The following is a 72089-nucleotide window of genomic DNA, read 5'->3' on the forward strand; positions in this document are numbered from 1 at the left end:
GTGCGAGTGCTGCCTTGTAGCGGCATTAGCCTGCTATTTTTTAAATCTACAAGGGTGTCTTTACGTGCAAGAGATATGGCTCTCTCTTAACACGGGTCAGCCATTTATCGTCCCCTTCCGACGGACTATCATCGTTTCCTCAAGACCATACTCGCTGATGGTGTCAAGGGAGAGCCGAAAAAATTCAGTCCCTGAAATTCTCATCCCGGAACGGGAATTGAATCAGGAACGTTTGTGTTAGGAGTCCGATGCTTTAACCACTACACCACGGCTCTCATACTTGCATCATCTAATCTAAAGTATATGTGGTAATACAATGAATTAATAGTTGTTCCTCTATAAAGCTATTTGGTGTCAATTTCAAAAAGATGTGCCCATCTAAAGCATAACCAAATGTTATCTAGCTTCTGTCTGTTGAAAATGTTTAAGAATAAGTAAAGTCTGAACTATGTACAAATGAAAGCTAATTGTATATATAAAAAAAGGATATCACACAATCGCCTGACAGTCCCGACTATATCCCGCTGTGTTTTTCATTTCATAATTGGATGGCTAAAATTAGTATAATATTGGAATAACAGTGAATTGTGCTGACTTTCTCTTAACAAACAGTAGATTTTACAATAAGCGTACTGTAATAATTATACATTTACGCTTTTTTTTCTTTTTCTTGTTACTTTTTTATGGTTTATTTTTTTTTTTAAATCATAGAGTTCCAAGAACTTTTTTTCTCCATTAAATGCATAGACTCTTATTTCTTGGATTATGATACTTTTCGGACTTGTCAAAATTTATCATTAAACCGACCTCTTCTGTTGAATATTCGAAAAATACATCGAATTCAAGCTGCTCTCAACTATTTTGTTTAGGTTATTGGTATTTTCACTGTCACATTGAACTGCATAATGTTGACGGAATGGCTTTGGTGTTACAAGAAGGTAATAGAACACAGCTGCCTACATTACCAGATAATTTTAGAACATGTGGAGATTTTTTCTTGAAAGATAATGAAAAGGACGCACTTTTCGGTGATGGATTGCTTACTGATTCAACAGATTCGATAGAAACAGGTATACTTATATAGACAGTTTTCTGTCTAAAATATTAATATTTTTTAACTGTGTTAGAGAAAAGATGACAATATTAGATTACTATAGCTATAGGTTATGTGAGAGTCAAACAGAGACAGCTGTTTTTATATAGATGTTGATGGTCTTATCTAACTGTTTTAAAAGGAATAACAACGACAGAAACTTTATTGCGACAAAACAAAAGGGCGATTAATAAACAAATCAAACAGTACAATAAAAGATAGATAATAGAAATTCTGCAAATATAATAGTCTTTATATGTGTATAGTAAATGATGAATCTCTCCTAATCAAGCGGCATTCAGGCGTACCACCAAAGACTGTTGTTCTCGAAATCAGAAATAAATGTGTCTGACTAGGGTATCATAAAATTGAGAAAGGCAATGGGGAATGTGTCAAAGCGACAACAACCCGACCATAAAGCAGACAACAGCCGAAGGCCACCAATGGGTCTTCAATGTAGCGAGAACTCCCGCACCCGTAGGTGTCTTTCAGCTGTCCCCTAAAAATATGTATACTAGTACAGTGATAATGGACGTCATACTAAACATGTAATCCCACAGTGCTATATTGCTACAGTGTTAGTAAACTCATTACAAAATACGATTGGTACAAAAAAGGGTGAAAACAGTTTAACACCCTAGCGTCCTAACATGCATGTAATAGCTGCCACTGAATGTCAAACTCTAATCTTTCATTTTTATGTTTGTTTTGATTACAAAACTGTAATTTCTATTTTTGCTAGTGCCCGGCAGTACATGTTACAATACTAAAATTATAAGGAATAGTAGAATTAAAACTGGTATTAATCAACCATTAATACGAACGTTATATAAATTATTACATTGATTATAATTTTTAAACTCTTTTTTTTCAGAAATAAAAGGCAATACAGCCGAACAAAACAGAACTTACATTATAGCTCTTACAGTATTCCTGTGTATATCTATGGTCACAAATATTATACTAAGTTCACTTTTGTCCTCAAGAGGGAACTTTGTTACTAAGCAATCTTATACATCTGCTTCCGAATTTACTCTAGATTCTGAGGAGAAGCGACATTTGATCGAAAGCAGGTGATTCAATAACGATATGTTGCAATAAAACCTGCGAACATTCCATTTTTAATCTTTATTGATAACAGGAATTAAATTAGTAATTCAAAGTTATCGAATGTTATTGGAAGTTCATCTGATAAAAAAACCTGTTATCTCTGATATATGTCTTGCCTTTTTGTGATTTTGATTATGCAAATGTTGAAATCAAAATAGCAATACTTCAACATCTTACACAAGTTACTATGCAAATATTCAAAGTCAATGAACCATGACTGAGTAACATGGCTAAACAATCTCCATGTAAATGAGATGTGCCAATGCTAATACAACTGCATACCAAATACCATTGACTTATTATAAGTCGTTCCCAAACCTAAATACACTAATAAACTTGTAAACTATGTAAAAGTTTCAAAGTCAAAGTCAAAGAGGGGGTGGGGCTATATAACCTCCATGGTAACAATACTTGCAAATGTAAATAAATTTGCATACTAAATATCATTGATTTAACATTAGCAGTTCATCTTAAACTGATCTAAAAAAAAACCTAATACATGTAAACTAAGATAAGTTTCAAAGTCATTAGACTGTGACTGAGGAGCGAGGCAAACATTCTCCATGGAAATGAGCTGTGCCAATGCTTATACAACTGATTACCAATTAACATTGGCCTACCACTAATGGTTCCCCTTGAACTGACCTAATCTCAAACTAATTCATGATTACTTACCAAAACTTTTTAAAGTCAATAGACTTTGCCTAAGGGGGCGGAGTTAACTTATCTCCATAGAAATGAGATATGCCAATGCTTATACAACTGCATACCAAATATCATTGACCTATCACTTGTGGTTCCGCATAAGTTGACCTAATCACAAAGTAATACATGTAAAATAAGCAAATGTTTCGAAATCAATAGACCATGACTGAGTGGGCAGGGCCAAATAATCTCAATGGTAATGAGATGTGCCAAAGCTTACACAACTGCATATCAAATATGATTGACCTACCACTTGTGGTTCACCATAAGTTTGTCCTTTCATTTTTAGCCATGGCGTTGTCAGTTTATTTCCAATATATGAGTTTGACTGTCCCTCTGGTATCTTTCGTCCCTATTCTAGACCTAATAACAAACTAATACAATGGTGACACGGCGGCGACGGAAACAGCATACCTATGTCTCATTTTTTGAATTCGTCAAGGCGAGACAAAAATCGTTATGTATTAGTTACGTTCGTGACACTCAAGCTAATCTACTTTTTTTCTCCAACTATCGCCTGAATACAACATTATTTTGCAATTTAAGTTAAAGTTACACTTTGGCTTTACTTTTTGGACCTTTTGGATTATAGCTCTTCATCTTTTATATAAGCTTTGGATTTCAAATATTTTGGCCACGAGCATCACTGAAGAGACATGTATTGTCGAAATGCGCATCTGGTGCAAGAAAATTGATACCGTTAATTTTATTACTATCACTGGGTCGATGCCTCTGCTGGTGGACTATTAGTCCCCGAGGGTATCACCAGCCCAGTAGCCAGTACTTCGGTACTGGCATGAAAATACGGATTTGTTTTGTGTTATTAAAATTTGCTGTTACAAAATGATAGAAATTATTATAAATTAAGGAATGTATCTCCCTCATGCAAAGCTCTGATTCCTTTCACGGATTTGGCTATGCTTTTTGGACCTTTTGGATTATAGCTCTTCATCTTTTATATAAGCTTTGGATTTCAAATATTTTGGCCACGAGCATCACTGAAGAGACATGTATTGTCGAAATGCGCATCTGGTGCAAGAAAGTTGATACCGTTAATTTTATTACAGTAAATGGGCTATGTCACAGATTTCAGGTAAATTTGGCATACAACTCTGGCTTGATTGACTACAATTGAAAAAATAACGCATTTATCTCATTTTTCATTTGAGAAATATTACTGATTAAATTCTTTCAAAATGGGTGAAAATTTGTAAAGAAAGCACAAAATATCTGCGAAAAACGTCTAAAATTTGTCTTTAAATTATCAAATCTCTAAATTCTACTCCATAGATTTTTCTATTTCGTTAAAAACTATATGGTGTGAATAAATAAATTTCCGTTTCAATGTTGCATGAAAAAAGATAGGGTCATCGACTTCGCCTTTCGGGTATACATCATTCTAAATTGTGTTCTTTGCGAGAAAATACCACACATCGCCAAAACAATCGTAACGTCATCGCGTTGATTTATTTTATGTTTTTCACTACCCAAATAGGTTACAGATTGATTATTAGACAAAAAACGCAGTCGATGACCACATGATTATTGTATTTCAATAAATCAGAAATGTATTGTCAAGAACATACAGTTTTTAAGAAAAATCTATGGATTAAAATAAGAGATTGCATGAATCTAAAGCAAATTTTAAACAGGTTTGTCGATTTCATATGCTCTCTATATAAATATTCACACATTTGTCAATCAGTTACAAATGTATATTTGAAATGATAAATGAGAGAAATGCATTGGTATTTTTTCGATTTACAGTTGTAGTACAACAAACCAAGGTTGTATGCAAAATTTAAGCAAAACCTGCGACATAGCCCATTTATTGTTCCTTGACCTTAAGTTTATGTGAATTTGATTTTTCAAAAGTAATTATCTAGATACAAAACCAAAAAAACACCACACTAACCCAAATAGAATATGAACTGATCTATTTTACTGCATATGGACGGAAAACTTTGATAGATGCTCAAACCTTCAACGCCTATGTTTACAACAGTATTTTGGTTTCAATCTGATTGCCCAATCTTTGTTCGTTCTTTTGTTTAGTTGTTTGTTTGTTTGTTTATTAAGTTTTTCGGGTCTCTGTAGAATAGACGTGTCCGTTTGATCGGGCATGTGTTCATGCACGGTGTCGAGTCCGGTCGAATTTCGAACATTAATTCCGATGCCTCATTACATGTAGCAAGAGTGCCATGCTTCAAGAAAGTTATAGAACTCTTGCAACAATTGTTCGTAGCTGATATCTATTTATTGAAATTCGAAACACATTATTGTATCTTTGATTCAAATAATGTAAAATGAAATGATTAATGTTGTAAGGGAAATATAATAGCATACTAAACCGAATTCAAAATATCAAATGCATCGTAAAAGTAAAATCACATAAATACTGAACTCCGAGGGAAATTTAAAACGGAAAGTCCTTACTCAAATGACAAAATCAAAAGCTAAAACGAATGGATAAGACTGTCATATTCCTGACTTGGTACAGGCATTATTTTTTGTAGACAACGGTCGATTGAACCTGGTTTTGTAGCTAGCTTAACTTCTCACTTGTATGACAGAAACAGCTTATTCCATTTTATTGACAACGATGTGTGGACAAAACAAGCGTACACAATAGATAAAAATATAAAAAAATAGGGGAACAGCAGTCAACATTGTGTTAAAAACTTAACCACTATAAAAACAAACGAATTTGTAACAAAAAAGCACAAAAAACATATAGACAAAAGCACATTTGCAAAATGAAAGGCAAGATTACAAAATGTTACCATAGCACAATAATACAATGACCACTTTTTTTGTGTACCAAAGAAACACAAAATGGCATATAGACAAAGCACATAACAAAACATGAAAGATGATAATACAAACATTATCATAGAACAATAACACAATGAAGGGAAGTATAAGTATATTGCAGGGTTACTAAACTTATGATATTATAAAGGGTAATGGTACTGAGAACAAATGGTGGGTCTCAAATGAAAAACACATTCAGGATAATAATCTGAGTTAGCTCGCTTTGGGGTGTTATACCTCGTACATTAGGATTTAAATAACTTCGGGATTGATACGACTTGGTGCAAAATGTATTAGAAGTAACGAAATATGTGTAGAAGGATTACATTTTAATGATTAAACTCTTAAAAGTTTATCAGTTTAACACTGTGATTAATTATTCAAATATTGTTATTATTGGTATTAATATTGAATTTGTCACCAGTAATTCAAAACCAAACTTAATACTATTGTTATATACATATGCACCTTCCCGGTTCTACAATTGGTCGATAATTGTATGTTGCCTTGCGCAAGGTAATGTTTTTGTTTGCAAGTTAATAAAGTCTTCACACTAAATCCATTAATTGGATGTTGGAAGTGTACTGATAAATAACTTATGCCGTTGAGTTTCTCGTTTGAATCGATTTATATTTGTCATTTCGGGTCTTTTATAAATCACTTTGTGTTATAGGTTTTGCTAATTGTTGAAGGCCATATGGTGACCTATAGTTGTTAACTTCTTTGTCTTTTGGATTATGGTGGAGAGTTGTCTCTTGGAAAAGTTCATACCACACCTTCTTTTTTATATTGATTTGAATAATCTAGTAGACAGGGTTTATTTAAATAATGTTAAACCATTTAAGAACAGATATTTATTGAGTGGCATTCTTTTGATAATCCGATAATTTCATTTTAGGAAAATTCTTTTATTACCTTATTATAACCTTTCATAAGCTAAATTTAATAGTAACGCTATCGATATGTCTCATTTGGTAATTTCTTTTAAATAAATTAAAGGAAACATTGATTTATTTTGTAGAATTATCAGAGCAGCTTCAAATGCTTATATTTCATATGCACCCATATTTAGGAAACTGCAAACCCCTTCATCCCATTGTCTGCCGCTTTGATTACATCATACAGTTCTTTCATACTAATTTGAGCAGTTCTTGCGGGGAAAACAATATGTGGTTACTATGATATGAAATAAGTCGAAAACGTAGAAGAAATAGAAAAAAAGAAACATAACTATAAAACGAAATAACGACAAAAATAAACAAAACACCTCTTTTGGTCAACAACATTTGCCTTTCGCCTTCATAACATGCACTTTTATAATGATGAATTCTTTTTAAAAAATATAACTATATTAGGTTGTTTTTATCATAAAAGTATTAAATTGACATATCAGTATTACATAGTTCAATAGTTTGATTGACTTTTTTGAATGAAGATTGCGTTGGTACTTTCCGTAACAAATAAAATAGTTTTTTGTTGTGCAAATTATATTTTAACGTTTAAGCGAGACATAGTATCACAGTATATAACAATTACATGCTGAGACCAAATTCTAGACATGATGAAGATACCTGCAAATTGGCCCCACGTATCAGTTTGAACGTCAATTGATATAACTCAGTGATGTCAATTCAGACTTAATCAACTTTTCAAGTTCACATTTTAGATAAGTTAAATTCGACCAATTTTACTAAACGGCCAATAAATAAAATGTAATCTACAGGATAAACTGAAAGTCACATCTTACTTTGTTAACTAAGCGTTGTCTTAGGGAATCTTTATCTACGGACAAGAGGATGAATGTTATTTAAACATTGATATACACTAATAAAATATGGATCTCATTTCAAAATAATTTATTTTGTCAAATTATTTGTAACAGATCATATATCATATTATTGTTCGTTCTTTAGATAACGTCACACGTTGTTTTTTTTAAATTATCTTTTTTTATTTTTAATTAAATGGATAAAGTCATTTAGCTAGCGGTTAACTAGTTTTTGTTTTAGCAATTTACTATCGATATTAGTTCAAAATGATAGGGCATGTGGATGCAGATTTTGAATATTTTGTTTCTGTGTTGAAATATTTAATTTATTCTGAATTGCATTAAATTTAGGAAAAAAAAGAAGAAACGTTGAGAAACCTACATTTGTGAGAGAATTAAAAACGTGGAATCGTTCTATTAAGTAGCGAAATAACCAACAGTGTACTATATTTTATAATGTATCGATAATCAAACTCAAAATCATATCAATTATAGATATTAGAAAGGTGCACATCATCATAATCCATTATGAAATGATAAATTTAACTTGTTAAAATGCAGTAATTGGCAGTGTTATTATTAATATCTATATTCCAGGCCTATGTCACTTTCTTAAAAGCCATTTCTAAACGCCATAATGACCTAGGGATTAACTTTCACAGCTGTATTCAAACAGATGAGATAAACATAAAAACCCTTCAAATAAATTACGATATATATTAATTTTGGTGCAGAGTTATTAAGTTAAAAATTTAGGTTAAGTTGCCAAATAGGAAAAATCCGATTTTGGATTGTATTCTGATGTCGTTTGTAAACTACCAGGGGTTCTCTTTATTGTAAACTTTCATATCGTTATCAGATAAGCTATTGATATTTTTGTTTCGTTGTCTCTCCTTTTTAATTTTTTCAAGTAAGTTTGATATGGAAGTGCTACTCATTCCTTTTTGGTTTATTTCAATGTCTCTGCTTACCGTTTCTGACGCTGTTAATGAATGTGGAACAGGAGTTAATTTCTGTGATCTCGGAATGCATTTACTATGGACAAAATGCCAGCTTCCTTGTGAGGGGGTAAGAAAAAGGGAAACACTAATGTGCTGTCAACAAACCAAGCAAACTGCTTTAAGTAGAAACGATTGTTTAAAAATGTGTAACAAGACATCAAAAGACATAAAAGAAGAAAGACCTTGTGCACAAAGATGCGACCATGGTACTTATGACAGTAAGAAAATATGTCATTGTCAACAGGGATATGGTGGTCAATGCTGTGAAGCAGGTAAACATTGTGAACCAATACATTCACAATATTATTTAGTGGAATGACTAATATATTTTTAGGAATTGACCACTATCGTGCATCTTCTTTGTATGAGATCATTACTATTATTTTACTGGAACTACATTTATGATGTGTAATTTTCAAATTTCAGAGAGAAAAACAATGTTTGTATGCATGTCCCAAGTCATGGGCTTGTAATTCAGTGGTTGTCGTTTGTTTATGTGTTACATGTTTGTTTTTCGTTTCTTTTCTTTCTTTTTTTTTTAATAAATAAGGCCGTTATTTTCCTCGTTTGAACCGTTTTACATTGTCATTTCGGCGCCTTTAATAGCTGACTATGCGGTAATGGGTTTTGCTCATTGTCGAAGGCCGTACGTTGACCTATAGTTGTTAATTTCTGTGTCATTTTGGTCTCTTGTGGAGAGTTGTCTCATTGGCAATCATACCACATCTTCATTTTTATATTAGACATTTTTCATCTCCTCACTAAAAAAAATTGAATTTTGATTTTTCGCTAATTTTGCGAACTTATCAATTAAAATTACTGTAAACAGACTGAAAACTGTTATATATATTCAAATTTAAAAAAATCGAAACGTTAAACAGGACGATTTTATAATGGCGTGTGCAGTACACTAATCTCAGGTTGGTTTTTTTGTTGTTTGTTTCGCCTGCGACAAAAGTCGTAGAAAGCGAGACATAGGGAATGCTTTTCCAGTGACGCAATTACCAATTATTAAGTTTTCAGCTTAAGCTAGTTTGATAGGAACTTCTTGTGATATATAAATGATTTTTGTATGAAGTGGTATTACTATCTGTATATATCAGTCTGTAAGACATGGTCAAGTGACCTTGAATAAATTAAACCTTTCAATTTACAGTTTTCTGCTTATTTCAGTTTGATATAATCTACTTTGGATCGATCAATGGTATTTTTTAAGTTTCATAATTACCAGTTGATATTAGTTTGATGACTATTTCTAGGTTCTGGTCTATAGGTCATGGTCCAGTGACATAAGATATATCAATAGTATTGTGTATAACATGCATAACATTTTATTACTCTCAGTACATATCAGTTTGACGAATTATTTTTCTATATTTAAGGCCAATGATAAAACAGAAGTAGTTGCCACTCGCCTTATAATTACAACCCCTCTGGTCATGTTATAACTGGAGATCTAAACATAATTCAACATGAAAATCTCCGAAAGGTGATTTCTCATGGTCCTAAGTTTAGAGAACCCCAACACATCAATTGGAACCATAACTTTAAAATAAATATGGATTCCATTTAGGACTACGCCAGAGCATGGGCTAAGCGAGAAGAAGTTGAACTGGACACTTTGTCAGAGTGGTTTAAAACTATCAAGTCTCTGATACAACGTCGCATTCACAAGTTGAAAAACTATGTGAACGATCGACCATTTTCAGAGACAAAGAGACCATGGAATGTCTATCAACTCTTCATGATAAGTATGTTGTTGTTCCTGCGGACAAAGCTTGAAATAATATTGTCTTTGTATGTAAATCGTATTACTACGAATGTCTTGTAAAAGAATTGTCCGCAGTGAAAGAGGATCTTCAGAAATACTGTGAAACTGTTTACTCGTGTAGTGGTATTAGCCATATGTGGATTCCTAAAAATTCTGAACTTTTAGACAATTTTAAATCTCGGTCTGTTTCTGAAATTAGTTCCATCAAAACTTTTGATTTTTCAACCCTGTATACCACCATTCCCCATGTGAAATTGAAAAATCGCCTAAAAGAAATAATCCACAATGCCTTTCAACATAAAAATGGTAGCATACGCTATAAATTTATTACTTTTGGATTTCATAAGGCATATTTCGTTGATAGTGACAAACAAAAAGGTAAAACATGCTACTCAGAAGAACAAGTGGTCAGTATGATGGAGTTTCTTATCGACAACATATTTGTTCAGTTTGGAGGTAGACTTTTCCAACAAATTGTCGGCATTCCTATGGAACAAACTGTGCGCCTCTTCTTGTCGACCTCTTCTTATTTTTATATGAATCGGAGTTCCTCCAGACACTTGTCAAAAACAAGAGGATCAAAGAAGCCAGATTATTTAATTTGACTTTCAGATATATAGATGATTTTCTTTCCATAAACAATCCGAACTTTTCTGATTGGGTTCCATTAATATATCCCCCAGAACTAGAGATTAAAGAAACAACAGACACGGCTTCCTCTCATTTTTAGACTTATATCTCGAATTTGACTTACACAGTCATCTCAGTACCAGAATCTATGACAAACGAGACGATTTTAATTTTGAAATTATAAATTTCCCGCACTTTAGTAGCAATATACCAACTTCACCTGCATATGGGATATATAATTCCCAACTTATTCGATATTCAAGAGCCTGCAGCTCCTACTCAAACTTTCAAAAAACGTCATCAGTGTCTGAGTAGAAAGTTGATGAACCAGGGGTATGTCAAAGAACGTCTCGTCCTTTTTCTAAAAAAAAGTTCATCGGAAGGTACCAAGACCTTGTTGATAAATATTCCATATCAACTTCTCAAATAATACACGATGGTCTTGATGTATAGATTCTGCGTACTGATGTTGTTTATCATATTAACAACGTGTTTTATAGTTATTTCATTTGTCTTTGTTCTATTATTAATATTACTTTTACTGTTGAATGTTTTTTTGTGATATCCGTTTGACGTGGCTCGGTACTTATACATCTCGTCAATGTCTTTGTATTGGATTTAATTTTTTGGTGGTTTGTTTTGTATATGCGACTTTTTGTATTTCTTTTGTTCTTATAACGTGACTCTGTTCTTTAAAAGATCCCTTCAGTATGATATTGTTCTATTATATGTCATTATGATATATTACTATTATAAATTACAATAAACGTTGAACCAGAAACGTCACAATCATTCAATCGCGTAGTGGAATTAACTATTTGTGGATTCTTATAAATTCTATTTATAACTTTTGGACTAGTTTAAATCTCGGTCTATTTCTGAAATTATTCTTACATACTTTTGATTTTTTAACCCTGTATGCTAACATTGCCTATGAAAATTTTAAAATTGTTTGTATGCACATTGAACGACAAATCTATGTGACGTATAAAATTTTCTGACGTCAGACACTCAAATCAATGAATGTGTCCGTAGATAGTATATGTGTTTGTGTTCTGTTAAATTGTCCCTTTTAAAATTGTTATATGATGATGACATATTTACCCATATTTTGACTATTTTATTTATTGTGTCTGTTTATTTAACGCATCAATGTAAATATAACGGAATTTGATGAAACTGTCATTAAAGTGAGAGGGTTAGCTCTATAGAACCAGGTTTAATCTACCATTTTCTACATTTGAAAATGCCTGTACCAAGTCAGGAATATGACAGTTCCTATCCATTCGTTTTTGATGCGTTTTGTTATTTGATTTTGCCATGTGGTTATTGACTTTCCTAATTGATTTTCCTCTAAGTTCAGTATTTTTGTGATTTTACTTTTTACAAGGTCTCATTTTGAAAATTATTTTCAAAGATGGCCAAAGTTCTTAAGCTCGCGTAAAATATATCTAATCAAACTTGCACTAAAGCAGTCAAGAAAATGTGACGTCAAATAATCCTATCTAGTAAGAAAGTTCTTCGCTGGACGGACGATCGGATGGAGAACATTTTCATATTCCGGGTGCGTCGCCGTGACAACAATATGTTCAATATATTCTGTAAAAAATAAAGCATCCAAAAGGTTTTACAGATACTCTTAAATTATTATTTCTTTAGATTCTGGTACAACTTCATATTAATCTGTGTTTTCTACATTAAAAGAGTAAATTCACCAAAAATACTGAACTCCAATCTATTAGAAAAATCGAATTAATATAGAACAGTGCCCACCATGCAACAAATGGACAATAACTGTTATATTCTTAACTTGGTACAGTCATTTTCAAATGTAGAAAATGGTGAAATGAACCTGGTTTTATAGCGCCTAACCTCTTACTTGTATGACAGTCGAATAAAATTCCATTATATTTACAACGATGCGTAAACATTACAGACATAATAGGTAAAATTGTCAAAATAGGGTACACTAGTCATGACCGTGTCAAAATTTGAATAAAAACAAACAAATATTTAACAAAATAAGACGTTTTTATAGGCATTTTGCAGTTCTACAAGGCCTGTTAAGCAATACTTTTAGCAATACTTGATATGACTCTTTTAGCCGGTATCCTTTTAAAAAAAAATCTATCAAATCATTACAAAAATATATAATATAACACAACCTAACATAAAATACTTCAATATATTCGTGTATGATATCAGTACGATTGCATTTTTTTTATGTTGATAGAGAAGCAATGTGTGTATTGATTTGCGTTATTAGATGATGGTTACATTATATTTCTATAAACAACAAGTATATTCGCCACTAAAGAAACTCGAAAATAGGACACATCATATTAATCAAAACTGATCCTAGAATCTTACAATATTTTTGTTGGAAAATATGATATCCATCAATTACATAAGACTTTAGAATGAAAATGAAGTTTAACTCTGTCACAACAATTCAAACTAATTCAGTACCTTTTGATTTCATGTAATTTAAAAATTGCTTAAAAATCTGACCGACTATAATTTAGGTTCGACAGGACTTATAACTTCCCCGTAAAATATCTGTACTCTGTCCGTTGATTTATTGAGACGCTTAGTTATATAATTCTCATCTATTATATACTACATTACAATAAATACCAATGTAAATGCTCATTTATCATAAGAATTGGAGAAACCCTTAAATTTAAATAAAATCGTGCTGTAGAAAGAATATAGAAAGTTATCATAATAAACGATGATACCAATCGCTATGACAAATATAAGTGTGAAATTTCACACACAAAAAGCGAATTGTACGTTGGAAGAATAATGTCATTTTGAGGAATACGTATTAAGAGAGTGAAGTATGATGAGCATGCCTCTTCTTAATCAGCATTTATAGGATGTTTGGATTTTGTGTTCACTAGCATAGGATTATATTTTGTAGATATCCTCATTTTTTTAAACTTTGTGAATAAATACAGTTTATTGAAATGTACAAATTGTTGGTCATTGCTCTGTGTGTTCCCTTTGTTTGGTGTGTTAATGAATGTGGACCGGGAGTTAATTTCTGTGATCTCGGAATGCATTTGATATGGACAAAATGTTCGCTTCCTTGTAATGGAGTACAAAAAAGGGAAACACTAATGTGCTGTCAACAAACCAAACAAATTGCTTTATATAGAAACGATTGTTTGAAAATGTGCAACAAGACACCAAAAGACATAACAGAAGAAAGACCTTGTGCAAAAAGATGCGACCACGGTACTTATGACAGTAAGAAAATATGTCATTGTCAACAGGGATATGGTGGCCAATGCTGTGAAGCAGGTATACATTGTGAACCAATACATTCTCTATGTTATTTAGTAGAATGACTAATATAATATTAGGAATTGACCACTAACGTGCATCTTCTGTGTTTGAGATCATTTCTATTTTTTCACTGGAACTCCATTTGTGATGTGTAATTTCAAATTTCAGAGAGAAAAACAATGTTCAACATTTTTCATCCCCTCATTAAAAAGAAACATTTCGGTTTCAGTGAAATAGTTTTTTTTTAATTCTAACAAAGTTTTGCGAAGTCATAAAAACTAAATGAATACGAAAACAGACTTAATACTCTTATATATTTCAAACGTTTAACATGAAGATGTAATACTGTCGTGTGAAATACACCAACATAGGGAATGATTTTTCGACGACGGCAACAACAATTATTAAGTTTTCAACTTAAGCTAGTTTGATAGGAAATTCTTGTGGTATTATAAAGTCGAATTACTATATGTATATATCAGTCTGTAGGACATGGTCAAGTGAACTTGAATAAATTTAATTTATTTTCCATTTTAAGTTTTTTGCATTTGTCAGTCTGATAGGACATACTTGGAATATATCAATGGTATTTTCAGTGTTCATATTAGTTTGACGACTTTTTTAAGGTTCTGATCCCTAGGTCATTGTCAAGAGACTTGTCAATGGTATTTTGTATAACAAGTATAACATTTCAATACTCTCAATACATATTAGCTTGACGATTTCTATATTATAGCCAATGGTAAAACGGAAGTAGTTGCTTTTACAAGGTCTCATTTTGAAAATTATTTTCCAAAATGACCAAAGTTCTTTAGCTCGCGTAAAAAATGTTTAATCAAACTTGCACTATAGCACAGTCAAGAGAATGTGACGACAAATAATCCTACCAAATATAAAAGTTCTTCGCTGGACGGACGGACGAATTGAGACCATTTCCATATTCCGGGTGGGTCGTCGTGACAACAATATGTTCAATATAGTCTGTAAAAAATAAATCATCCAAAATGTTTTTACAAATACTCTCAAATTAATATTTCTGAAAATAATGGTACAACTACTTATTGATCTGTGTTTTTTTCTGCGTAAAAAAGTAAAATCACAAAATACTGAACTCCGAGGAATATTCAAAACGGAAAGTCCCTTATCAAATGGCAAAATCAAATGGTTCTATATTCAAGGCTAATGGTAAAACGGAAGTAGTTGCGTTTACAAGTTCTTTTCTTCGCGTAAAAAAATGTCTAATCAAACTTGCACTATAGCAAAATCAAGAGAAAGTGGCGCAAATAATTCTTCCAAGTATGAAACGGACAGACGGATGGGGGCCATTTCCATATTCCTGATACTTCGCCGTGACAACAATATGTTCACTATATTCTGTAAAACAAATAACGCATCCATAAATGTATGATAAACATGCATCAGATCTTCCTAATCAGTATTTTATAGGATGATTGGATTTCGTGTTCAGTAATAAAGGAATATATTTTGTAGATATCCACGTTGTTTAAATCTTTGTAAATAAATATAAAACTGACTAATCGCACATTATTCCGACTTGTTTAATGAGTGCTTCAGGTTAAAACCACGAGTTCAATATCTTTATATTTGTATTTTAATACAGCAATTTCAGGATTAACACGATAATGAAATTAATCTACCTTCCAAAACTATAAAATTCTAAATACGTATTTACTTTGTTATAGTTGTCCTACAATCGTTAAATGCTAATTTTTGTTGAAACGTACAAAATGTTGGTGTATGTTCTGTGTGTTCCCTTATTAACGGCCTAATTTATATACAAAAATAAATGAAAAACATATTTGTAACACATCAACAGACGACAACCACTGAATTACATGCTCCTGACTTGGGACAGGCACATACACACAGAATGGGGGGGGGGGGGGGTAAACATGTTAGCGGGACTCCTACCCTCCCCTAACTTGGGACAGTGGTGTAACAGTACAACACAAGAACGAACTATAAGAGTTTGTTGAAAAAGGCTTAACTCATCAGATGGATACAAATAAAAATACACAAAACAAAAACACAGAGTGGACATGGCCGGCTACTTGTATATCCAAACAACAAATAGACACTAATTACTGATCTGAGAGTACTCGCAGTTACTGGCATCTTGTTCAAAGCCACTAACAACTAATAAAAAAAAATCATGCATCTATTAATCACAAACTGTACGCATGTGTTTTTCTCAATTTAAAACTATTAATAAAAATGTTACTCAAACTTCATTTAAGTTTTGTAATTCTGAATGTAAAATCAATTGCATTTATAACCTTCAAAGTGATTATATTAACGCCCAGTTTGTTTTATATATTTCATTACAGTTCTTTTTGTAAAATAGCTATGGGATACATCTTGAATTGCGATTTTTTTTGTGTCATGACTTCATTTATATATGGAAGTTATTTATTATGTAGTTGTGCGCACCTTTTTTTAAACGTAGTATTATACGTGCCAAGATCCGACGATTCAAGGAATCAGTTTTTATCGTGTTTAACTGAACTTAATGAAGTACATGTATTCAAATTTGTACACGGTATTCAATTGACCAACAAATGCAAAATAGCTGTATTTACAGAGTTGTGTTTCTCATCAAAACCTTTAGATTTAGACCAGAATGGAACAATTACTTTGTTAAAAAAAGGAATTCATACAAAATTGTAGAAACCTATATTTGAAATAATTTTGAGGAATAAAAATTGACTGATTAAAATTTTGAAATCCTTTGCAGATATACTAGTACTTAATTTTCATCTATATAATTGTATGTTGATTCTTGCTATTTTTTTCTTCCAATTTGTTTTACATCTTTGATCCTAAACACAATATTATCTTTTCCAATTTTTTTTTAGACTTTCAGAAGTACATGCAAATGCTTTGCAGATGCTTTTTGTTCCTAGAAACAAATCCCTCTATACTTAATTTAAGAAATGATTTAGTACAAATTATTGTATTATTACATTTCTTTACTGGAAAATTTTGAACAAAATATGTGCGCTGCTAAATTTCATTATATAATATAAGTTTTAAAAATATATTATAGATATAGATGGTTTTTGATAAGTGTTTAAGGCGGAGCCTCATGAATGAATAGAGTGGTAAAACAACATAAGGATATTAAAGTCAAGATGAAAATAACTTACATACGTGTCAGAAATGTACTATTCAGTTAGAAAATATTTAATCAGCTGATGTTAAGTAAATGAAATTTTGCATGTATGTTTTTAAACTGCTAGTCTTTTCTTTCCAGGAATATTTTGAACAAGTACTATATTTAAAAAAAAAATATCTGACGCATTCAGATGTGAGCAAAGAGTTTAAATCAAAAATGAATCTTTATGAGATTACTTTTTATTATAGTTGAAAAAATGCACGCAACAAAACGGTAAAAGGATGACGATTCTGAAAATTAAGTATATGCACCTTTCTCTAAAGAATTAAAATCTACACTGCATGCTAAATATATATACAGGTAGTTTTCAGAGATACAGAAATACATAAAGGTTGCACTTTGTAAATACAGCTGCTTAACAAACCACGCCTCTTTTGGAGAGCTATATTATAATCATAAATAATTAATTTTGATTATGTACCGGTTCCCAGATATGATCTCTATGTTTCGTCTTGTAGAGATATAACTAGGGAATGTGACCAGTTTTTTATATGTTATGTACCAAGTCAGGAATATGTCAGTTGTTATCAAAAAGTTTGTTGCTATATATGTTGACGTTTGTTTTTGTAGACGTTCAGTGTTTCTGTTGTTCCATTATTTTCCTCTTTGTTTTGGATTTTGATTAGGAATTGTTTCAGTTAAACCGATTCATGACTATTGAACAGCAGTATACTACTGGGGATCTTCTTTTAGACTAAAGCTTTGCTATACTATAACATTACTCTCTACTACATATATTTTTGAAAAAAGTAAAATACCAAAAATACTGAACTCCGAGGAAAATTCAATCGGAAAGTCCCTAATCACATGGCAAAATCAAATGACAAAACATTACGCATTATAGCCTTAAATAGCATAACCATTAACCTGGTAGAACTTATGATATATCATTGATATTTACCAACTCATGTTTTGAAGCCTAAGCATAGAAATGCAAACAATTGGACAGTGCCGATAAAAAGTCTTATTTACCTGAAAATATATTTGATTATCTGGATAATTTCATTTTTTCGTATGACCGTAATGTTTTCCTTTTCTTTTCTTATTTTTGTTGTTGTTCGATTTTCAATTCCATTGATTCATCCAATCACAGTAAAGATTTGTGACATCATGCATACCGTTACAATAATTTGAAGTGCACTTTTAAAAAAGGTCACAAACCGAAATGTTTACTGATTGTTTCAGTTAAAATGTCTCTTTGTTTTTAAATATCACTAGATCGGCAACGGTTTGATTAGAAAAAAGTGAAATCACAAAAATACTGAACTCAGAGGAGCATCCAATCGGAAAGTCCATAATCACATGGCAAAATCAAATGACAAAACACATCAAAAACGAATGGACAAGAACTGTCATACTCCTGACTTGGTACAGGCATTTTCAAATGTGAAAAAATGGTGAATTAAACCTGGTTTTAAAGCGCTAAAACTCTCACTTTGATGGCAGTCTCATCAAATTCCGTTATATGTACAATGATACGTGAACTAAACAGACATAATAAATAAAATAGTCGAAATACGGATACAACAGTCATCATCGTGCAACAATTTTAAAAGGAACAATTTAACAGAACACAAAAAACATCTACAAACACATTCATTGATTCGCGTGTCTGACTTCAAAAAATATTAGAATGTATATCTCCATATGTTCCATTTGTACAGTAACATGTAGTTCAGTATAAGCATGAGAATTGTCATATATATTTTTACTTGATTTTCCAGATTATAATAAGACATTGTAGTGAAACTAAGACTGCTAAACCGACCTTATTCAGTTTTGGAATATCATGGAAATGATTACTTATGATTCGTGATAAAATGTCCGTGCATACAAACAAAGTATAATCCCTCCACACACAAAAAAGGAAGAAGTAGTACTTGTACTGCTGTTCTTTATATAAATACCACAACGAAGCTGGCCACACATATAAAAGGGTAACATATACTTCGTGTTGAAGATTTCATAGCAATGTTTTGAGGAGTACTTACATAAATGCACTTACATTGCTGTTCATTGAAAAATACTGAGGAGGGATCAACTAATAACTGATTAAAATGGGAATACAGTCGTAAATATATTCATAATTTATCCAATAGTATAAGAATAAAGTACATAAACAATTGAAATTTTCAGTTAAGTACTCGGCATATGAAGTTATTTGTGAGAGAACCCTACAGGATTTTTTAATGAAACTTAAAGTAAATCTATTCAATGTAACTGAATGAAATGGACACGACGGTGGAAAAACTTGAAGAAGTACACTTGCTACCTCAACTAAAGATAATAACAGTATGCATCTCTAGAAGACAAAAATTTTTTAAGGCATCCATATTTATATGCAAGATAAGGAAAGAAAGTAATATCTTTGTATCTGAATTCATGACAGAAACTAATGTAATTGAAAGTAGATATTTTCGCATATAAACAGAGCTACCAAAATTAACGTTTGACGGGAGGAATGAATAACTCTAAATAACTCTCCTCTGTCATTTTTATGAAACACTAAGCAATACTAATTCCATTAAGATAAAGCGTGATATTTCTGATTCATTTTTTTTTTAAATTTTAATAATGAGCATTTGGATCATTTACTTTTTATAATAAGTTCTACGACAGAGATTTAGAGTTTAAAAGGTTGTCTGCAATGGAAAACAGGTGTGTTGAATAAGAGCAGAAATGCAGACTCGGAACGGGCCATAAACGGAACGCTCAAACATTCTTGCTATAATTCTATAACGTCCAGAGTACATGCATTATTGAATTTAAGGTCCCCATTCCTATCGTAATTTGGATATTGAATTCAAACATCCCTCATAGCAGTGACTCTCCCTTCAGATTTGGTTCTACGGCCAGATGGGAATAGTTCCCCCCTTTTCTATCAAAATTCAAGCATTTTTGTTACTAAATTTCATATTTACGACACATATTTTCAGAACGGATACGATTTAAGCTTTTAAAAAAGTTATTGTAATGCAATGAAGTATGTAGGTTATTTAAATTTCTAAAATTGTTTTCTCCGCTGCTTCACTTTAAGGAATCTTTACTGTTTCTAGATATCGATGAATGCATGTCTTCTCCGTGTAAACATGGATCCTGCCAAGATCAGGTGAATGGTTATGCATGTGCTTGTCATGCCGGATTTAAAGGACTCAATTGTGACATTGGTAATATATGCTACTTTCATAGTATAAGATATATTTTGAAATTTAAGAAATACATAAATCTTAAAACTGGAGAACATCCGGAGAGAATTTGTACCTTATTTTATGCACATTTGTCAATCGTTGAAGAACATACAACCTCTAAATTGCATTCCTTATAGTAAATATAACAGTAAATATTTGTGCAACTGAATCACGCATCTCATTTCCTCATATTCATGCACATTGCTGTTTTACCATGATGCTCAATTAACTTAAAAAATCATACAATACAAAGAATTGTCTGTCTTACTGAAAAAAAACCTATCGCCGACAAAAAAACTCGTTTAAAAATACAGAGATCATAGATGTCTAAGTCAAATTATAAATATGTAACATTTCACGTTTTAGATATAAATGAATGTAGTTCATCTCCTTGCCACCAAGGTACTTGCCAGGATAAAATCAATGGTTATTCCTGCACATGTAACCCTGGATACACGGGCACTAACTGTGAGCTTGGTAAGTAACTAAAGTCGTAAAAATTTTAATTAGACCCTTATCTAAATTATTATGTGTTTGATTTACAGCAAAACTAAATATTTCAAAAAGGACGGATTTCTGCATATTGGTACTATAACATTTCAGCTACGAGACACAACATGAAACTTTTAGTGATTGCAACAAACTGTTTACTAAAATAGTACTTCATGTATCGAGAGCAGCTACTGGTATTTTACAAGGAAAATGCGCCCACTGTCTTTTATTATAATAAAGTCCTCACCCCTTCAAACAACAGCAGGTTTTTTTACTGCCATATAAGAAGGACAATTTTAAGGGCTCAACTACAAATATATTTATGCAAAGTAGGAAATCCCAAAAAGAGATATTCATTGTTCGCTTAACGTATCAGGTTCATGGGAGCATTCATACCACATCTTGGGTCTATTTGGCTAATGTTTATATGTCCTTTGAGGTTGTACAGTTCTTCAACTGTTTCAGTTGGTACTCATCCTTGGCTTTCAAATATTAAGATATTGATCATTCCTGACAAAGGTAAATCCATAAAAAAAGGCTTCAGATGCAAGAAATTTATATCCTGTTGTTTTCATTTTTTCAAAACAATTGAATCCACTTCAAAAGAGAAAGGTGTTGCGTTTAAGTCTTGGGGTAACGTTTCTTAGCTGATATACAATAATTGAATACTGTATTTACAGGAAAGAATCTACGAAATAACAAAAAATATCTTTGTATGAATATATACTAATTTTTACACAAACATTGTTTACCTTTTCTAACTGATGGTATCAAGGGAAGCATTGACTGTGAAAATGTCAGCAATAACGTTTGTTTCCAATCTTCTGTTTCTTAAAACAAATACGGTTTTGTTGAAATGCAATATTTCTACTTAACCTATAAATTCGATGTTGTATCTTGTTGGATGTGAAATTATTCCAATAATAAGAAGTATCTTACAAAATTCTATTAGGGATGTTCGATGTAAGGATATATATAGCTTCATTCATTGTGAGATATTCTAAAGTTGCTATCAGCAGTTCACACTCTATGCTCATACTAATTTTTATTTAGCATGACACGCAATAAATTGAAGAACTCATCAGTTTCAGAGAATTCTTTTTTACATTCAATCAAAGTGGCATATAGATTCCACCACTGCATTCAGGGTGTAAAGGTATTTAACTCGAGACTGTTGAATTCTAATTTTTCGAAACGCGAGGTTTGCTGAGCTTTGTCAATATTCTTGATTCAACTGTTGAAAGTGAAGGAATATCGTTATACACGAGAGATAGTGAGGGAATCTGATTCTCTAATGATTTTAAGACGATTTCTAAACCAGTTTGTCTTTCCTTTTTTAAAGAATTGTAACGATTGTTTTCTTTTCATGCGACGTCATCAGGCATGATCGCTTTTTTCATGACGTCACAATAGCAATTTCAGATGAAATCTATCTTAAAAATGATGCGTCATAATTAAAAATTTCCAATAATCATTTCCCGAGAACAGTTATTTCCTTAGAGAGGAGAACATTGTTTTTCACAATCATCCGTATGAAAATAGCAAATCATTTAGAGAAACAATGTTATATCACTGCAATAGAAATAGCATACTAGTACGTCAAAGATGTCTCAATCAAGTTTGAAATATTATTCATGTTTTAGATATAAATGAATGTAGTTCATCTCCTTGCCACCAAGGTACTTGCCAAGATAATATCAATGAATATTCCTGCACATGTAATCTTGGATTCACGGGCACTAACTGTGAGCTGGGTAAGTAATTGATGTCGTCAAATTTCATTTATACCATCATTTAAGTCAAATATGTCAACTTTAATTTCCTGTTGAACTTTGTATATCACTAAGTACGGATCTCTGCGTTTTGGTTCTGTAATATATCAGTTACGAGACACATCATGGAGCTTTAAGTGATGGCAGCGAACATTTTTTTACATCGTATCACAATTAAACAATTTCAATGATATGACAAAATTTCTATAAAATAAACCTTTTATGTATTCTATTTCATTTTGTTTTCTACGAGACTCAACAAAACACTTAGATGATGAAACTTCTCATTTCAAAGTATTCCTTCTCAGTACTAACGTAAACGCATACTAGTTAAGGGGATACGTGTCTTAGCTTGTATACTATAATTGCCTTCTGGTATTTTTAGGGAAGAATATAAGGTATTCAAATCTTAAGAATGTTCTTGGACAAATGCACGTTCATTTTTATACGCCCGTCAAAATTTTGACGGGACGTTTTATGTTATACAAATGTCTGGTGTCCGTCCGTCTGTCCGTCTGTCCGTCTATCCGTATGTCCGGCGTAAACATTTCGCACCGTAACTTGAGAACGACTTATCCAAATTTCATGAAACTTATTATAGTTGTTTCTTATGATGATCAATGATCTGTATACTTTTTGGTGAAAAAAAGATTAAAACTTTTTGAGTTACGGCTCTTTGTAACTAAAACAGGGGTGTGTTTTTTTCACATGTCGCACCGTATATCAAAAACTGTTTTTGATTATTGCTTAAAACTTTACACACGTCTTAGTTATATTAACCTTAAGATCTGTATACTTTTTGGTGATGATTCAAAATTTCATTTTTGAGTTATTGAGTATTTTGTAAAAAAGGGGGAGGGGGTTTTTACATGTCGCGCCGTATCTCAAAAAGATTTATGATTATTGCTTAAAACTTTACACACTTCTTTGTTATATATTAATCAAAAGATCTGTATACTTTTTGGTGATGATTCAAAATTTTATTTTTCAGTTATTTAGTCTTTTGTAAAAAAAGGGGGAGGATTTGTTTTACATGTCGCGTCGTATCTCAAAAACAATTTATGATTATTGCTTAAAATTTCACACATTTCTTTGTTATATTAATTTAAAGATCTGTATACTTTTTGGTTTTGATTCAAAATTTTATTTTAGTGATATTTAGTTTTTTTTTAAAGAGGGTGGGGGTATAATATGTCCCTATGTATCTCAAAAACAATATATGGTTATTGCTTTCTCAGAAACTATTGATGATTATTGCGTAAATCTTTCATACAAGACGACGGGCGTATCATGCGCTCATGGCGCAGCTGTTTATTAGGTTTTGGGGCAAAAAATGAACCTTGTAGTCTATTGTCACCTAAGAAAGAGCATGTGAACATATCAGCAATGTCGTCTGTCTCCTGTCTCGTGTTTCGAAAAAAAGAGACGACTGATACCAAATGGTCATTAGAACTCTTAAGTCGAATATGAACTGACACTGACTGCTAAGGATACAAAAAGTAAACAGCAGTTCACAAAACACAATATAAAAAACTAAAGACATAGCAACACGAACCTAAGAAAAACGGGGTGTAATCTCAGGTTCTTTTGATTTGAAGGGTAAGCAGATCCGGCTCCATATGAGGCAATCGTCGTGTTGCTCATTTAAGAACAAAATCAGTTACAAGTCTAATTCAGTAGGTCACATACGGGGACATGAAGCATGACTGTATATAGTTACAATTGTAACATATTCGTCGAAACAGATATTCCAAAACGGTCAACCAACTGGTGATGGCGTCCGTTAAATTTACGAATGGATTTCTACTGAACCTAAAAATACGGTATTATTATATCTTGTGGGATTATTTCAATAATAAAAAGTATCTCACAAAGTTCTGTTTTGGATGTTTGATGTAAAGATATATATATAAGAACCTTCATTTTTTCCGAGATCTCCTATCATTGCTATCAGGATTTCAATCTCCATTACCATGCTCATATCTGTTTAAGCATGACACCCAATGAATTGAAGAGTATATATGCAATACAGGAAATATTTTCTCATTCAATCAAACTGACACAATATTCTCTCACTGAAATAAAAAAAAAAATTAAAGATCCTACATATCTAGATCAAATAAAAAAATCATTTCACGTTTTAGATATAAATGAATGCAATTCATCTCCTTGTCACCAAGGTACTTGCCAAGATAATATCAATGGATATTCCTGTACATGCAATCCTGGTTACACAGGTTCTGACTGTGAGCTGAGTAAGTAATTGGTGTCGTAGAATTTCAATTAAACCTGAGTGTAATGTGATGGTTTTGATGTTTAGCTCAACTGCATATATCATTCATACTGGTACTGTAAAATATCAGATTGGTTCTTTTTTTTTATAAAGTCATCATTGATAAAGTTTGTTTTGCCAATTGTTTGACAAAAAACAATTAAGAAAATACGCCTTATACACTCCAAACTCGTCATTGTTAATGATTGCAATAAAACATACATGTTTTGAAGCAACAACAAAACAAAGGAATGCCACAAGTATAAGTTATAGTTCAGAACTCAAACAGACTCGTTTATGTGAAGTACGGAACAACAAATGGCAAACATTTTCCTTTTAAACAATACTCATCCATGACGCTCGAATAAAAAATTCATAATGACAAGTTCAGTGTAATCTGAAGAGCATTGAGGACCCAATATTCCAAAAGTTTAGAGGTAAAGATTTCAGAAAGACAATTATTACTCGTGATTTGTTTAAAAATGACATCGATAATGTAGAAGGATTATTTATTGGTAAATTCAAAATAGATTGATTGAAGACAGGCTACAAAAATCTAGATCATATATTTTTAATTTTAGACACTTTTAAAATATATTCGATATTGGTTTTATTGAATGCACTTGTATAGATGTGTAATAAAATGTAGATGTCGTTAAAAATAGTTCAAATGAGAGTTACAAGAGGTTGTATATGTTCGTCTAAAATTTATAGCTGGTTAATTTATGTATATTTTCGTGACAAATTAACTGTTAGTTTTTAACTTGTTGGAAATGGTACAAGTGTAAGGTTGATTATGTTTAGATAATCAAACACATAAATCGTAATAAGGTGTTAAACGTTCACATAAATCGTAAATCGGTGTGAAATGGTCACATAAATTGTACTGTATCTGACGTCTTTTTTTGTGCGAAGATTTACATATAAACATTGTAAGGTATTTATTTTAACAAATCTACGACGTTCGAACAGTTGTTGGAATATACTAGGCCATTAATTTTAATAAAACGTCACAATACCCAAATTGCACCTAATATCCAAATTGCACACAGTTAGCAAAATTGCAGGGAAAACCTTCCGAATTGATTTTCCTCTAAGTTCAGTATTTTTGTGATTTTACTTTTTACAAGTTTTCTTAGAGACTTAACAGTTTGAATGTGAATAGTTTGACGTTATGCACGTCTTTCAGCATAGAAAAACATATTAAACTATACTTACAACGTTCACAGTATATGTCAGCAGCTGAAATATTAACTAGAAAAAGTAAAATCAACTAAGACATAACCATACTACGTCAATCAAAAGTAAAATCTTAAAAATGAGCAATGAATAAAAGGTATAGGCATTCATTTCTTAAATAAGATTAATAAAAAAACATGAACTATTGTCAAATTGTTCTAAATATTTGGAAAAAATGATACCAAACATTGGTTATTTGATTTTTACGGATGTGAATTTAAGTATGGGTGCAATTCGGGTACTCCTCATGATATAATCATGAAGGGTTTGAAGGTCGGTTGAAACCCATTTCTATGATTAAACTTGAAATTAAAATTAAATTGGTGGATATATATTTATATTTATGATACTAATATAACGAGTCCAATTTGTGAACCGGCATTGGGTAAAAACAACGAATCAAAGAGTTCAACTTTAGATATAACTAATATAGACAATGGTGTTGATTAAAAATTATAACATTCCGACCCCTCTTGTTTTCCATATAATTAATATTACCAATAATTATCAACGTCGAACCCAATACCGTTACCAATAGTAAGTGTAACCTATTACCTATTACATAATCCTTGCGTTCCGCATTTGTCAGACGCATCACCAACCAGTGTATTTGGGATTTGCTAAATTCACGGTTTATTGTCATACCCATACTTGACACTACTTAATTAAATCGTTTTCACATTTTTTTCTTATTGCAAAATTGAGAATGGAAATGGGGAATGTGCCAAAGAGACAACAACCCGACCATAGAAAAAAACAACAGCAGAAGGTCACCAACAGGTCTTCAATGTAGCGAGAAATTCCCGCACCCGGAGGCATCCTTCCACTGGCCCCTAAACAAATATATACTAGTTCAGTGATAATGAACGCCATACTAATTTCCAAATTGTACACAAGAAACTAAATTTAAAATAATACAAGACTAACAAAGGCCAGAGGCTCCTGACTTGGGACAGGCGCAAAAATGCGGCGGGGTTAAACATGTTTGTGAGATCTCAACCCTCCCCCTATACCTCTAGCCAATGTAGAAAAGTAAACGCATAACAATACGCACATTAAAATTCAGTTCAAGAGAAGTCCGACTGATGTCAGAAGATGTAACCAAAGAAAATAAACAAAATGACAATAATACACAAACAACAACAGACTACTAGCAGTTAACTGACATGCCAGCTCCAGACGTGTAGTTATTAAATCGGCATGACCTTATAAGATGACAATAGAAATGCTATAAATCCAAACTTAAAATTGAGGTACAAATTCCAGTTTATAAGCCGACAGGACGTCAAAACTACGAATAAAAGTATTCAACTTTATATATAACTTATACAGGCCAATGGTGTTAATTACAGATAGCACAATTCCAGGCTCTTTGGTTTTCCAAACAATTCATACAGACACATATATATTTTAGGTACCTTCACTTCATATGGTTAAACAGAATATCATACAAAATTTGTATGTCTACAAGGTTTGGTTAGCAAAATACAGATGTTGTAAGACCTATTGAAATTTAATTTGGTACCTCTAAGTAAATTCCAATAGAAATGTACAGAGACGACTTAAAATCTCCTATTTGAAGACTGGAATGAAATGCCACACTGTGAATCTGATCCCTTTGATAATTTATCTTTGATGAAATTGAGACACATGGTTTTGTGTAAATATCCATGTTTGATTATATCGAATTATTTAGCATCTACAAGACATAAAACTAGGCTGGTACCTTCCGTTTCCCATTTTAAAATATGACTTTGTAGATGATATGCCCAATAATATTGTCTTTTGATCATCTCTATTCGCTTTAATACCACTTGAAATTAAATCAAATCGACTGTTTATTTAGACATAAAATTGCTTAAGCCTAAAGAAAATATGGTGACAGACATTTCTGTAGTTTTGAAGTCTAAGTCCGGTGTTACTTCAAACATTACATATACTTTTATAATAGCCCAATATTTTTACAGGTATTGACGAGTGCAGTTCTAATCCGTGTGACCATGGGATATGCCAAGACCAAATAAACGGATATGTTTGTACTTGTACAAAAGGATACACAGGAGACAACTGTGAAACAGGTAAATGGTATGGCTTTAAAAATTAAGAAGCTACCATTATTTACAGCTGTTTTCCCTTGTTTCCCTTTTTCAGTGACATTCCTTATAAATACTGGACATGCTCAGGACAGCCATCGTCAACTAATAGAATTAAAGGTTGTATGAATATTGACAAAACAGCTATGATTTTTTGGCTTATTTCTTTACCGTTGAACCAGATTGTTTGATTATATCGACAATATTTCCCGTATTATCCTATAGCTATTAGATGGTGACATTCTTTTTATTTTTATCGGGTTTTACATCCATAGCATGAGATGCTTATTTTGTCGAACAAAACAAACACAATAATAGCACGCAAAGGGCAAAACCCGATGTGTCGACAGGGCTCTTATGTTCTGATCACCCACTATGCAAATTTGTCTGTCAAAAAGTCATGATATGACATAGAACACAATCAACAATATTGCAGATCAGACGACTATAATGGTATCATATCGGTCATCAAATTACTGATGTTGATAGTATGCAGTGTCGATTTCAGTCGTTTTACCTCATGTTGGAATAGTTTTGTGTACAGAACATAACCATGTTGCTGTTGTTAGAACATATACGTTTTAAATGTCATATGTATTCGTTAAACGATGAAGCAGAGGGTTTACTATACTGTTGTGCAAATTAATTATTGTTTTCTACATAGTTTTCCTTATTACGAAATGCCAAAATAACACGTGTTGTGTTGTCAAAATTAAAGTCAGTGGAATAAGTGGTAAATAAGATTCATTTCACTGGACTTTCTTCATTTCTTAACAACAACTTTTATTACCTAAAAGATAACGAATTTTACCTTTTTTATATTTCTTTATGTAATACATGCATACACTATTCCCAATCTGTAGCTTTAAATCAAGTCAACTTATATTTTTTATAACAACTTGATCATATCGCAATAATACTAAAGTTTGACACCGTATGAAAAAATGTCTCATATTTTGTTTATACATCCCATGACATTTAAACTTATATTTCGGTTTCTGGGGAAAAAAACTTGAAATTCATTTGCTAGATGAGTAAAATTTCAAATTAATAACAACATAATATTCAAGGGACATATTCATAGTTTTATCTAGTACATATATTTTATGTCATTGATTCTGCTTGAAGTTATTTATAGTATCTCCTTTTCATATAAGTAAATCAGCTGTAACTATAGAAAACAGATCTCAATACAAGTACTAAAAAAAGTACATACGCATTGGTCAATGAAATTAATTTAACTAATAGCTAATGAGTTGTACTGCACAAGATGCGCATTTCGATAGTAAATGTCTCTTCGATGACGCTTGATTTCAAAATATTTGAAAATACATATTTAAAAAAAAATTGCAGTTCTGTAACACGTTTTCAAAAATGTGTATTGTGAAACGAAAAAACGTAATGAAAATATCCGTAATTTCTTATAAAAAAAATAGTTTTTGGAAGATTAATTGCATTTCAAACAAAAATACAGAACACGAACAGTAAATACATTGGATTTTATTTGGCAGGAAACTCAATTTTTAACATTAATTTTTCTCTTTGATACGCACGCAATATGAAAAAAAAATAAAACCATAACAGAAAACCTGTGAACATAAGCATTAAGACACAATGTGTTTCCATCTATGATATTGTTTTAAACATCACATTTTAGATATAAATGAATGCTCACCATCTCCATGTCAGCATGGTACTTGTCTAGATCAAATTAATGGGTATTCCTGTACGTGTGATCCTGGATATAGTGGAATCGACTGCACTGTTGGTAAGTTAATATATAGTTTCTATAATTTTTATTATTTATTACCTTTCTCTTATTTATTACCTTTCTAAAGTCAAATCTCTTATTTCTTACCTTTCTAAAGTCAAATCTCTTATTTCTTACCTTTCTAAAGTCAAATCTCTTATTTATTACCTTTCTAAAGTCAAATTGTTAAGTATTATTTTCGGGTTTTTTTTTTTATATAAAGACACAGTGACATTTTGTGTTTCTTTGGTACATATGACGTGGCTTTGTATTTCTTAAACATCCAGCCTTTGTGTTATTGTTATATAATAATGCCATTACGTTATTGTTCTGTTATAATGCCATTATGATATTGTTATTATAATTTGAAAAATACTTTGAACGACAAAATTATTTTATATCTCTATTTTTGGGTCGATCTTAAATACATAAATATTATGCAATGAGCGTGGTTTTTAAAGGAGTAGGTCTAGTAAGACCCCTTTTTGGCCCAAAAGTATAGCAGTTTTACAAATTGTTAAAATGTAAACTTTGAGTGATATATTGTAAAGTAGAATGCTTTTGATCCATAAATATGGGCTGCTTTTGACAATACAATGCACATATATCGGGTACCAGCACCATTAAGTCATGCTAAATTACTGAAATCTTCACAATTTTAGAATTTTAGTTAAATTTTAGACGGTTTCTGTCTTAAATGAAATTGGCTGCATATGTGTTTATTCATAATATTGAAATGTAAATTGTATTTGATGATAGAACATAACATATATAAAGGTTTAGGATGAACACGGATTCGGCCACCTTCAATTTTGACAAAAACCATCTGAAAAGTGACATTTTTTGGCATAGTTGATAGATTTTTCATATTTCAGCTTGAATCGGAGCGTTTTACTGACAAAATCAGTTAAAGTCTTTCATATCAACTAATTGAATCAGCTGAAATAGACACTTAAGTGTTTAAAAAATGTTCAAAATCAATCGGCAGATGAACCTGAAATTTGAGGCCAAAATCGGCCCTTACCGGACCTACTTCTTTGATATATGATTATGTGTGCTTCTTTGTTAAATATTGGTTTGTTTGTGTTCTGATTGAGATTGTGACACGGTGATGAATAGTGTACCCCTATATGAACATTTTTACCTATTATAAAAAGCAGATGTGGTATGCTTGCCAATGCGACAACTCTCCACAAGAGACCAAAATGACACAGATGTTAGCAACTATAGGTAACCGTACGGTCTTCAATAATGAGTAAAGTATTATGTCTGATTTTTGCACGCATCGTTGTAAATATAATAGAATTTGATGCGACTGTCATGCAAGTGAGAGGTTTAGCGCTATAAACCAGGGTTCAATCTACCATTTTCTACATTTAAAAATTCTTGTACCAAGTCAAGGATATGATAGTTGTTGACTTTTCCTTTCATGTGTTTTGTCATTTGATTAGGTACTTTCCGTTTTGGATTTTTCCCGGAGTTCATTATTTTGTGATTTTACTTTTTATACGCTTCCATTTAAGGTTATGTTTTACACATCTCATTTTAGATATAAATGAATGCACACAATCTCCATGTCAGCATGGTACTTGCCTAGATCAAATCAATGGGTATTCCTGCTCATGTGATCTCGGATATAGTGGAATCGACTGCGATGTTGGTAAGTTATATAGATTCTATAATTTCCATTATGTATTACCGTTCTCTTATTAATAACCCTACCCTAGTCAAATTGGTAAGTTCTATTTTTTTGTTTATTAATTTTGTCTCTTAATACTGCTGCAATCTATAATTTTGATTATTTAACACCATGAAATGTTTTATATTGATACTATTACAATTACTTAACCCATTAAAGATGATTAAACTATTCAGGGTACTGGTAAATTTTTTCAGGAAATGTGTTATAAGTACACAGACTTTCGGTGCTTCAAATTTAATATTCATGTCTTTAATAAATAATATAATTTCCTGTTTTTAGATTAAGAAACTAAGTCCCTTTGGGAATGTTACATTATTCTATTCTATTTAGGGTCTTCTTGGTCATATAATTCCAAACGTCGACGTGTTGCTCAGTATATAGTGTTCTTTTTTGTGATTTGTATACTGTTATTGTCGTTTGGCCTTTTCTTAATTTATTTCCTTTGCATTGTCAGTTATTTTCGACTTATGAGATTGAATTTCTTATAAAAATAAGAGCTTAAGGAAGACTTGTTGTACTTCTGTTATTTCAAATAAAAATAAAGCAGACGAACCTAAACACATTGGAAATGATAAGGTAAGAAGCACAATTTTGAACATGACATCAGGATAATACAACGATCGAGCAGCATGACATCCAGTAAACCTTTTTATACTATATTAGGGTATATCGTTTCTAATCAACTAGTGGTTTTTGCACTTCGTCCAATACAACTAATATCCGGTACATTGTATTCTGTATTGTCAAAATATAGTTCTATAAGATGTAATTTGGGCCCTCGAAAAATTCATGGACTTTTATAGATATTGTTTCATTTGTATGTATGATCTTTTAAAGTTGATATCAAGGTGTCTGAATTAAAACATATCGTATATCAGTGATGAATTTCTGAATTGATACAACTTATAAAATAACTAAAACAGTTCAGAACATATATATGCCTTATTCGCTATTTGAGACACACGCAGTATGAAAAAAAAACGCGAAATTGAACCAAAACAGAAACATGTGAAAGTAAACATAAAGACACAACACGCGTCCATCTCTGATCTTGTTTGAAACCTCACTTTTTAGATATAAATGAATGCACACCATCTCCATGTCAGCATGGTACTTGCCTAGATCATGTCAATGGATATTCCTGTACTTGTGAACCTGGATATAGTGGAATTGACTGCGATTCTGGTAAGTTATAAAGCTTTTAAAATTTTCAATTTTTATTACCCTTCCTTTCCCAAGTCCAACTATTTAGTTCTCATATTTGGTTTATACATTTTGTGTACCAAAATACTGCTATCATCAACAATTTTGATTTTCTAACACCATGAAATTTCGTTCGTTCGACAGGAGTCCCCTACATAGTAACATAATCAGCCATAAGGTTCTAAATTTGTGTAGAGGTGTTTAAAAAAAACTCATTATAGGTTCCAGGATTTTAAAAAAATATTTACAAAAAACTCATCGGTGACTCTGGAATAAAACAAAAGTAAGAAAACGGCAAATAAAGTATAATGTTGAGCATTGAAGATCTAAAATTCCTAAATGATGTTTGCGGAATACACCTTAGGTAATCTATTCCTGAGGTAGAAAAGCCTTTATATTTCAAAAATTCAAAGTTTTGTAAACAATTGGTTTATAATTAAGACCATATTAATGTGATTCATGTCATGTTATGTGGCTTTCAATATAAAAAAAAAAATTCATGCATTCATTTATTCTTTCTATTCTTGATTGATAAACTCTGGTGGATAGTTGTCTCATTGGCAATCAGATCAAATCTCCTTATTTGTGATATTAGTACAATAGCAATAACTCAAAATAATAAAGATGCTAAAATTATTCATTGTACTGATCCCTTTTCTAGAAATGTGCTTTGAGTACACAGACTATCAATGCTTCAATTCTTAATTTACGTTTTTTATGTATTTCCCTGTTCTTAAATTAAGAAAATATCAAGAAAATAATTAGGAAATGTTAACCTTGGATACATAATACTATTTTGTAAAGGATTCTTTTAATCAAGTCAAGCCTGGAATATGTTGAGTTTTTTTTCGTTTTATATGTTTGAGCTTTTGTTGGGTTTTTGTCAATTTATGAAGACATTTTCCGTTTAGAATTTCCCCGGAGTTCGTCGTTTTTGTTATTTTACTTTTAGATAAGCTTTTAAGACAGCTGCAGTCAGCTTTGGTATCCACCTTGGTTACTTTATCTGTTCGTACCGTATAAGGTGTTGATTCACGTGACTTATTTATGATAGCGCAAGATTAAATAAAATCGTTTCAGTTGTTTGTAAAGGATTAAATATTTAAAATGTGATTCCAAAGTATCTGAACATACTTTTTATATATAACTAACATTGACGGTAATTTGTTAAAATGCTTCATTTGTTGACTGTTATCCTCTTTATTCCTTATATTTTGTGTGATGATGAATGTGGATCAGGGGTTAATTTCTGCGACCTTGGGATGCATTTACTTTAGACAAAATGCGCTCGACCTTGTGAAGGAATTAGACAAAGAGAAACGTTAATGTGCTGTCAACAAAACAAGCAAACAGCTTTAAGTAGAAATGATTGTTTAAAAATGTGTAATAAGACAGTTAAAGATATAGTAGAAGAAATGGCTTGTGCACAAAGATGTGACCATGGTACCTACGACAATAATAAGATATGTCATTGTCAAAAGGGATACGATGGTCAATGCTGTGAAACGGGTATAAATATTCAGTCACTATGCTGCAACAATTATGTTCTTATTCAAGTTATACTATGTTTATTATAATTTGTGTGCAGTTCCTTCGGTGAACAAATACCTAATGATGTACCAATAATTTATCTGCAAGTTGGATGTAGTTAATAAAGATTTGAATTTGTATTTACGTTATAAAACTTCTTTTATATTACCATTGCAATGACCAAGCCTTAACTTAAGGCGACTAGAAAAATGCAAATGACGGAAACAAGCACAAAATGAGTAGCTCGCATACATTGAAAAAGACCGAGACAGTGTGCTACGACAGGATAATGGTCTCATACGTTCATACAGCAACCCGCCATGCAAATTTATATTCAATATGTATGAACAATAAAGGTGTTTAATTGTTATGAATTCGAATGCAGAATAAAAGAAGAAAGAAAATTATTAACAAGATGAAAAGAAATACACTCTTAGTATTTTATCATGAATTTATGAATTCAATAAAGGTTGAATCCTATTTGTTTTTCAGGTGTAGATGAATGTATGTCATCGCCATGCAAACATGGTTCCTGCCAAGATCATATAAATGGCTATAAATGCGCCTGTAATGCCGGATTTACTGGAAATAACTGTGAAAATGGTAAGGAGATTTTATTTTTCATCGCTTGATATCAGTTATTGTAATTAAATTTTGAACTCGGAACTGAGGATTTTTTGTATTGATAAACGGAATAGTTTGAATGAGGTATGGCAGTTTGGTCCCCTAAATTGCTAAATCAATTTTGTATAATATATCATTTGCATAACTTATTGTAAAACTTGATTTTTATTCAGATATGAGCTTATGCTCTTTCATTTATTTACATATCCTTGACTTTCAAATGTTGGCGTGGTGCTGCGGACACGTCAAATTCATTTAGAATCATTTCAATTTGTTTCATTATTTAGTTTGGAAATGCAAATAATGTATGTCGATATTTTTAAGCATGGGACATATATGGTAATGAGTTGCCATATGCAAGATCCAGAGTGGTAATTTTCTGTATATTCATCACAAACAATCAATATTGGGAAAATTGATATAGTAAGAAATCCTCTTTCCATTTACCATTACATATTTCTACATAACGAGATATTACATGTCTGCTTTATGTAAGGCAATTGTTATTTGAAATAAGAAAATTCTAAAAATGTTACACACAAAAAAAAAGGAATTAAAATGACTAGTTCGTGAGATAAAGGAATCATGAAAGTCACAAGGAGCATACACATGTGACCTTTTTTACAGATAGATATCGTAGGGATTAAAAGAGTAAAAAAAATATTAAAAAATCGTTTATTCAAATAGTGATATAGTTCCTTTTTTTAATAATGTTGAGTAGGCCATTCTTTAAAGTTCTCAATAAATATTAATAGAAAGAAAATATAAATTGAAAGAAAGATTTATGTTTCCTAAACACTTTAATATCGGTAGAATTCACACTTGTTATTCTATCAAAATGGACAATATATTATGTTTACCACACATATCCTTTTATTAAACATATCAACAAATAAGGGTACTGTATATCCTTGCAGATTAGATGCATATTCTATATATCCGATGTCTTCATTCATTAAAAAAAGAAACGTGCGAAATGTATAAAATTTATAGCTTTAAGATACGTATTATGTGTAGGCTTGTAAAGTCAATCTAAATGATAAACTTGTTTGAAAAGTATGTGTAAGGTTTCATATATTCTGATAATCAAATCCATCAATCTTAAATAGTTATTCAAAATTTAGTTATATGCACATAAATTGTACTGTAATCTGACGGATTGTACTACAATTTACATTTGTAAGGTGTTTTATTAAGAAAAGTCTGTGATCTTTCAAAAAGTCTGTAAAATATATGAACCAACTATTTTAGATATAAATGGATTAAAACAAAGTCTATTAAAAAAAAAAATTTTTTTTTTTTTTTTGTGTCTGCACGTTTTTGATGTGCAGAAAAGACAGATACATATAACGATTAAATGTTAACCAGGTTTTAGCATATCTCAATACATCTCAAATGTAGTCCAAAAATGTAAGATCTTGAAATTGTTGTTCTTCCCTCGGCGGGATCCGAACCCTTGTTGCTGTGACATCGTGGCAACAATGTCTGCACTGTGTCTACCGCCCTTTACACCTTGACCGTCTAGTCTACACAAAAACTATAGCTTTCGGTGGTCGATGTTATACATTTCTTCATCGGCTTTATCTAGGGATGTAAAGTTTCAAGTAGATGGTGTACTTTTCAGTTCAGCTATTTTGTATGCTGTCAAGGATGATAATGTTAAAATCCATACCACCACACTAGATTTGTATTTTTTTATACACATCTAAAAATGCGACAATTTTATCACAAACATTCGTCTATCGGTTGACACAAGGTTATACAGGACTATATGCTAGTATATAAAGTGCCTAAAAAATAAGCCTAAATTTGTTATATTACATTTTATTCCTTTTATCCTCCCCGGCCGCGGCTGGAACCTGTACTTTTTACTTCAAACTTCTTTATTTATATTTATATAATTCTGTACATCGATTGAAAAGAAACTTTTTTGATATATACATCAACCCAGCAATGTTAGATCTGTAAATTTGATTTCGCAAATTTTTTGTTCTTCCCACGCCGAGATTCGAATTCATGCTACTGAGATATCGTGACACCGAATCGCGTGCACTGTAAATTTGCTTTCCTACTGTAGTACGACGCTAGATTAAAACTGACGAGGAAAGGTAACACACGGCCCAGGTGGTCCTGTGGTCTAGCGGAACAGCTGCAGTGCAGGCGATTAGGTTTCACGATATCTTAGTAGCATGGGTTCGAATCCCGGCGAGGGAAGAACAAACATTTTGCGAAAGCAAATTTACAGATCTAACATTGTTGGGTTGATGTTTAAACGAGTTGTATATACATTATGTACACAACCATGTATCATCATCATTGCTGGTGATCCGATGGATAAATCTGTTGTAAAGTTGTCACTGACTCAGACTTACTTATAAATATAATTATTTCTGTGACTGTATCTTGCATTAATTTGAAGGATCCTTTAGTATAGATAATTGAGCTGATCTGTAACAATAACATCTTCATGCCTTATATATCATGTACTGTAGTACGACGCTAGATTAAAACTGACGAGGAAAAGTAACACACGGCCACCGAAAGCTTTATTTTTGTGAAACCCAGGTGGTCGTGTGGTCTAGCAGGACGGCTGCAGTGCAGGCGATTTGGTGTCACGATATCTCAGTAGCATGTGTTCGAATCCCGGCGAGGGAAGAACAAAAAAATTGCGAAAGCAAATTTACAGATCTAACATTGTTGGGTTGATGTTTAGACGAGTTGTATATATATATATATATATATATATATATATATATATATATATATATATATATATATATATATATATATATATATATTTCGTCTCAAGTTTAGCTCAGTAAAGTTAGATCTTCAAAATTGCTTGAGCAACTTTTTATACATATATTATATACAGAGACCCCCGAAAGTCTCCAACTATCCCATTATCAAGGCTGTTATAAGTCGTAAAAGAAAATTTTAACAAAAATAAAATTAAACAATATTATTGTGTTTTGCACATCACTCATTTTACTCAGTCTTTAGTTTTCTATGTTGTGTTTGTTCTCTTTTCTTCGTTTTCTTTGTTTGCCATGACATAGTCAGTTTGTTTTTTGATTCATGTGTTTGAATATCTCTTTGGTATATTTCGCCTCTCTCTTACTTTGTAAAGGCTTGAATATTGAATCGAAAGAAACGAAGCAAATAAAATATTTGTGCGCAAAATAAACATACACCTAAACAAAAGTAACAAATTAAGACATTTCAGATTATATGAAGCATAACAAAAAATTATATCAGTTAAAGAAATTCCTATTTTACTTCCATCAATTTATATTCCTACACATAAGTGTCATCATTGCTCTTTTACTCTCATTTGAAGATATTGATGAGTGTGGTTCATCTCCGTGTAACAATGGGATATGCTTGGACCAAATAAATGGATATGTGTGTAATTGCACAAAAGGATACACAGGAGTCAACTGCGGGACAGGTACTCTTTGTGGTTCTTTAAAGTTGTGATGCTAATAATTCTTTATTTCTGTAAGAAGAAACTGAATCGGGGAAAAAGCATAATATGATATTAATGAAGTGTTTATGATGGAAATTGAAAAAACTATGCAATACATATCAGAAATCAATTATATACATATACATTGTTGTTAATATTATAACGTCATTGCATTATTGATCTCTTTAAAAAAAAACAGCATTTTATTAAAATCGTCTCTAACATAATTGTTTAACCATCTTGGCATTACTTTTATAATAGAGGAATCAAGTATATTTGCTGTCATTATTTCCCGATTTATTCCAAAAGCCAAAAAGATAAATAAATATTTAAAAAAAATTGTATAAGCTAAGTCTACCTACAAATTCTATAATTCTTTGGACTTTCATACTTGTTTGAAATCTAAATAACTATTCAATTAATAACAAACATTATTTTGACATCTTTGCAGACATAAATGAGTGCTCTTCATCTCCTTGTCAACATGGACAGTGTAAGGATAATATCAATGGATATTCTTGCAGTTGTATCACAGGATATGCTGGATTTCACTGTGAAAATGGTACATTGTATTAAATGATTGTCACCACGTGTGACAATTAATCTCTCTTTTCAAAGATCTATTAAATATATGTTTTTCTTTCACGAGTATTGGATGAGAGATAAAATTGTAAAAATCCAAGAAGAAAATTACCAATTAAATAGAAGAATTAAAACTGGTCATATATATATATACTAAATTCATTAAGCGTTTATTGAATCAACATACTATGTAAAATATATACATTGAAAAATAATCTAATTGAGTTGGTGAACTTCTTATGCTTGTCTTGTGATTAATTATTGAATCTAAATCTTACTCATTTATTCCTTGTTCATTCTTCACTTCAACAGTAGTACAGACAACACAACCCTCAACAAGCACAACATTGCCTGCTACAACAAGAGCAACAACAACCATGGCAACCAAGGTATCATCTTCAGCTCAAAGTACATCGACTAAAAGTCCTCCAACATCAACGACTCGCAAAATAATGACCATAAATACAGCATCGTCAAATTCAACAAATAATGAAACTGGTAAAAACTACTTAAGAAATAATTGATTGTAGCTGTAGATTCGTTTTCATTTAACCATGGGTTTGGCATTTATATTTGATTATTTTTCCCTAAGCGTTAGTGAGGGGTAAAATACATTTGATTTTTTATACTAACATTTGAGTTTTTGTTTTGTTTACGGAAACATACTTGTGACGTCACCTTGTTTCGTTACCATCCAAGTCAATAACATCATTTCGTGGAATTTTCCTTTTTATGATATTACCATGAAAAATAAATTGAAATTTGCAGATATGTGTCGAAACTTGAGAATATTTGGTAGTATAAATAAGTTAGTCGTAACGCGGAACAGCCGTTATTGTGTATTACTGCGTTTGCGCTACAGGTAGATATATTGTGATTATACTGGTTGACGATAATAGGTCATCATATTAGAATTTGGATTAACTCTGTCCATATATTTATATGTTTTAAAGACGTTCTAGAATTATACTGTGTAATCATTTTCAAGAAAAATTGTATTTATAGACGTCTAATGTTCCTATTAATATTATAAATATATGACATTAGAACACTTTTGCTTTGCTTAATTGAGGTTTAAATGTTTTTTTGATAATTTCATAATTATTTTGGTTTCCTATTTTTTTTTTTTTTTTTTCTATCGTTATTGGGGAAGGTTATTCCCAAACCACACAACGTGATTTAAAAGTAATTATAAGCAAAATATTTTTTACACAGTTAATGCGGTCGTCACTTTTCATGAAGGTTTTATGTTATTCAGTCAAGCCATTGTAGATTTAAATAACAATTTAAATTCATACTAGAAATGCAAGTTATATAGCTTTTTTATGCTCAATTTGAAACAAATTCACCATTGGAAACTGAATCACCACATCAAATAGTTTAGTGTTGGTCATCCGTTTTCAGTTGTCCATTGAAATATGTAAACGGTTTACAAATGTTCGATCTCGTATGTTATTTTTGCATGTGCAAAACAAGTGAATATAACTAAATGACTAAAATAAACTCCAAAATAAGCAGGATCGAATGCGTCGATTTAATTAAAATTCATTAAATGTAGTTTCTTATTACAAAAATGAAAGTCGCCACTCTCTCTCACTTTAAGTTAACCTCGGATTGTATTAAGTTTGTTCTTACTGAGGTCATTCAGGTTTCATGTATGTGTGAACCTACGTTACTTGGTTTGCCCAAACACTTCAATTCAAAAACATATCATAGCAGCATATATCGTGCACAATGAAGTATGTAAAAGAGGGACGAAAGATACCAAAGGGACAGTCAAACTCATAAATCTAAAACAAACTGACAACGCCATGGCTAAAAATGAAAAAGACAAACAGAAAAACAATAGTACACATGACACAACATAGAAAACTAAAGAATAAACAACACGAACCCCACCAAAAACTAGGGGTGATCTCAGGTGCTCCGGAAGGGTAAGCAGATCCTGCTCCACATGCGGCACCCGTCGTGTTGCTTATGTGATTACAAATCCGGTAAATAGTCTAATTCGGTAGGTCAAATTCATGAAAGGGAAGGGGATTGTAGTTACGACGTGAGGAACATATCCGATATCATTTGTGAAATGGTTATTTCATAACGGTCAACCAACTCATGATGGCGTCCGTAAAATTTACGAAGGGATGATTTCAACTTCACCATTTGGAACTCTTGATTTAATAGCTTCCTTGTGAGCAGTAACCCTCTATCAAGAAAATCATGATAGGAAATGCAAGCACGGGAATATCGTATCAATTGAGAGATATATACCCCGTATGCAGGCGTGAATGCTTCGTATATGTCATGTAGATTAAATATGTCAACCAATTCATTTCTTAACTAATCAGATTAAAGACCAAGAGTTTATATCATCATTTTTCATACTGTTTAATTGCAGTGTTGTATGAATGTATTGGTATGGATAACTACTGCGAACATGGTCATTGCTACAACACATCAGAGAGTCAACTAGTGTGTCATTGTCACAATGTATACACAGGAGAATATTGCGACAAAAGTGAGTTGAACAGAATACGTTCACAGGATATAATAGCGGAGAAGTCATACTTTCTTACAAAAGTTTGAAAAAATTATATATTATTTAATTTAATTAACATTGCTAATAACTTCACCTGATGCGCATTTTGACAAGAAAAGTTTTTTCAGTGATATGCGAACCAAAATATTCGTAATACAAAATCAAATACGAACTTTGGTGTTAAGCTGATAAAACCAGAAAGGTCCAACAGTAAACTCAAGCCTAAAATCGTTTCTGGTTAAACCCCTGAAAAGCATCTCCACAAGTGTTGAATGCTAACTGCTGAATATTGCTGCTTCTTTATTTGTTATTTTCAAAATCAAATGTATCCTTCGCTATGTCGTATTTGGTTCAGTATTTCTTCAAGTATCTAATTTCACCCAAAAAAAATAGTTTCTTATAAAAGCAGAATCCATACGTAAAATGATAATAAGTAATTTCATATTTTTTGCTGACGAAAATAATTTCTGATATTACTTTATTACAAGAAAGGGACGAAATAGCTAAGAAGCTTTCAAAACCCATAAGTCGTAGATAAACAGTGCCAATGTAAAATAAACGGGAGAAAAACACTTTACCGTGTTTTAAATACTACAATGAAAATTAATATTGGTAAGCACCAATCTCACTAAAAACAAAAAAAATATCTAATGAGCAGGTAAGCAGATTGTACTTTACATATGGCACCTGTACAAATTTTGAACATAAGTCTCATTCGTTTGTGTCTTTACCGAGGAACCGATGGAACGAAATTATTGTTACGACGAATGAACATATCCGCAGATGTATTTGAAACATACTTCATAAACTAACTTGTCATGGCGTAAATATTTTGTAGATCCAACTTTAGTTTTACCATTGGAAGTTGTGGTTCAAAACCTTTCTTGTGGTTGTAACACTTCATCAATGAAATTAAGATACGAAACACTAGCTCTGGAATATCGTATTTATTGGAGAGATATACTCAAAATACTGGCAACTCTCTTTGCTTCTTCGACGTAATTGAAAGTTTAGCATTGGATAGCTAGAATAATCTCTTTTGTCGTAAAGATATATGTGTTTAAAATAGTCACCTAAACATTTAACTATAAAGTGAGAGGGCATCATCTTTATAACGGAGTATGAATTCAATGATTAAATTAAGTTTTCTTTTCTTCCCGAGAACCTCCTGAACGATTTCTACCTCATATAAAAAAAGAACACGCGGGGCACAGGTCGTTTACAACTGTTATTTAAAAATCACGTCCACAAAGCCTACCAAATATGTTGACAATCAAAAGGTCAGGCATCTTGATAATGGTACGTTTATGGAATTTTGTGTTGGATTCAGAATGTCTTTTACAATATATTATTCATCCCTTTCTAAAAAAAGATATATGTATCTACATTGAAAATTATTTTAATGAAACATGCGCCAAACAGTTCAAAGTATATTGATAATAAAATGTAGATAAATATATGTACAAGATTGAGGTTTTTTGTTTCATTTTCCTCTAGTGAAACCATGGATTGTTGTCATGATAACGCTGGTAGTTTTAGGTGTTTCAACTGTGGCAGTTATGCTTGTATGGATTCATTATCCAGTGTAAGATTTATGTAGTTATTATGAAAATAATACGCCTTGTTAAAAACTAATGAAGTCCAAAAGGCAAAATAAGTGTTTACTCTGATGAATAAAACATAAGGCTGGGATAACTGGACAAGAAATAAATTGTAGAACTAGAAATATGCTTCTGTATTAGTGTACATGTATATATGAATATCTGCCTATACAAACCAAAGTTGTTTGTAGTTTTTTCGAAATGCTTACATCGAAGAGCTCGAAGCAACACCAGAACAAAATGACAGTTTATATACAAATGCCATACTCAAATTATAAGAGGCAACTGTATTTTACCCATTTTAAAAAACTAATTTTTAAAACACAAGACATAAGAAAAAAACCTGAGACATTCGCATAAATACCTTACGTTAATAGGGTGAGCGGCTCCTGCTATACATCCATCGTTCGCCTGATAAGTTTATATTATAAGAAAGAACAAAAGACACTTTATACAATCTACAAATTTTGAGAAGAAAACTAATGTTCTCTTTTACAGTTTGAAATTAAAGTTTATGAACAGATTTCGCCCTAAAGTCAAGGATTCGACACAATTGGAGGATTCGGGACAAGGCAATGCTGACCCGAAGAGAATTGCCTACTGCTGAAATTATGATTACCCTTTTAATTATCTTACAATAGTGGTTGTATTAAATGTTTTCTGTTCCGGTGACTTGTTTTACTCTTTCGTTGTTTTGCCTTAGTGTGTTAAGAATTAGGAAACTGAGAATCTCAACAGTATTAATTTCTTTTTATTATTTATTTATTTTTTCATAATGAAAATAAATTTGGTCATAACCAAGTAGACAGTATTTTTAGTGTTGTATTTATGTTTTTAGTTTTTCGAATTATTTAACAATATGTAAACAGTAGATTTAGAATAAAGTTTTAGACAGCTATATAAACAACTATTTAAATTGACAATTACATGTAACTACAATATGATAAATAAAGGCAACAGTAGTATACCGCTGTTCAAAACTCATAAATCCATGGACAAAAAACAAAATTGGGGTAACAAACTAAAACCGAGGGAAACGCTTTAAATATAAGAGGAGAACAACGACACAACACTAAAATGTAACACACACAGAAACGGACCAAGCATCAGACAAAATCCCACGAGAATAACAAATATAACATCAAAACCATAAGTGCAGTATATGTAATATACGACTGATTGCTACGAAACATGTATTCTTAAGAGTTTTTTCACATCGAAAGTTTGACGTAGTTCATCAGGATTTCATTCACTTTCGTTATAAATGTATATGATAACGGATATGTTTCATTTGTCATATCACAAGTCTCGTCCTCTTCCTCTTCCATGACAAAACTGAATGTTAACTATCACCTGATGCTAAACACAATGGGTGTCATCAGTGGAGTTAAAACTAATAGCCTTTTTTGTGAACATTAATTGTTCGGTTATATTTTTTTCGGCGAAGGCAGTGTTTATCAGAAAATTGCGCTTCTCCATAAATATCTTTTTTTCAACTTTTCACTCCTATAGGTTGCATTTCTGTAAATATGACAATGCATTTTCCCATAGGAACTCCCTGTTCGGCTAAAACAGTACCACTTTTACTATGAAGTTTTGAAAGAAATCATATCCTAGAATGGAATGTTCATATGCACAACTAGTTTTTATAGTCAAAATATAGGGCTGTGCGGCATATTTTCAACGTTTATATGCCCCGAACTTCTAGGAGACTAAACTAACACTAAATTTCTTTACTATCCCTACCTCGACTGTAGGGTTACCATAGATTTCAATTTGCTGGTAACTTTCCCAAGTAATGTCTCTATGAGATGCAATCTACAGATCAGAACTAGGAACCAGGAACCAGTTTATAACCTATGATTTTTTTATGAATAATTTTTATCTCTGTTACTTTGTTGGAAGAACAAATTTATTTTAGTTATTTTAATAGATATTTTTGTATCAATAAAGTTTTAACTCTGTTGGTTTTCTTGTAATATATATTATCTTACCTCCTATACTTCTCGAGGAATATGATTGGTTAAAAGCAACCGCATGGAGACCGTGTATATTCCATAGTAGGTTAGTAGCTTATTTCAATACACGGTTTTAAGTGAAATTACGTCCCTTTATTAAAACAAGACGGTGTTGTGGAAATATATTAAAAGGTTTCAACAGACAATGCAATCAGATGATGAACGGTTGAAATAAATTAATAAAACATTTAAAGCTAAAAGTTGATATTGCTGGCATTTGATTTTTTTATAGACCAATGGAAGAAGGTTCTTAATACAAACGGTATTGAAGAGTTTATTACTTTTATAGGCCACTAGTCTAAATACTACATGTTAAGATAATCGGTAAGATAAATTCGTTACATAGTGTGCTAGTGACCTAATACGATATATATAAGGTCAGTAAATTCCATATTCATGTGACTTTGAATTTAACCACTTAGCTAGAGATGGGTTACGCAAGAAATAGTCTGTGTTAAGCTATTAAAAGAAAAAGAATGTCAACATTGAAAGTGAAACAAGGGTAAACCAAGTGGTTGATTCCATCCATAAAAGCTCATACTTTTACAGGTAAAAACGAATTAACTTTATTGTATAACCTTGCTGTATATTGTAAGGTTGGCAAGGTTTTATGGCCAATATTAACAGGTTCATATAATTTTGACTAGAATGACTTTGCCTAAGTTTTGATACAATTGTTTCACTGTGTGGATCAAACATGATATTGATGATACCGGTATACCCGTGTTTAACGCCAAGTGGTGAATAAATAATGTAATAGATCATAACTATATTTAAAAAAATGAAAATGTGGTATGATTGCAAATAAAACAACACTCCAAAAAGGACCAAAATGACATAGAATTTAACAGCAAATGGATACTGTATGGCCTTCAACAATGAACAAAGCCTATATCACATAGTCAGCTATAAAATCCCCCTAAATGGAAAAGGAAATAGAGAACAACCAATTCATGAAAAATATGATAAATGAGAATAATACTTAACACAGCAACATACGACAACCAATGCCTAACAGACTTCGTACATGATCGTACAGAATGTGGCGGGTTTAAAAATGAAGTTCGTACAGTAACCTATAGTTGTAAATGTCTGTGTCATTTTGGTCTCTTGTGGAGAGTTGTCTCATTGGCAATTATACCACATCTTTTTTTTTTATATTAGCTGACGCCCAACCCTACCACAAACATTGGACAGTGATGTAACAATACAACATAAGAACACACCATAAAAATCAGTTGAAAAATGATTAAGTGGATACAAATAGAAATACATCTAAAAATCACAGTATGGATATTGACATGTACGTCTTAGAACATCACAACAACAAAAACACCAAGTACAGATATGAGAGTGTTGGCAGTTACTGAAAGCTAGTTCTAAACCAATAACAACTATCTAAAAATTCCTGAATCTAAGAAAACATTATCAATCAGTACACATCCAACATCCATTGGATTTAGTGTACTTCATCAACAGTTAAAAAAAAAACATGATCTTGTGCAATGGCAAAGCATAGATATCGACAGATTTTAAAGCTATGAATGTTAATATGTATAAAATATAACAATAAAGATATATTCAAAGATCTAAGGACATTATTGAATTGGTAACCTTAAAGTAAACGTTTATTTAAAGAATCGATAAGTTAACCCGGTTCCTTTTGAAATACATTCAATTTTTTTTTATATCTACTTATTAAAAGCAAGGAAATTACTTATGTTAATTTGAATTGTCATGTTTCATGCATGTGAATAATTAATTATCAATATTTCTTAGCTCAATTTCACAATATTGACCCATACCACTTGCTAAATGCGAATTATTATTTCACTGTTTCACTTTCATTAATGATTGAACAAAATAATCGTGACTAGTGCCCCTTTAAGATTAATGACGGCGCCATTAAGTCGAACGATAAAAGAAAGAATTTTAGGTTGACCAATGATATAAGTAAATTACAAAAAGCATGCATAGATTTAAACCGTTAATCCCCTTTTATACAATGAGCCGTTCTTTTAATCATACTCAGTATTCAAAAAACTTTACTTAAGACTGATTGATTGGTAAAACATTCTTTGTGTTTAGTTGTTGTATAGCTTTAGATTTGAAATATCATGAACTTCATCTTATCGTTTGTTGTGGATTCAATGATTAAAAGTAGATATATTATATAACTTTACAATAACCGGCATAAACTTTTTTGTTGTATGTTCCATGCAATTCGTTAAACGTTCCTTAATCTAATTTGATCATTTATCTTTTTTGAATAGGCCACTTAATGTTTCATTTGGTGGTTCTTTTCCTTTTCGTTCCTTGCATTTGGTGTGATAATGAATGTGGAACGGGAGTTAATTTCTGTGATCTTGGAATGCATTTACTATGGACAAAATGCTCGCTTCCTTGTGAAGGGGCAAGAAAAAGAGAAATAATGATGTGCTGTCAACAAAACAAACTAACTGCTTTAAGTAGAAACGATTGTTTAAAAATATGTAATAAAACTTTAACAGATATAATAGAGAAAAGGCCTTGTGCACAAAGATGCGGCCATGGTACCTACGACAGTAAGAAAATTTGCCATTGTCAACCGGGATATGGTGGTCAATGCTGTGAAACAGGTATACATTATAAAACAAAATTATTGATTTCTGTGAATTGGCATTATAGACCGTTGGTCTCAGGCTTTCGGTTGATACACAACAATCTTTTGCTTTTATCATTCATTCCAATTGAACGCTGTTAATTTGTTGTGTATTTCTTTTAAACAATTAATGGAAATTAAACAAAATACCACCTGCGCTTTCCCTTTATATTTTTACAGTATGGTGTACTACTCTCGAGACAAATTGTATCAAAATAATGGTAAATTTCATCAGCTCTAGCTCAAATTGTGGACATCTTTATATTAAGGGGGTCTAGTTATTTGTCCAAATCTGCAAATTTTGAAACAGATTTGCAATTTATTGGTTAGACTGTTTACACGCATTTACGATGTCCTCAATAAGAACCGATACCCTCACGCATTGAGTTAATTAAAATGTGTAGTGTTAAGATTTATTAAGACGTCTATCAAATTCGGATAGCATACACACCGCTCAAAACAAGACGCAAACCCATTGACCGAGACAAGAACTAAATATGAACATGTAGGTATGTTAATAGAACCATTTCAAAACTTAAATGTCACTTTTTTCGGCAATATCTCGTGGGGCAACTGATTTTGTAGAAGTTTTACTCCATGTACAACAGTAAATGATACATGTATCTCTCTTTTAAGTATTCACAACAGCATAGCATTCTCTGATTTTCAATGTTTTGATCAGTTGAATTAGAGAATTGAGATTTAGAAATATACATACCTTTTGAAGCGATGACAAATACTCCACTTAAGCACAACCGTAAAATCCTCTCACTGTTTTCATTGTAGAACCAATTGTTCTGCGTGTGTAGATTACCAGCCGTGTTTGTATCAAATTGGTGGATAATGTCCTTTTCAACTGGTTTTTATAGTTTTCCTTATGTTTTACTATAACACTACTGTCCTAGGTTAAGGAAGGGTTTGCGCCTTCAAAAACATGTTTAATCTGCAACATTCTATATGTAACGGTCCCGAGTGTGGAGTCTGTATTTGAGGTTGTTGTTGCTTCAGGTCTGAAATAAACTTGTTTGTTATAAATTATGATGTGAGTTTTCTCCGAAGAGCCTGCATCACGGATTCAAAAAAAAATATGCCATATATATTCATAAACGGATCTGTACATGCATGAGTAACGCGACGGATGCCACTCGTAGAGTAGCATCTTATTTCAGTTTCAGAGCATCTGACATAATCCCTGGCGCGTGTGTATTGTTTAATCTTGATTTGTCTTTGTGGTGTTTGTGTAATATTGCTTGTCCTTTTGTCGGATTTCGATTACCATGGCATTGTCAGTTTGTTGTCGATGTATGAGTACGAGTTCCCTTTCTCCTTTTAAATTTACTATACAAAAAGGATAACATACACATTTAAAATATTATAACCCCATACTCCCTCAATTGTTGAGAAATATCCTCTGATACACATTTTGGTAGAATAGGAAACAAGTAGAATATAACATCATGGATATTTTTACAATGTCAAAAGTGTTTATCATTTTAAATTTAACATTTAATAGAAAACTCATTATCTTTTCTATTGTTTACAGATTTTGATGAATGCATGTCTACTCCTTGTCAACACGGTTCCTGCAAAGAATTCGTGAATGGTTATTCATGCATTTGTGATGCCGGATTTACTGGAAATGATTGTGAAATCGGTACTTTAAAGCAACAGTATTCAATAATTACCTGTGTTTAAATCCCATTAATCGATAAAATAGAAAAAACTACAAACAAACAAAAAATGAGAAAATCAAATAATTACTAAAAGTTAGGATGTGTCAAACAGGTAAACGCCTCCTTCTATGCATGCATCACCGGTCATTGAACCAGTATTCAATCAAAATATGACAATCGTGAATAGGACACTATTCTGAAATCTCTTTGTACAGACCTTAGACTACGAAAACACTGAGACAGAGACATCGACTCAATCAACAAATCAAACTTTTGTACTGTCGATTTTTTTCTTCTTCTTCCTCATAACTCTGTTTGAGACATTTTTGTCAACCGAAAATAAAGTGTGTATTGTGAGAACATGCATGATCGTAAGATAGGGCATTTTGAACTTTCGAACGGTATAAATATAATTTAAAAAAATTCAAATTCGTTAATTTTAAAACTTGCCAAATAAGAACATGTTCGACAAGTTCAATTACTGCACAGTATTAGCCAGAAACTAACTTACAAGTTAAAACTGACTCTCGTAACAGCGTCTGTCGTGTTTATTCGTGTTTATAATAGCCTGGTTGTCTAAAGTCTAAAATGTACTAGAATGAAATTCAAAACAGTGTAGCTGTGGCCATTGACTGACACATTAAATTCATCCATTGACTGGGACAATTTAGGTGAACGTTTGTATGTAACGACCACAGCTCACTATGTACATTTTAAAGACACTTAAACTATGGGGTCGCCAAAGGTTCTCAACACCTAAATAAAGTAATTCGAAAAATTAATCAGAAATAACACGATGTTTTGATTTATATAATTGATAAAAATCAAAACATAAAGGTTATTCCTGATTAATTTTTCGAATTATTTTATATTTAAAGGCGTTAAATAAAGGCAACAGTAGTATACCGATGTTCAAACTCATAAATCCATGGACAAAAAACAAAATCGGGGTAACAAACTAAAAGTGAGGGAAACGCATTAAATATAAGAGGAGAACAACGACACAACACTACAATGTAACACACACAGAAACGGACCAAGCAACAGACAAAATCCCACAAGAATAACAAATATAACATCAAAACCAAATACATGAATTTGGGATAGACAAGTACCGTGACACGTCTTATCGCAATGTGAATTTACACTCAAAAATAAGAGAAAACAAACGACGCAACGTTAAAATGTAACACATAAAGAAAAGAACTATAATATAACAATGGCCATATTCCTGACTTGGTACATAAGAAACCTTTAATGACCCCACAGTTTAAATGTCTATCGTAGGTACATTCTGTAGGTCGTGAACAGTTGTCGTTTCAGACAAACGTTCACCTAAATTGTCCCAGTCAATGAATGAATTTAATGTGTCAATCAATGACCACAGCTACACTGTTTTGAATTTCATTCTATATCAAATTGAATAGGACAAATGAATACAATACCAAATAAAATATTGCGGGATAAATTTCCAGAACAACATTTTTTGCAGTAAATGGGATATTTTATTTATCTTATTTGCTTGCCTTTTAAATAAACAATTGAAAAAAAAGTTACTCTTCATACACAGAATTTCTTTTCCTAAATAACTTTTGATCGTCCTTTTCATTCATTTACCAGTTTTGAGTCTCTTACTCTTATTACAACACTTCCAAAATCTCATAAAACTAAAGTTTTCAATTTAATTAAATGGTCTTTTGATGAATTGTAATTACAAACTTATTTGCTGCAACCATGGGAAAATAAAAAGAATGTAGTATGATTTCAAAGAAGACAACTCACCACATGAGAGCAAATGACACAGACATTTACAACTGAAGGCTACTGTATGACCTTTTACAATGAACAATGAACAAAGCAAATACCGCCTAGTTAACTAAGAAAGGCCGCGAGATGACAAATGTTAAACTATTCAAATGACATTGATTTTCGTCTTTTCGTGTTTGAGCAAACCAAAATGAACTAAAAACCAAAATAAGGTATAAATTTATCTCGTCTTACTTTGATTTGCTTTATTTTAAGTGGTAGAAAAACAAATTACTTACTGTTGTTTTTCAAGCATGGTAAATCTATGATTATGAGTAGCCACAGACATAACAGCATAAATTAGCACTAAATGCATTGGGAACCTATATATATATATAGGTTCCCAATGCATTTAGTGCTAATTTATATATATATATATATATTCTAGACATTTAAAATGTAGATCACTCATGTCACTAGAATTAACATGTGTTCATTCATCTTTAAATATGAGAAAACAAGTTTAAGACAAGGAATATTAACGTAAACACCATATCTCCTTATTTAAAATGAACGTGACAAGAAGTCTTAAATATCACAGAGAACATGTGTACTAAGTTTCAAGTTGATTGAACTTCATCAAAAACTACCTTGACCAAAAACTTTAACCTGGACGAACGAACGCACGGACGAACGAACGGACGCACAGACCAGAAAACATAATGCCCCTCTACTATCGTGTGGCATAAAAATGTTGTTATGTGTCGGTTTGTGACAAAGTCACTGCGAGTGATTTAAAAAAAAATGTGATTGGATTAGTAAAAGTCTAAGGTTGCATATTTTCAGATAATCAAATACACAAATCTAACATGGTTGTTTATAGTTCAGTTGTAAGCACATAAATTGGACTATAGCCTGATAGTTTTGTGCTAAGTGTATCATATATACATTGTAAAGGGATTTTATATTAAAAAGCCTTTAGACATTCGGATAGTTGGTTAAAAATGTTAAGCCAACAATTTAAATATTTATGGATTTAACTAATAGTCTGTCAACCAATATTTGATTAGTTTTAATGTGCCGAATTTTTGTGCCTAATATAAAGATACAAGGTGCAAATACAAATAGATTTGTCAAGGCATTTCTTGGTTATCTCAATTTATATATACATAAACCACCCAGACTGTCTTCTCTCTTATGAGTAGTTACAAAAAGCAAGTACATGACTTTGTACATAAAAAAACCAATAATGTTTGGTGTTTTATCATCCTTAAATGTTTATATACAGCCTGAAATCTTAGTAAATTATTTCGTCGTGCTCTCACGAAACTGCGTTAACTAAGTGAGGAGACTTTGATATTGCCATTGATACGAATAGATACAAGAATTTGTCTAAAACAAATAGAGTAGTTATACCAACTCCCGATATTACCTCCATGATTATTCTTTCATATACATCAGAGCAATCTTTTTTTTTCTTTTTTCTCACTTTTAAAGATATTGACGAGTGTGGTTCATCTCCGTGTGACCATGGGATATGTATGGACCAAATAAATGGATATGTGTGTACTTGTACAAAAGGATACACAGGATATAACTGTGAAACAGGTAATTTGTATGACTTTTAACAAATTTTTATGCTATCAACTTTGTCTTTAGTAGTAGTTATATTGTTAAGATTTGTTTTGATCGTGGAATAATAAAGTTCACTTGGAATCTCAACATATATCCCCACGACACGTACTAAAGATGAAATCCTGGATAATCGTTGGTCTGTTCGATGTTCCTTTAGATTTTTACCAAAGAAGAAGAACTTGATCTCCATTCCTGTATTGAATATCTAAGCTACATAAGTGTCCTTACAAACAATGTTATTTGCTGTGTCTTCCAAGTGCTCCACGAAACCACTTTCAAAATAATTAAACATTTGACTGACTGTTCTACCCAATACAAAAGTATTCCCTTTTCAAAACTAACAGATAAATTGCAAGAGCTGGTCCTACTATGTTTCATAAAAAAATGGCTTATGTAGATACAAGAATCTTGTTTTAGTGATGGATAAATCCTACTATGTAAATAATCACTCTGATTAAAACAAAAAATTCTCTGAAACTGAAATTAACAAGATAATTTCTTGATTGACAACATATTTGTTATGTTTGGATGACGTGTGTTTCAAAATTTTCATTCCCATGAGAACAAACTGTGTCTTTCTTCTTGCTAACTTGTTCATGTATTCGTATGAGCCTGGCTTACAACAGGAAATACTTAGGAAGAAAGAACAGAAGTTAGCAGTATCCTTAAACTTTACTTTCCGCAATATCTATCATTTTCTCTTACTGAATAATTACAATTTGTTGAATGTTGAATGCATCTATCCCATCAGAGTATAGATAAAGGATACAATATATACTGATAAGTCTGCCTTATATCTATATAGGCATCTACAAATTAACAACGAGGGTTGGTGGAAAACAAAACTTTACGACAAAAGAGATGATTTTAGTTTTCAAATTGTGAACAATTTCTATGTAGCAACATTCCAGCAGCGCCTGCATACGGAGAAAATATTTCCCGGTTAATATTCCTATCATGATTGCCGTGATAGAGGGTTGCTGCTATCGAGGAAGCTATCAAACCAATAGATACAAATGGTGAAGCTGTAATCATCCCTTCGTTAGGTTTACGGACGCCATCACGATTTGGTCGACTGTAATGGAATATCACAAATGATATTGGAAATGTACATAATGTCGTAACTACAATCCCGTTGTCTTTTCACGAATGTCAACAACCTAAATATACTATTTATCAGGTGTGTACTAACATGGTATTGGGACCGTTCGCCCTAATAACATGTTCGCCCTAGGTCCGTTCGCTCTGAGTTCGTTCGCCCATAGAGTCCGTTCGCCCTACTATAAAAATATTAATATTCAAGGCATTGAAGTTGAATAAACTCATTCAGATATTTCTATGGTATATATATCATGTATATTCTTGAAATTTGTGGAAACATTGAAATATTAAAAAGTTAGGGCTTGTTTAGGATCATTAATTGTTCAATGGCAAAATAATTCGGATCTTTTGATGGATTTATAATAATAAAAACGTTTTATTTTGATAAAATATTCAGCTTGGATTTAATAAAGACAATGATGAACGGACTGTAAATTATGAACCGGATTTACAAGTTCATTTATTAATACTCTAAGACTAGTCATACTGCTTACATTCGTGATTGACTGAATACATTATTTTGTTAAAAAATATCAATAAAGATAAATACATTGTATTCCAGTATTCTTCTCTGCAAAACAAAGGGAAAATGATAAATTGATTGCGGCAATATAAATATTCTGTCAATTTTTCAACAAACTTTAACATATTTTGTTCAAATACTTAAAATAATGCGACTAGACAACAACTAGAAAAAAAAATAGCATCAGCATCACGACAGGCGCCGTGTGTGGAGGAAGGTCTAATTATCCTTCCGGAGCACCTGAGATCACCCCAAAGGTCGTGTTGCTTAGTCCTTAGTTTTCCATGGTGTGTCCTGTGTACAATTGTATTTCTGTTTGTCTTTTACTCTTTTAACCATGGCGTTGTCTTTTTATATTCGATCTAGGAGTTTGAATGTCTCTTTGGTATCTTTCGTCCCTCTTTTATAAAAAGTGTACTTAATTTTGACATAACGTTTTAAATGAACTTATCATATTCATTTGGTGTTTTTTCTTTATTTAATTAGATATAGGAAGATGTGGTGTGAGTGCCAATGAGACAACTCTCCATCCATATAACAATTTATAAAAGTAAACCATTATACGTCAATTTACGGCCTTCAACACGGATTGCATGTTTGTAACCATTGTCTACGTACTATTAAATTTGATCATGAGTTGAACATAGATTAAAACAAAAGATATAGAAATTTAATTAATATTGCACTAATTGTTCTTTTAGTGTTCTTAATTTTCTATTAATTTTAAATAGATACACCAGTTTTTACATATTTTTTTTAGATATAAATGAATGTTCTTCCTCTCCTTGTAAACATGGACAGTGCCAGGATCAGAGCAATGGATATTCTTGTAGTTGTATTACAGGATATGCTGGAATTCATTGTGAAAATAGTAAATTCTATTTAAATGAATTTGGTCACGTGTTACAATTAATTTTTCTTTCACAGAGCTATTTTGTGTTCTTTTACAACAGATATGCATTTGTTTTCAAGCAAAATATCAATTGAATATATACTTTAAAATTTAAATACATGAAGAATTCATTTAACATTCATCTAATTATAAAATTAAAATATGTTCATTGATAAATAATGTGCTCGATTTGGTGAATGTGTATATTTAGGGGACGACCATTTGATATTCTGGGGAGGAGGATTTTGAAAATAAATAACTCGGCCTTGTTATCCGCAAAAATAAATGGTTTATTCTGTGGTAGTTTGAAAATAAATTACCTGACTTGCAATGTATTGAAAATAAATAACTCAGCGGGTCTAATCGAAAGCATGAGATGGCACCAGATTCTTCATAAATTCATCTTTTCCCCCAAAAAAAAATCGGGAAACACTTCCCAATTCTTTTAATAATAATAGTATAAATATTATTCAAATATACTTGAAATGTCTGAATACTGGTTTCATTTAACTTGAGGTATATTGTTTCAGGAATACTTACCTCACTTTTATTTCACATGGCCGTAACTACCTTGAGGTAAATGCCTCATGTCGGAAATTTCAAAACCAAACGCGTGTCTCCATATCAAATTGTGTTCACCGTGAGTGCTTTGCAAGAAGCAAGTTCTGTTCTCCTTCACACGTAGCCCTGATTTTTCGGGATTTATTTCTCTTTTGTTCATTTATTGCCCTTCTGTATTCTGTTAGTGTTGCAATCATTTTGTAATTTAGTGATTTTGTTATTAACTTGATCATGAGTTTAAAAAAAGACAGCAGCCACAAACTTAACACCATGTATATGTGAATAACATATTTGCTATATCATGCAGACCCTTGTCTTAATGAAAATGAAAAATCTTGCTTCAATAGTGCAGAAAATAGATAATCTGTCTTCTTGATTAACAAATAAATAACCGATCCAAAACAAATCCTCCTGCCACCCCCAACCTCCCCCCCCCCCCCCCCATCCCCAGAATATCAAATGGTTGTCCCCTTATCATGTGATTGTCACATGAAAAATAAATCTCAAAAACTGATTTTTAATTCTGTTTTCTCCAGTAGTAGTACAGACAACACAATCCTCAACAAGTACAACATCAACTGTGATTCCGACACGTACACGATCAACACCTACCATCATCACCAAGGTTTTATCTGCAGCTCAAATCACTTTGATCAAAAGTCCTTTGATACCAACGACCAGTAAGATAAAGGCCATAAGTACAGAATCCTCAAATTCAACTAATCAGAAAACTGGTAGTAACATACTTTGAATTTACCCTGTCCACATATGTAATTTATGTTTTAAACACGTTCTTAAGTTATACCGTGCTTTTATTTTTAAAGGAAATTTTATTTCTCAGTCTCTAACCTTTCCGTATATTGTAATAAACGTATGACATAAGAACCTCGACAGTATGTATATAAACTCATACTCCTACCTGATCAAAATAATGTGTTTTACCATTAAAGTCATAAGAAACGAGTGACCGGTGAAAATAATGTTCTTCCAATTCTTGAACCAATGCATACAAACATCATAAACTTGGTCTTCTGTGCACGAATTTATCATTTTTTTTCGCATAAATTTCGTAAAATCGTCAATTTTTTTTTTCAATCGGTCAATGTTGTTGTGAAAATTTGACAGGTAATTAAAGTTCGTGTTTTGAAGCCGAAGTTTAACGATTGTCACCTGTTTGTCAACAATCAACAAACAATCAACAAAAAAGCATGGAAATTGAGCACGTGTTTACATGTAAATTCAGATAATAGTTTATTTTAAGGACATCCATGCGTATTGCAATCACTGGATTTTTACGAGATGGGTCACACTGAGGTCACTTTGCATACGGAAAATATGTCGGGGGAATTGCTTCATGGAAGGAAGCAATTAAAATAAAGTAAACTTCTTCTAAATATGAATATATTAAAGAATGTTCTTCAGAAAAAGTATATATACATAAGCTTTATAATGAAAACTTTCCATTGAGTTATAAAAGAACAAATGCATTATTTTTTTTAATTTGAGGTTTCTTATGACTTTAAACATTTTTTAACGATAACTGTCAGTTTTTAGAGCTTACAGATATTTTATATGCTACTGTGGATTTATTATAAATCGTTAGATACCAATATTCTTCGGTTTCGTTGGTTTTGCGTAATCACGAATTCAAAAGATCAACGAATTCTAATACATATAGGCTTTGTACACAGAAAACAGGCAAAACCACTCAATCAAATATCCACGAAAATGCAAGTTTTCCGTAATCAACGAAAATTGATACCCACGAAAATAAATGAATCCACAGTATTGTTAATTTTACTGCAGAACCGAAATTCAAATTATTTCATGGACTTTTAAATGCTAGCCTATATATTTAAAGTAAATATGAACGATTTATGGCATTATAAAAAATGTTTAATCGTAAATTTGCAATACACATATTTGTTTTTATGCCCCACCTACGATAGAAGAGAGGCATTATTTTTTCTGGTCTGTTTGTCCGTCCGTTCGTTCTTACGTTCATTCGTTCGTCCGTCTGTGCATCCATCCATACGTTCGTTCGTCCGTCTGTCCCGCTTTCGCTTAAAGTTTTTGGTCAAGGTAGTTTTTTTATGAAGCTGAAGTCCAATCAACTTGAAACTTAGTACACTTGTTCCCTATGGTATGATCTTTCTAATGGCAAATTAGATTTTTTTATCCAATTTCACGATCCATTGAACATGGAAAATGATAGTGCAAGTGGGACATCCGTGTGCTTTGGACACAATCTTGTTTACTATTAGAAGATTTTTGCAATTGTACTTTGTGTATTTGAGCTTTCAATGTTCTTAAATAGGTTATAATTATTCTGCTACATTTTATATTCTGATGAAGATTGTTTTCGACTACAAATATCGATTTAACAGTAACGTCAAACAAAATGTAATTTTCACCTAGCATTGAAAACATAATTTATCATTAATCAGAGCAGGTATGCTAACAGTTAAATTTTAAATTTGAACATGCCATCAAAACGATGATACAAGATATTGTACTATACAAATACAAAGTTCCAATGACAGAACAACTTTTCATTACATTAAGAAACAGTAATTGGATTGTTTAGTTTTTTTTGTGTGTTGACTGTATTCACAATTTTTGCATAAAGCGTAACATACAAAAAGTGCTTCTTCCTTGTTATATAAATATCATTACAATTTATATGAGGATTTATCAAGCTGATTTTAGACATTTAGACTGAATATCATCATTAGTTCATATGAAATTTGCTTTTATGTTTAACTGAAGTATTAAATGAATGCGCTTGTATGGATGCTTACTGTGAAAATTATCAACATCAGATGCTCAACTACTGTATCATTGTCACAATGTACACATAGGATATACCTGTAAAATTATACTAATGATATTGATGATATGAATGATAAGTGTAGAAAAATAATTAACCATTTAAAGTTTCATTTTTAATTGTTTACAGTGGAAACATGGATTGTTGTTATGATAACGCTGGTAGTTTTAGGTGTTTCAACTGTTTTAGTTAGTCTTCTGTGGATTCACTATCCAGTGTAAGAATTTATAGTTATATCGAAAATTATTAAACAATCCTTTCTAAAACTAATAATGTTATAAGAGCCCCAAAAACGATAGTTTTAAATATTGCTCGGGTAATTACGGACATGGATAACTGAAAAAAAAGTCTAAGAACACTCAATTTGATTATCAGCTATTGTTTGTATGAATATTTGCAAATAAAAACCACAGTTTCTTTTTGCGTTCATTGTAGATTTTTTGTTTATGTTTTTTTAGGAGAGGGTGTTTTGTTATATTTTTAAATGCTTACATCCCAGTTTATCGAACAAAATAACCGACTTGTTTATTACTAATCTCATTCTAAAAACTTGTTAATTATTTTGAATGCACTAACCAAGAAAAATCCTAAGATAATCGATTGAATTTCAAACGTCACAGGGGTAAGCTACTCCCGCTATACAGCCCTCGTCTGCTGTTCAGTTTTTTTAACATATATGTATATATTGTAGATGGATCAAATAACTTGATTTACCAAACCTATTAAATTAACTATTTGTTTCTTTTACAGGTTGAAATTAAAGTTTGTGAACAGATTTCGCCCTAAGGTCAAGGATTCCACACAATTGGATTCGGGACAAGGCAATGCTGACTCGAAGATAGTTGAATACTGCTGAAACCATAGTTAATCTTAAACTGTTTTGCAACAGTGGTTGTATATTTTCTTTTCCGCTGATAATTTTTTTCCATCAACGTTTTGCCTCGTTGTGATTTGAATTAGAAAATTAAGAATGTCAACTCGTAATAATTCAAAACCAAGTTCTGGTAAACAATATGTTTATGTTGTAGATATATATTTAAAGGGGCTACCATGATATGCTTATTCTTCCGGCTGCTTTTGATATCTTTCGAATGTTTCACTTCTGTTTTATGAACTGAATTCTTTGTATAAATTCTGTTCAAAAATACGTGTATGAAATCATTTTACTTCAGTTATTGATATTAGTATTGTATATCGACAACTTTAAACTAAAAGAAAATTGCATGGATCGGGATACATTTCTTTCATAAACTTTTCTTTACTAACAAAGCTTTGTGTCCATTTTGTTCAATTGTCTTATATACCTATCTAGTGTCAATTCAAACCAACATTATGACATGCAAATATTTTCTGACGGATAACAACTTGAAAGAAGGCTTTCTGTCAATATAATGGAATTTAATGACACTGCCATACAAGTAAGAGGCTTAGCAAGCTATAAAACCAGGTTTGATGCAATATTTTCTGCAGAAGGAAATACATGTACCAAGTGCGGAACTTCACAGTTGTTTTTAATTCATTTAATGTATATAAGCTGTTGATTTTGCCATTTGAAGAGTGTTTTTCCGTTTTGAATTTCCCTTTGAGTTTGGTATTTTTGTTATTTGCTTTTGACAATAGTTGAACTATTTTTTTACAGATGTGTTTAATATAAATAACGAAGACAAATGAAATATTTATGAATTTCCTGAATTTAAGAAAATCTTAATAATTTCGCTCCAAAAACATAAATTTGTGTGTTTTAGGGAGAAAAAAACAACCTAAATCATTTAACGCCTGGGTCTTATCTCATAATAGCACATTGGCGATACAATCTTCGTGCTTGCGCGTTGCTGTTTAAGGAAAATACAGATTCTTTCGAATGCATTATATTCATAAAACGTTCTTTCCACTTTACAGAACTCGATCGATACCGATGCTTTCAGAATATCAATTCACGAGAGTAGCATTAGCTTAACAGTGAAATGTTTTTCTCACACTGATAAAAAAAATGTGAAAATACACAGAAATTAGAGAAACCCCCATTTAAGTCAAATATGTCTCTTTTGTAGATACAGATTCTAGGTACTGACGTTGTTTATCGTCGTAATTACGAGTTATAGTGTTCTTTGTGTTTGTCTTTCTGTTTGTTATCTTCCTTTTCCTTTTCCTTTGATTTTTTATTATTTAATTTCTTTTTAATTCCATGTTGATAAAAATCAGCCCATCCTGTCCATAGATGATATAACGTTATTTGCATAATGATAGAATTAAATTCCTTAATGAGAAACATAGTTTACCTTAGCGAGCGATGTATGAAAATGCTGCATTTTTGCCGTTATGCAACAATATAAAAGTACCGACAACCATAAAATTGATGCATCGGATTGTACTTGTGTGTTTTCCATTACAGTAAGAATAGCTTTCTTCGTTTAACAACAAAAGAAGAGAACTTTAAAAATATTTACGGGTTAATGTAAGAATAAGAAGACTTGGTAAATGAGCCGTAACTCCGCCAGATACCAAATGACGTAGCTCCTAAATCATCAACTTGACTGAAAATTGCAGATTATATTTATAAAGGTCAATTATATTTGACATTGCAAAACCATGATATGCATTGAAATGCAGAACTGAATAGCTAGGATAGTCAGCGCTTCATCTTTGAAATTAAATAGCATTTATACAACTAAATTCTGTGTAAATTTATTGTATGATAATTAAAGTATTAGTAACCTTAAGGATTGTACACCCTAGCCATACAACGCCTCTTCCAGATTTTGCAGAACGTTAATTCACTGTATAATATTTAAAGTATAAGTAACATTTTGGTCCTTCCGCCACAGGCATACAATGTCTAAGCTACAGTTTTCAAAAGTTTTGTTTTAAATTTGGGAGTGAGTTCTCTTCCAATTCGTTGTTGTTTTGACCACATATCTATCATGAGTCGATTGCATTTGATGGGTTTCGGTAGATAAATCAAACGTCTTGCATACTTAATTATTAGCGTTGTATCTATGAGAAAAAAGTAAAATCACAAAATTCTGAACTCTGTGGAAAATTTAATCGTAAAGTCCCTAAACAAATGGCAAAATCAAATGACAAAACACATCAAACGAATGGACAACAGGAGTTTTCATTACAATGTTAAAATACTAACGGCCATACGATATTTAAATGTTAAGGACAACGTACCACACTTGTGTGTGTGTGTTGAAGAAAATAAATCAACATCAAGTTTTTTTGTCAGTTATTAAGATAAAACAGGCAGCGACCAGTCGTATATTCGTCGTACACACGTAGTAGCATGATCGTTTCAGACAATCAGCACACTTGAAAACAACATGAACTGAAAACAGAACAATTATATAGCACGTATATAGATAAAAAGTCTCTTGAACCAAAGTAATGATTAAAACATGCTGTTAAATTATATAGATATAGATGAATGTCGCTATGACACTTGCTAAGACCATGTCAATCGATATTCCTCTACGTGTAATCCTGGATACACAGGAACTTACTATGACCAAGATAAGTTAGTCTATATTTAGTTATATTGTTTTTCAACCTTATTTATTAGAATTGTGGCTTACTGACAACCATCTTTTTTTTTACCCAGACAGGTTTAACTCACATTATCAAATGTGCCATACTCTTCTAGAAAGTTAAGATAAACAGGTCTCACTACTGTTCTTTGGCACCTGATTTATACCCCAGTGTTTTGGGGTGCATTTGGTTCAATATATATATTATGTGTAGTCTTTTGTAAACTGTGAGTCTGTTGTTTTTCTTTTATAATGATCGAAATCGTCTTCCTCTATATTTATAATATGTCTGCTAATATCAAATCTTAGCATGGTTATTCTCACATATGTTCCAATTTGTACATTTTCGTAATATATAAGTCCTCATGCCTGATACAAGATTTCTCATGGTAACTTGTGACGTTGTCTATTGTTTGTTCCATCTGTCTTTCTAGTGTATAAATACATTTTAGATTGAATGGTTATCTTCGCTCTTTTTTAATAAATTTACCAGTAGTATTGTTGTAATAAGTATGTAAACCCTTTATCAAACTGCAACATTGCATTCACCCAAACGGAATTATGGTTTAATATTAAATATCTTATAATAACTTCTTTTGACACAGAATTTAAAAAGTCCATAAAAGTCTTCCCATTGCCGCGTGATTTAGCTCGGTCCATTTACATACATATTAAACAGATATGCTTTGGTTTGATCTATCACTCTTACAGGCAATATCAACTGAGTCGCCACAAAGATATTTCTTTCGATAGTTAATTTGCATTTTGTGAACCGTTATCATAAAATGTTCTATTATAGGTTGTTAGTAATGATGAATTTCTTGTAATACATATATATATATATACGAGATCCATCCACACGAATGCAAGATGTGAGCGAACATTTCGAAACGTGCAGTAGTGGAAAATTTACCGTATATCCGTTCTATAAAATGAACGAATCGAACAAATATAAAAGACTGGCAAAGGAAGCACACTTTATAAAGGACTTTCAGCCAAAATTAAACGGATCTACGTAAACACGTTTGATTTATCTCCCCTTATCGTTATTGTAACGTAATAAACGTTACCAACGGCAGTGTCGTCAAGGACATTGTTAAAACGTCGCCTGAAGATTGCCAGAAGGCATGAAAGCGCTAGTGACAATATTTTAACGATCTGTTATTATTTGATGTGAAATGTAGTTTGCAAATTTAAAAATATTATTATATATATATATATATATATATACAACTCGTCTAAACATCAACCCAACAATGTTAGATCTGTAAATTTGCTTTCGCAAATTTTTGGTTCTTCCCTCGCCGGGATTCGAACCCATGCTACTGTGATATCGTGACACCAAATCGCCTGCACTGCAGCCGTCCCGCTAGACCACACGACCACATAGAGCCCAGGTGGTCGTGTGGTCTAGCGGGACGGCTGCAGTGCAGGCGATTTGGTGTCACGATATCACAGTAGCATGGGTTCGAATCCCGGCGAGGGAAGAACCAAACATTTGCGAAAGCAAATTTACAGATCTAACATTGTTGGGTTGATGTTTAGACGAGTTGTATATACATTATGTACACAGCCATGTATCACCATCATTGATGGCGATCCGATGGATACATCTGTTGTAGGGTTGTCACTGACTCAGACGTACTTATATATATCTCTATTTTGTGCATTTTTCCTTTTGTCTTTTTGTGTGATAATTTTTCATATCATACTACTCGCTTGAGATGAAAAATTATCGCTAGAAACTAAGGAGGCACGTGGCGTTGCTGAGAAAATTAACATGAAATTGACATCGTCGTCATAGGTAAAATAGCGATAACAGATTATCATTGGTCATCTCAACTAGATTGCATTTCTCGCTTTCGCCGTACCGGTTCAAGCGAAAAAATCAATCTTGTTGAAATGATCAACGATAATCTATAAATATAGATGATAAAACACCTTATGATTTTTCTCAAAGTGTTTACATACAAACTTAACATTTTATCGAATGTGAAGGTAGTGCTGGAAACAAACAGCTAATTAATTTAGTTGTGTCGATCGAGAGTTTTCTAGAGCTTGCTTACCAGGTTGATCGGTTGATGCTGGTAGGCCTAAAAACTAATTTTCTCTTTTTTTATACCTACAGCCAATTGCAAAAATGATCATTATTGGTGTCTATTTTTCGAATTTGTTACTATTACATAAGTAGCATACATAGTTTGAGGTACGCTTATTGTACTTTTTAAAGATTTTTAAAGAGACCTTGTAAATAGTGCATTTTCATGATGCAAAAAAAAAAGCTACTATGTGGTTTGAAAAATATTTTAAGTTCACCTTGTCCGAATGGTGAGGTTAAGACATTTTCATCAATTCTTGTTTTTATGATTTACGACCTAACTTTTAAACCCTCCGCAATATATTCTAGAAAGACTAATGACTCTGATTATCGTTTAAGTTATTTCTACTTGTAAAACATAAATGCAATTACAACTCAGTTATTTCTACTAGTAATGCATAAATGGATTAACACGGTATTAACACCTCAGTTTACGTTATGGGCATTAAAAAAAGTAGGCGACAGATTTTCTAACTGAAAAATTAGTAAACTTTATGTGCTTTTCCGTTTGCTTTATTATGCAGCTTAACATTCACTTTTAAAACAATATATAAATTAACCAAATACGTAAATGAGCATTGAAGATTGCATATATTTTGCTAACCTCGTTGTACTATCAATAGTAAAGACGGGACTTTTTATTATAGGTATTTATTGTAATTAATTTTTTTATAAGCTTCTACTGTGAAATGCGAATCTTATACTTGTTGGTGTTCTAAATTTTTATGAAATTGATAATTGTATATGCATGTTGAAAACATTTAAACAAATGTTACTGTTGAAAAAGTAGGAAATCAAGTTAAAATTTGTTTTTTAGTGATTAACTATGCCCCTTATTTTGATATTTCAACCTCTATTGTCTGTTTGTTTTGTTCACACATCTTTGTCAATATCATTTAATGTCAAACAAGCGAGAGGTTTAGTTTACCAGGTTTAATTCACCATTTTCTACATAAGAACATGTCTGTAACAAGTCAGGAATAAGGCAATTGTTATCCATTCCTTAAATGTCTATGCGCTTTTGATTCTGCTATTTGATTAGGGACTACCCCTTTTAAATTTTTCTTTGAGTTAGTTCCGTTCTTTTGTAAACATACTTTTTATTAAAATTAAATATCAATAAAAACAACAATGTTTTAAAGACGAAGTCAATATTCGAGTTCGTTCATGAAATTCATTAGGAAAGTGCATTTTAATAAATATATTTGAAAAATTATAATATAAACTCTTTCCTTGAATTAAGCTGTTTTGAGTTCAATACGGAAATACCGTGTGAAACATTCAAGTTTAATCATGCTCTCGTTTCAAACTTCATCTGTTTAGATATAAATGATTGATTGCATATTGTTCAGATATGGGGTTTTTTAAAAGGCAACACCACATTGAGCGCAAGGTAATAACTTATTGTGCTATTGTGTTTACATTTTCTGCGCCCTCATCAGGACTTTTAAAAAATAAATAATGATTTGATAATTTCAAGACACCACAACAGCATATCTTGGTTACTTTACCTGTGTGTACCGCCAGAAATTGATGGTTCACTTGACTAACAAATGGGGGCTTAGAATAAAAACCACGGGTTTGATAGTTTGGATAAGATTAAAAATCTATCATTTGATTCCACAATTTCAGGACTTGTATAGTTAAATTTACATAGAAAGTAATAAATTTCAATTTTTGATTGATTTTTAGAACGGATTTTAATCGTGGAAATTCTTACAAACGATACAAGCTTCTGCGTGTTGAAATGTTTTATTTGTTATTTGTTGTCCTCTTCGTCCCTTCTATTTGGTGTATTAATGAATGTGGATCAGGGGTTAATTTCTGCGATCTTGGAATGCATTTACTTTGGACAAAATGCGCTCAACCTTGTGAAGGAATTAGACAAAGAGAAACGTTAATGTGCTGTGTACAAAACAAGCAAACTTCTTTGAATAGAAACGATTGTTTAAAGATGTGTAATAAGACAGTTAAAGATATAGTAGAAGAAATGCCTTGTGCACAAAGATGTGACCATGGTACCTATGATAATAAAAGAAATTGTCATTGCCAACCGGGATATAGTGGTCAATGCTGTGAAATAGGTAAACAAATATGTTCTTACCGTGTTGAAACGCTTTGTATCTTATTTGAGTTAATTTGTGCTTATTTTAAGCTTTTCGTAGTTCCTTCGGTGAATAAATACCTTATGATGTATCTTAAATATTTCGGTATGTAAAATGAAGCTTTGTGTAATAGGAGATGTATCAATTTTACCAGACCGCTTTTTAATTGCTATTCCAATGACCAAGCCTGAAATTAAGGCGATCAAAATGATACAAATACAATGACCTGATAAGGAAACGAGACAGGGTGCTTCGACAGAGTAGCTTTTCCTACATATATACAGCAATCTGCCATGCAGTTGCCAATCAGTCAATAAACGTGTACAGTGCTCTTTAACTTTGTACCTGTTTGGCTTTATAAATATTTTGATATGAGCGTCACTGATGAGTCTTATGTAGACGAAACGCGCGTCTGGTGTACTAAATTATAATCCTGGTACCTTTGATAACTATATGCAAACTGTACTGAATGTGAATACAGAAAATATAAGAAAGAGAATCATTTAAAAGATAAAAGATAGACACTCTGAGCACCTTTATCATGCATTTACAAATGTAATAAAGGTCGAATCCTGGGTTTTTTTCAGAATTGGATGAATGCATGTCCTCGCCATGTAAACATGGTTCCTGTCGAGATAACGTAAATGGCTATACATGCGCCTGTAATGCCGGATTTACTGGAATTAATTGTGATATTGGTATGTAGATTTTGTTTTTCATAGATATGGACTTGTACAAAGACAGATATATGTATCTTAAGTCTTTAGTGGTGTGGCAAAAAAACACATACTAGATAGTAGAATCAAAATTGTGTACGCCAGACGCGGGTTTCATTATTGACGTTCGCATTATAAAAGGTAAAAAAAAGGCAAAATGAAATACGAAGATGAAGAGCATTGATGATCCCAATTCCGAAAGATTTTGCCAAATTAGGCTAATGTTAGACTGTAAAGGTATATCTTTGCAATGGTCATTGAATCGTCATCAGTCAACTATGGATAAATACAGATTAATGAGAAAATATCCTCTTGATTGAATTAAAAAAGTGAAAGCTTTATAAATATTTACAAATGGCATACGAGCATGTTTATTTATCTATAGAGCTTACTTTTTCCCTGATAAATACAATCCTAGGTAAATCAAATAGGTTTCAATCAACTGCTTGTTTTGGCTATATAAAAAGTCATAGCTTTTGTCTTCAAACTAAAAGAAATTAAATCTTTGAAAAGCCTTATTTCTGAAAAGGCGGATGTGCATCGATGTTTATAATATCAATCAATAACAAAAAGCAAAGCTAAGCAATTTGGCACCCGTCGTGTTGCTCATGTTATTACAAATCCGGTAAATAGTCCAAATTCACGATGTTCTCAGTTCTGAGATTCACTCGATTAATGAAAGTCGGAAAAATGGGGGGACGGAAGATTAAACTTTGAATTTCCGACATTGATGTTGATAATTCCAAGGTTAATGCTTATATATCCAAGATTACAGTTGGATCTATGATCAAAGTTGGTAGTTCCAATTTCATGAAATCAAAATAAATATAACCAATTCGGAATCATAATTTGCTAATATTTTAGAAGAATCATCTTTAGTTTTCTATGTTGTGTTTTGTGTACTATTACCAGCTACAAATGGATTTTTAAAAATAGAAAAAGAAAAATCGTAAATTTTGGTGCTGTTAAAGATTTTGATATTAAGATTCAGGAATGGGCAGTATGCATTGTTATTATTAGCTTAACTTAAAGTAAGATCAGTAGAATACATTTCTTTAATGTACATATCATTCAAATATCCAATAGTGTTATTATTTTTTTTATATCTGATGTTGTTTCGATGGGAATTTGCTGCTTTTAATCATCAATTATATCTCATAGCAATATAGAAATAGGTCCGCAATATGAGGTGCACGGTAAGTCCTTATTTGAATTCCGATAAATTGACGATATACGGATCTCTTAACAAACAATAGTGTGGTTTAGTAAACAATTCAAGCTCAGTTATCGTATCAAAGAAGGTCTAATTGTTAAAGCTATTTCGTTTGTTGTTACTGAAATAAAACGTAAACAATTTTGAACTTGTTTATTTGCATTCTGACTTTTCAAAGGACATTTAAAAGGTTGTTTAAAAATTCTTATTGGGATTATGAGGCAACGCGGTACAGAGAGTAGAAAATCAAAGCTTGGAACAGATTACAAACCATCAATATGAAAATGCAATTTATCAAGTACTTCCAACGGATTTTTGACACTCAAAATATTCCTTTACTTTCGACGGCCGTATCTAAACAATTTAGATTTTAATTGAACCAAGTGTACTACTAAAAAGAATACGCGTTTTATTAGCAGAAAAATGGCTTGAAGATGAAATAAATGTTGTAAGGTGTTTAGTGCAGCTTCTGAAACCAGGACATAGTAGGAACTTTAACTGTATTTGGTTGTCCTTGTAAAGAGGTAGCTCAATGTTAATGTTTGTTATAGATGGATTGCGCACTAAGTTAATAAGTGTTGTATCTTTGGTGAGTTTTTATTATTATGTAAAATAAAATTATCGACTTTATCAAAATTAAAAATTGCGTACAATGGGCCACATCTGCCTGTTTTGAATGAAGAAAATAAATCAACATCGTGTTTTTATTTAAATTTATTATTAAGATTAAACAGGCAGCGACCAGTATTAAATTCGTCGTAAACACTTATTCAAGAAGCCCTTTTGATCGTTTCAGACAATCACTGCACTTGAAAACAACTTGAACTGAATACAGAATAAACGTATATAGATAAAAAGTCTCTTAACCCAAAGTAATGATTAAAACATGCTGTTAAATTATATAGATATACATGAATGCAGTTCATCCCTATGTCGCAATGACTCTTGCCAAGACATTGTCAATTGATATTTCCCTACGTGTGATCATGGATATACAGGAGGTGACTATGACCAGGATAAGTCAGTTTATATTTAGTAATATTTTTTTATTTCCTAATTTAATCAGAATTTCGCCTTTCTAACAACCATTTTTTTTTTTACCGTAGACAAGTTTAACCTACAATCATTAGATATACCATGCATACTCTTCAAAAAGAAAAGAAAACATGTGCCACTACTATTCTGATTCACCTATTTAACCCCAGACTGTGTTGGGGTCATGTGGCTAAATATATAATGCATGTGAAGTAATACATAAGCTCTAATACCTGATACAATATTTATCTTAGCAACTAGTGACGTTGTCTTTTTTGTTCCATCTTTTTTTCTAGTGTATAAATTCATTTATGATTGAAGTGTTATCTTCGCTCTTTTTGATAAATGTAACAGTAGTTTTTCTTTTTTCTGTTTATACCTACAGCCAATTGCAAAAAGGGATCATTATTGGTGTCTTTTTTTCGAATGTGTTACTATTGCATAAGTAGCATACATTATCTTGTTTCGTATGACGTACGCTTATTGTACTGTTTAAACGGGACCTAGTAAAAAGTTCTTTTCATGATGCAAATAAAAAAGCTACTTTGCTGTTTGGAACATATTTTAGGTTCACTTTGTCGGAAGGGACAGCTTAAGATATTTTACATCACTTCATGTTTATGATTTACGATAAAATATATTTCTTGAATTGAACAAAACTGCCAACTCAATGAAAAAGCCTCTAAAATATATACTTGAAAGTTCTGATTATCGTTTAAGTTATTTCTACTTGTAATACACAAATGCAGTTTAAATTCAGTTTACGATATGGACTTAAACAATTAGGTGACCGGTTTTCTATAGTTTTCAAATGTGCAGTCAAAAATTTGTCAAGTGTATGCGCGATCCGTTTGATATTTTATGCAGCTACACATTCGTATTTTAAAAAATAAAAAATTAACTAAAGACGTATATGAGCATTGAAGATTGCCATTTTGCATATCGTTTGGGAATCTATTTGGACTGTCAATAGAAGAGACGGGAATTTTTAGTTGTCGATATAATAAACATGATTGTAGAAGGAATTAATTGTAATAATTTTGTTTTTAATAAACTACTTCTGAAAATATGAAATTTCCTTCGCCCTCTGTCGACATTAATTCGAAACTAAACATTATGCTTATTGGTGTTCCAAATTTTTAATGATATTGATAATTGTATATGCATGTTAAAAACATGAATATTAAGAACATGGAAATTTAACATAGGATGTTTAAACGACCATTAAACAAATTTAACAGTAGAAAAAGTAGGAAGTTACGTTAAAGGATTACATATTTGTTTGTTTTTATAGTGATTTACTGTACCACTAATTTTGATATTTCACCTCTTATGTCTGTTGTTTTCTTCACACATCGTTGTCAATATAATGGAAATGTATATGACTGTCAAACAAGTGAGAGGTTTATCTTCCAGGTTTAATCAACCATTTTTTATATAAGAAAATGCCTGTAACAAGTCAGAAATATAGCAATTAATATCCATTTCTTTGAACTAACTCGAATATTGACTTCGTCTTTGATACATTGGTGGTTTAATTGATATTAATATCAATAAAATGTCTAACAAAAATACCAAACAAACTCAAAGAAAAATTCAAAACTAGAAGTTCCTGATGAAATGGCAAAACTATTAGAGTAATTTTCTATTATATTCAAATGGCTATTTCATACATAATAAAACTTATTTTTCATTAATTTTAGATATAATTGAGTGTTCCTCCTCTCCTTGTAAACATGGATATGCTTGAAATCATAGTGAAAATAGTAAATTCCATTTAAATTAAGATGGTCACGTGTTACAATTAGTCTTTCTTTCACAAAGCCATTTTTTGTTCTTTTACGAGAGAACGTGCGTAATTGAAATTAACGTCCCCCATTTTTATCGTTACTTGACTGTGTATTTATACATCCCTCATAGCTGACTCCGTGTAGATTTAGGTCTACGACTAGATGAGAAAAGTCAACCCCATATAATTAAAACTCAAGCATGTTTGTATCCTAGATTTCATATTATGACACATATATTCCAAAAGTATACGAGTTAAGCTTTCAAATGATTTATATTAATGCAATGAAGTATGTAGGTAGTCTTAATTAGAAAATTGTTTTCTTCGTCACTTCACTATAAGGAATCTTTACTGTTGATAGATATTGATGAGTGCATGTCTTCTCCGTGTAAACATGGGTCCTGTACTGATCAAGTAAATGGTTATGCATGTGCTTGTCATGCCGGATTTACAGGAATCAATTGTAAAATTGGTAAGATCTGCTATTGTCACTAAAGAATGGTATCAGATATATTTTAGAAATACACGAATCTTAAAACTTGCGAACATCC

The 72089-nt window shown here is 31.7% G+C and overlaps 3 protein-coding genes across 3 annotated transcripts in view; all 3 read left to right on the forward strand.

Annotated features, from left to right (window-relative positions):
- LOC139487926 (uncharacterized) overlaps positions 1-2170 on the forward strand; it is a 13699-nt gene extending 11529 nt beyond the window's left edge. Inside the window, exons 13-14 of the mRNA XM_071273208.1 lie at positions 870-1070; positions 1968-2170. Coding sequence (XP_071129309.1) covers positions 870-1070; positions 1968-2170 — 404 coding nt within the window. The remainder of the gene's footprint in view (positions 1-869; positions 1071-1967) is intronic.
- Positions 2171-8694: 6524 nt separating this feature from the next.
- Positions 8695-44240, forward strand: LOC139487997 (fibropellin-1-like). Its single transcript, XM_071273332.1, has 16 exons — positions 8695-8763; positions 20420-20549; positions 20937-21047; positions 22706-22816; positions 24979-25089; positions 28313-28423; positions 30096-30206; positions 31738-31848; positions 32965-33075; positions 35116-35226; positions 38588-38698; positions 39168-39278; positions 39611-39796; positions 41694-41813; positions 43332-43419; positions 43934-44240. The coding sequence occupies exons 1-16, from the start codon at positions 8695-8697 to the stop codon at positions 44040-44042; spliced, it is 1812 nt and encodes a 603-aa protein (XP_071129433.1). The 3' UTR covers positions 44043-44240.
- A 22198-nt stretch (positions 44241-66438) lies between these two features.
- LOC139488072 (fibropellin-3-like) overlaps positions 66439-72089 on the forward strand; it is a 13803-nt gene continuing 8152 nt past the window's right edge. The window contains exons 1-3 of the mRNA XM_071273453.1: positions 66439-66764; positions 67373-67483; positions 71900-72010. Of these exons, the coding sequence (XP_071129554.1) occupies positions 66518-66764; positions 67373-67483; positions 71900-72010 (469 nt within the window). The 5' untranslated portion in view covers positions 66439-66517. The remainder of the gene's footprint in view (positions 66765-67372; positions 67484-71899; positions 72011-72089) is intronic.

This window comes from Mytilus edulis, chromosome 1, assembly GCF_963676685.1.
Source record: "Mytilus edulis chromosome 1, xbMytEdul2.2, whole genome shotgun sequence".
In the NCBI taxonomy this organism is placed as follows: domain Eukaryota; kingdom Metazoa; phylum Mollusca; class Bivalvia; order Mytilida; family Mytilidae; genus Mytilus; species Mytilus edulis.

What these genes read in the sequence shown, in the direction of transcription:
- LOC139487997 (XM_071273332.1), top strand. Translation starts at nt 8,695, where the DNA reads ATGGTACTTATGACAGTAAGAAAATATGTCATTGTCAACAGGGATATG. An exon ending in GGGCACTAACTGTGAGCTGG is followed by an intron (nt 22,817 to 24,978) that starts GTAAGTAATTGA and finishes TTCACGTTTTAG; the next exon opens with ATATAAATGAATGCAATTCA. An exon ending in TGGAATTGACTGCGATTCTG is followed by an intron (nt 33,076 to 35,115) that starts GTAAGTTATAAA and finishes TTTGTTTTTCAG; the next exon opens with GTGTAGATGAATGTATGTCA.